General features: G+C 46.0%; 1 protein-coding gene and 1 long non-coding RNA gene across 4 annotated transcripts; one reads left to right on the top strand and one right to left on the bottom strand.

Moving 5' to 3' along the window:
* Positions 1 to 13,224: 13,224 nt before the first annotated feature.
* On the bottom strand, positions 13,225 to 47,548 carry CHD1L (chromodomain helicase DNA binding protein 1 like). The gene is made up of 23 exons (XM_028712270.2): positions 47,313 to 47,548; positions 45,938 to 46,050; positions 45,731 to 45,834; positions 44,592 to 44,706; positions 43,965 to 43,996; positions 41,913 to 41,994; positions 40,332 to 40,494; positions 39,785 to 39,940; positions 38,522 to 38,614; positions 36,175 to 36,271; positions 35,609 to 35,682; positions 33,034 to 33,144; positions 31,754 to 31,868; positions 31,226 to 31,379; positions 30,658 to 30,832; positions 28,777 to 28,922; positions 27,984 to 28,147; positions 20,052 to 20,260; positions 17,575 to 17,673; positions 16,099 to 16,169; positions 15,759 to 15,873; positions 14,829 to 14,937; positions 13,225 to 13,748 (listed from the first exon to the last, which is right to left on the bottom strand). The coding sequence occupies exons 1-23, from the start codon at positions 47,407 to 47,409 to the stop codon at positions 13,676 to 13,678; spliced, it is 2,667 nt and encodes an 888-aa protein (XP_028568103.2). The 5' UTR covers positions 47,410 to 47,548; the 3' UTR covers positions 13,225 to 13,675.
* A 3,002-nt stretch (positions 47,549 to 50,550) lies between these two features.
* Positions 50,551 to 66,008, top strand: LOC144325953 (uncharacterized). Of its 3 annotated transcripts, XR_013391123.1 has the most exons (4): positions 50,551 to 50,711; positions 52,686 to 52,776; positions 55,769 to 55,876; positions 61,700 to 66,008. It is a non-coding gene; the product is annotated as an uncharacterized LOC144325953 (long non-coding RNA). The 3 variants fall into 3 exon arrangements; XR_013391121.1 differs by lacking the exon at positions 61,700 to 66,008 and having other exon boundaries at positions 50,557 to 50,711; positions 55,769 to 61,688; XR_013391122.1 differs by lacking the exons at positions 50,551 to 50,711; positions 61,700 to 66,008 and adding an exon at positions 51,530 to 51,602 and having other exon boundaries at positions 55,769 to 61,688.
* Positions 66,009 to 66,168: the final 160 nt, after the last annotated feature.

Raw genomic sequence — 66,168 nt, 5'->3', positions numbered from 1 at the left:
TTTTCAATTGTTTGAGGAGATAGTGTCTTCAATGTATAGAGCGCTAATAGCCCCTGAATATGGCAATCTTTTAAGTGCAATAATGCCCTGAGAAATGGACCTGAAATGGACTTGTTGGAAATATAAAGAAAAAGAGAGCACCTGTTATCATATGTGGTGGAGTTGTAAAAAGATAAAAGCATGCTGGGAAATTAGCTATAAAAAATGTTTAAAATAACACTTTGTCAGAGACTGCCTCCAGGTCCCAGCTCACAGAAGACCAACGCTAGCCAGTAGAACTGTACAAAAGTCTTTATTGAAGTTTAGTTTCCATTTTCAAGCCCTAGCGTGCGTCTCTACGTCTAGACCCTAGACCAGCGAAGCCTCGTCTGAGTCTCCGCCCCCTGTACACCAGTTTAAGACTCTAGCCTTACTCCACCTTCTTCGTTTCTCCTTCCGCCTCTGGGTCCTACTACCCCCCGGGGTGCCTTCCTTCCTGGACGCCTCGGAGGCGGACCCCTCGGACTCCTCCCCCTCTCTTCGGCGGGCTTTGGGACCTGGCTCCCTCTCCGGGCTGCTCATTGCGCCACCCTCTTGTACATTTGAACTTGGCACGCGCGCGCTGCCTCTGACCTTCCTTTTGACCGTTTCCTCGCTCTCTGATGCAGGCGTGGCTAACCCTGACTCCTCTCCTTCCGCTGACGGAAAGCTGCCTGCTGCCGATGCCTGGGACTCCTCCCCCTTACTGCTCTCCGGTGGGGAAGCTGGTCCCGATTTCCAGCTGCTGCTCTCTGAGTCCCCTCTGGCCCCTCCTTCCTGGGGTGTTCCCTCTGGCAACCCCCTAGCTCTGACCACGGGAGCCCCTTTCTGTGAATCCTCTGATTCGCTGGAGAGACTTAGAGACCTCGGATGGCTATCATCGCTGACCTCTCCCTCGGATTCCTCTCCCTCGGTCTCTAATTCCTCCCTTTCCTGTCCCTCTGCTCCTGAACCCCTGACATCCATCCCCCCTCGAAGCCCCCCCTTCCCCCTCCCCTCCTTCCGGTGTGGGTACTGGGTGCTCCGTCGTAGCGGGGGTGCGTGCAGGATACAGTTCGTCCCCCATGTACTCGTCGACGTCGCTCTCCTCTGCTTCCATCTCTCTGCCTCCTTGCTTGAACCCCACGTCTTCCCCCAACAAGTCCATGTCCGTCTCGCCCCCGTTCCCCTCTGCGGGTGATTCCTGCCAAGGACCCCTCAGCCACTTCCCGCGCCACTGCTCCTCTGGTCGATCGTCCCACCAATAAGAGCGGTCTGAGGCAGACCCCGGTGGCGAACCCTCTGGGGAGCTTGTGACTGGGGCCTGTTCCTCGTCCGAGGCGAACCCCTGGAATGTGCTGGCTGAAAGTGTGGGTGTGAAGAGCCAGTCGTCGAAATACTCGGCTGGCATGGGCCTGTGTGGGAAGAGGGCATGAAACTCCTCTTTGAGCAGAGGCTCCTCCAAGGCATAGTCCGGTACCCAGCTGTTGGCACTGGCCGGGGTACCCTCTCTGGCTAGGAGATATTCTACTCCCTCTTCCCCCCATCTCGAGTCTAAAATCTCTGTGACCTCGTTGATGTGCCCCCTTCTTGGCGACCCCCCCTTTCTGGGCCCTTCTCTGAGCGGGTCTGGTGCTGTGTCTGGCTCCTGAAATCTATGAGGTGCTTTGTAGGGCGTGAGCACCGATCTATGGAACACCGGATGCATTCTAGAACCCTCCGGAAGAGCCAACCGGAAAGCCACTGGATTGACCTGTGCCTGGACTTGGTAAGGTCCTAGCTGCTTATGTCCTAGCTTCTTCTTCGCTAACGATCTGGTCGGCACTGCTTGCGCTGCTAACCAGACCCAGTCTCCCACCTGTATGTCTTCCCCAACTCTTCTGTGTCTGTCGGCCTGCACTTTGTATGCGTGCTTTGCTAGTTCTAACTGCCTCCTAAGCTGTTCGTGAACTTCCTGCAACTCCGACGCTAAGGCTTCCGCTGCCTGTGGCTCCCCCTCCCCCACTCTCTCTAAACCCGGGAAGGTTCTGGGATGCCTCCCGTTGTTGGCGAAGAACGGCGTCACCCCCGTCGACACGTGCTTCGTATTGTTGTAAGCGAACTCGGCGAGTGGCAGGTAGTCCACCCATGTCGTGGGCTGCTGATTGGCGTAGCATCTCAGGTACTGCTGCATGATGGCGTTGACCCTCTCCGCTTGTCCGTTGGTCTGTGGGTGTCTCGCCGAGGCTAAATTGACTTTGACGTTCAGAATGCCCATCAGCTTGTGCCAGAAGTTCGAGATGAACTGTCGCCCCCGGTCGGAGAGAATAGACCGTGGCAGACCGTGGACTTTGAACACGTGGTCTATGAACAGTTTGGCGGTCTGCTCTGCCGTGGCTACCTTCGCACACGGAATGAAGTGTGCCATTTTGGTAAACATGTCCACCACCACTAGCACTGCTGTCTTTCCCCTCGAACTGGGCAGATCCGTGACGAAGTCCAGGGCCACCCTCTCCCACGGTTCAGACGGTGTCTGCAGCGGTTCCAGCAGTCCCGCCGGCGGTTTGTGAACTGACTTGGCCCTTTGGCAGGTGTCACATCTCGAGACGTAATCCGCTACTTCCCCCCGCATCTTGGGCCACCAAAAGTCTCTGGCTACTAGTTCGACAGTCTTTTCTTTGCCAAAGTGCCCGGCGGTGGGAGCGTCGTGTAGCTGCTGCAGTACCCTTGCGCGGAGGTCGTCTCCCGGCACGTAGAGTGCTCCCTTGTGGAGGAGCAACCCATCGCGTATCTGGAACTCGTCGGCCTTCGCTATGCCCCTGTGCACCTCCTCCATCTTGGCCTGTGCGAAGGGGTCTTCCCGCAGCGCGCGACGTACGGCGTCCAGGTCCACGGTTGCCGACGCGCATGCCCACGCTTCCGGTGCGAAAATGTGCTTGGCCGCCGACGGTGCCGCCTCCTCAAGGTATTGCGGCTTTCTGGACAATGCATCCGCCATCACGTTGTTGTCGCCTGGAATGTACTCTATCTTGAAGTCGAAGTCCGCGAAGAACTCTGCCCATCTAATGTGTCTCTGGTTGAGGAACCTAGCCGTGCGCCAGTACTCCAGATTCTTGTGGTCCGTGTGGACCTGCACTGTGTGTCTGGCTCCGATAAGGAAGTGCCGCCATGCCTTGAACGCTGCATGGATGGCTAGCAACTCCCTGTCCCAGATGGTATAATTCTGCTCCGACTTGCTGAGCTTCCTCGAGTAGAAGGCGCACGGCCTCCAGTCCCCCTGCTGGTCTTGTTGCAACAGGACGGCTCCCACGGCTCTGTCTGAGGCGTCTGTCTCCACCCTCATGGGTCTGCTGGGATTCACATGCAGCAGCTGCTCTTCGGACGCGAAGAGACGCTTGAGTTTCTGAAAGGACTGCTCCGCTTGCTCCGTCCAGATGAATTTCTTCTTCTTGGAGCTGAGCGTGTCGGTGATGGCCGCTGTCTGCATGGCAAATCCCTTGATGAACTTGCGGTAAAAGTTGGCAAAGCCGACAAACCGCTGGACTTCCTTCCGATTGCGTGGGCTTTTCCAGTCTAAAACTGCGCGAACCTTGGCGCTGTCCATGGCGAGCCCCTTGTCCGACAACTTGTAGCCCAGGAAATCCACCTCCGTCATGTCGAACTGGCACTTCTCCAGCTTGGCGTACAGCCTGTGCTCCTTCAGTCTCTGCAGAACTTCCCTGACATCCCTCTCGTGCGCCTCTCGCGATTCTGAAAAAATCAGGATGTCGTCCAGGAAGCATACGCACTTCTTGTAAAGGAGCCCCGCCAGCACATGATGCATAAAGGCTTGAAAACAGTGAGAGCCATTTTGTAATCCGAAGGGCATAACTCTGTATTCGTAGGTGCCCAGTGGCGTGAACATGGCCGTCTTCCACTCGTCGCCTTCGCGCATGCGAATCAGGTTGTACGCCCCACGTAGATCCAACTTGGTGAAAACGCGTCCTTTCCTCACTGTCGCGAGCAGGTCGTCTATCTTGGGCATGGGGAAGGCTGAGGGCTTGGTTTTCGAGTTTAAAATTCGATAGTCCACCACCAGCCTCTTTTGGGGCGTGTCCCGCTTCTTCACAAAGAATACGGGACTGCCTCCCACCGCTTTCGACTCCCGGATGAACCCGCGCTTCAAATTGTGATCTATGAACTCCCTGAGTTCCTGCAGTTCATCCTCAGACATGGAATACAGTTTCCCAGTTGGCAGCGTCGCCCCCGGCAGGAGGTCAATCTTGCAGTCATAGGGTCTGTGAGGAGGTAGCTTGTCCGCCTCCTTCTCGCAGAATACCTCCAAAAACTCCGCATACTTGAGGGGTACTGCTTGCAGCGTGCCCAACTGTAACTGCGGGTCTTCCTCTTCCCCTTCTGGGCTAGGTATAATGCAGTGTTCCGCACAGTAGGAGGAGCCAAAAGTCAGTTGGCGCTGGTACCAAGCCAATGCTGGGCTGTGCCTGTGCAGCCAACTCATGCCTAATACTACAGGCGTGTCCGACAGTTGGGTAACATTGAAGCTGATGACCTCCCGGTGATTCCCAATTTGCATCACCATCGGCGGCGTCTGCTGTACCACCTGCCCCCCTAGCAGTTCCCTGCCATCCACCGTGACAACCTTCAGGGGCAGCGTGGCTGGCAGTAGCGCTATGTTGTGTTGTTGAATGAACTCCAGTCCTATAAAGTCTGCATTACTGCCAGAGTCAATTGTAATAGGCACTTCTAAGGTGAGTCCATTGGGCAGCTGGAGCGATGCGGTGAGCTGCACCACTGGTTTGGGCGGGAGGGGGTCTGTGGGCTGCAAAATCTCTGGGGGCTTCTTCACTGACTCGTCTGGCTGGGCCCCAGTGCCTCCGTTTCCAGCCAGACTCCGTCGTTTCCCTGCTGTGGTTCTCTCTGCTGAGTTGCTTCCAGTACTGTCACTGAAGCTGCAGTGTGCTTGTGGAGCCTCTGGGGACACTCTTTCGCCATGTGCTGTCCACTGTCGCAGATGTAACACTTCCTGTTCCCTCTAGGCAGCTTCGGTTTGACTGCTCCCGGTGTTAAGGCTCTGGTAGCTGAGTGAGCCCTAGCACCGCCAATCTCCATCTGCTCTTCTCCCCCTCCCTGTGGAGGCGTGGACTGCGCACGCGCTGCATCTCTGGGCAAGAGGGGGGGCACTCTCGCTGGTGTGCGTCCCCAACGCCCTTCTTCTTTGCTCCATGGGCGTTCTTCCTGCCTCACCCCAATCGATAGCGCTCTTTCAACCACTTGCTGAGTGGTTGTGGGTCTCTCTCCCCGTGCCATCTCATCCTTGATCTGTGGGCTCAATCCCTCCAAAAAAAGGTCTCTAACTGGTGGAGAATCCTTATCCCAATTCAGCGCGCTGACCAATGCAAAAAACCGGGAATGATACTGCCTTACACTTGCTTTCCCCTGTCGCAGCCCATGTATGTCCTTCCGGGCAATGTCAATGTCTATGTTTGATAAGAAACAGGAATCCATTGCTTTAATGAATGCATCTGCGCTTTGGAGCGCTGGATCCTTATCCCTCCACAGATTGCGCAGCCATGCTTTCGCGTCCCCATGCAAATGGGACAAGATAAACCCCACTTTCTCTTGCTCATCTCTAAAGTCTTTATCCAGCAGCTGCAGCGCAAACAGCACGTCTGCTCGGAAATTGGGGTACTGCTGCAAATTCCCATCAAAATGAGATACAATGCTGCCTCCTCTCTTCCCCAACCCAATCCCCTCGGATCTGGGTCCCGGTAGCCCCTGCTTCGCAAGCCCTTCCAACCTGGCTTGAAGATCTTTGCAGGCAGCCGCCGCTTCTTCCTCTCTCTTCCTGGATGCGATTATTTCAGCGCTGAGTTGTGTCACCGCTTCTTGCAGGGAAGCTATTTTCTGTTCTGTAGTCATCTCGCCTGACTTTTGTGAGCTTGCAAGGCACCAGTCTTCTTCCCTCCCTGCCTCGCTCCCGTAGCGATGCTTGAGGCGAAGAAAACCGATGAAATAGGAGACGAGGCTTACTGTCAGAGACTGCCTCCAGGTCCCAGCTCACAGAAGACCAACGCTAGCCAGTAGAACTGTACAAAAGTCTTTATTGAAGTTTAGTTTCCATTTTCAAGCCCTAGCGTGCGTCTCTACGTCTAGACCCTAGACCAGCGAAGCCTCGTCTGAGTCTCCGCCCCCTGTACACCAGTTTAAGACTCTAGCCTTACTCCACCTTCTTCGTTTCTCCTTCCGCCTCTGGGTCCTACTACCCCCCGGGGTGCCTTCCTTCCTGGACGCCTCGGAGGCGGACCCCTCGGACTCCTCCCCCTCTCTTCGGCGGGCTTTGGGACCTGGCTCCCTCTCCGGGCTGCTCATTGCGCCACCCTCTTGTACATTTGAACTTGGCACGCGCGCGCTGCCTCTGACCTTCCTTTTGACCGTTTCCTCGCTCTCTGATGCAGGCGTGGCTAACCCTGACTCCTCTCCTTCCGCTGACGGAAAGCTGCCTGCTGCCGATGCCTGGGACTCCTCCCCCTTACTGCTCTCCGGTGGGGAAGCTGGTCCCGATTTCCAACTGCTGCTTTCTGAGTCCCCCCTGGCCCCTCCTTCCTGGGGTGTTCCCTCTGGCAACCCCCTAGCTCTGACCACGGGAGCCCCTTTCTGTGAATCCTCTGATTCGCTGGAGAGACTTAGAGACCTCGGACGGCTATCATCGCTGACCTCTCCCTCGGATTCCTCTCCCTCGGTCTCTAATTCCTCCCTTTCCTGTCCCTCTGCTCCTGAACCCCTGACACACTTGTTAAAAAACCAGCAGCTTTTTTATTAGGAATTTTAGGTGCAGAGATTCCAAGGGAGCAGAAAAGATTGTTCATGCATGCTAAGACTGCAGGCTGGATGCTCTGAGCCTGGAACTGGAAGGACGAGACGGTTTCTACAAAAGAAGAGTGGATAACAAGAATGTTGGACTATGCTGAAATGGAGAAAATGACTGAAAAAATCAGAAACCGGAATGATAAAAACTTTAATAAAGATTGGGAAATTTATTTGAAAGAACACGGCAAACAGTTAAAAACATGCAGGACTACAATAACACATTCAATGTAAAAAAGGCTATGGCTAAGACGAGTTTTATAGATAAATGGAGGATGGTATGAGATGCAGAAGAAAATTTTTGTTAGTGGCCATGGAGGGGAGGAAGGAAGTCAGAGAATTATGTATTTTATTATTGTACCTTATGTTTTAATGTAAAATTAAAAATGTAAAACTAATAAAAAAGTATAAAAAATAAACATTATTATGATAGAAGTCTGTACAAATAACAGGACAAATTTTAGTTGTTTGTTGTTGGACAATTTGTTGTTTTATTGCTGCTACTGTAATTTAGAAAATAAATAAAAACATTAATGATTTTTCAATTAATGGTGTTTATTTAAAAGTTACATAAAAGATTGCAACAACATAAAATCTGTGGCAGCCTTTGAATAGCTTCTGTTATACATCGAACAGGTTTAAGAAAGTACAGTATCTTGGCTAAGCAATTACAGTGGTACCTCCGGTTACATACGCTTCAGGTTACATATGCTTCAGGTTACACACTCCACTAAGCCAGAAATAGTGCTTCAGGTTAAGAACTTTGCTTCAGGATAAGAACAGAAATCGTGCTCTGACGGCGTGGCGGCAGCAGGAGGCCCCATTAGCTAAAGTGGTGCTTCAGGTTAAGAACAGTTTCAGGTTAAGAACGGACCTCCGGAACGAATTACTTAACCCGAGGTACCACTGTAGTTAAAATAGACACAGTGTGCTAGATAAAGATACATTTAAAGCTAGATGGAGTTGGCGGGAAGTCAATAGAACTAGAAGACGACTGTGATAAAGTGTGATTGATATTGACAATTCTTTGATGTTTATTTGATCTGGATAATTTTGATTTTGTGGTGTGTTTTTTAAGTTCAATAAAGTGATTTAAAAGCAAAAAGAAAAACAAAAGAAAAAATGCTAATATGTTTTAAAGAAACAGATACTCTGTGAGTATAGAGATGCTCTCGTCCCTTTTTATGGGGTGGCTGTTGTCCGCTTCTCTTGGTGAAGGACTATGGTAGGAGCCTCAGGCTGGAGGCATCTTGTCAAGCTTCACCCACAGTGAATAGCAAGAAACATCCATGACTGAAAAAGCAGGGAAGTGGAGGATGAATGTGCAACAGCCACACAGAGAATAGTCTGGCTCCAGATCTGATCCATTTGTGGAGTAAGCCCCTGCCTCCATTCTGAAGGGCTGGACGCCACCAGCTTATATACCCGGGGTGCCACTTCTGAAGGGTCGATGAAGTGGTAGAGCACTTGTGGATCTGAAGAGAGACAAGATGGAGGAAAAATCCACACACCAGGGCTGCCCTGTGCAGTTTCTCACCTTTGAACGAGGAAATATGGTTTTATGGTCTCCCTTTTTATCATTGGCCTCTTGACATGCTGCTTGTAGGCCCTTTTGAGAACAGGCTGCCACTCTAGCAGGGTTCCTTGGGCCTGATCCAGTTGCTGAAGGCTCATCTAGTGCTGTCCTCCAATTGTCCTCGTGAGTGATGCCTATGAGCTGGGGAGAGGGACCGTTTCCCTCTGCTCCTGAACCACCCACAATGCGGCATGGCCTGCACAACGGTCTGGAGGATCTCCAGCTGAGAAGCAGGGGATCTTTAGAAACTCTCCAAGGTTGGAGAAGTGGTAGAAGAGGACAGTTGAGATGTGCAGGAACCACAGGTGAGAAGCCTCCATCATAAACAGCTGTGCACAAAGAAGGCAGAAAGGGGAGGAACGTCAGACAGAGGCCAAATCCCACCAGGGTTTGGAAACAACACAGCTAAAATAGGTTCCCCCTGCCTTTTTTTAAAAAAGTTGGGTTCTGCCTTTCAAAGAGAGATGGATCCCGCTCTCTTCCTGGACTGGGAGCGATGCCCAAAGAGGCACCCTTGCTGTGACTTTAAGGAGCTGCCTTGTCCAGTCAGATCATTGGTCCACCTCCATGCTGACTGGCAGGTGGCTCTCCAAGGCCTCAGGCAGGAGTCTTTCCTTCCCAGCCCTACCTAGAGATGTCATAGGGGATTGAATTTCTGCATGCAGAGCATGTGCTCCACAAAGAGTTATGACCCAGAGCTATGGGGGTGAGGGGGGCAAGCCAGGTTTTTTGCCCTGGGTGAAGTCTCGAGAGCGGCACCATTAAGTCACCACAATTTTTTAAACAGACAAAGGTCACAGCCAGTTACTTCTCTTTCCACAGTGACACAATTTTTCATTTTGAGTGCAGAACTGACCCCAGGGTGAAATAAACCAGAACATTCCTTGGGAGCATGGGATTTATGAAGGCCAAATAACCAAGGAGCATCTTTAAAAACTGCCCATGGGGTGGGGGGAGAACAAGGCTTCAGAATGCCTCCCCCCTTACCTTCTGTGGCACCAGGGGAGGCAGAAGATCATTCTCTGGGCTTTCAACCAAGCCAAAGACCAATGTTTCCGATGCCAACTGATCCAAAAAAAGACAATTCTCTGAAGGAGACAGATGTCTGTGGTGTCAACTGATCTGAAGAAGACAGTTGACTGAGTTTTTAACTGATCTCAGGATCCTTTCAAACAACTCACCTGGTTTCCTGGGAAGCAAAACATTCCACAGCCCATTGTGAAGTCAGATCTTGGCGAAGGCCTCACCCAATGGACTTTGGTCTCTCTGTCTGTCTCCATCTCTGGCCCATGTCAACACTTGGTATCTTCATCTGGCTTCCAAGCACCTGCCCTGCCCCTTAATTTACCCCTCACTGGAGGGCCAGGGCATCGGGATCTGGGCTTCCCTGATAATTTCCCCTGAACACTCCCTGCCTCACATCCCTATGGGAATCGAAGGGAGTAAGGTGGGCCGTGACTGTGACCCAGTTTCCAACACCTCATGAAAACTCACCTGCCCAAGGTGTTGGCTGGCCAGCTGTTCCTCATTTTGTCATCATGTCACTGGTCAACAACAAATTTGTTGTCTGCGTTTTTTCAGTTGATTTAGGACGAATCTGATGCGCTGAATCCAAAAATCACATTGGTTTTGCTCAATCAGGTCAAGTTTTTGAGTTATGGCCACATGTCTTTTTTTACATTTTTGTTCACATGTACACTTGTGTGGAGCATTTTAGAAGAAGTTGGTGGGGGTAAAATGCCATGTTGAATACCGGTAATTGTTTTGATTGGAAATGATTATTTTAATGACAAGAAGTATTCAGGTCCGATAGTTCTGGGTGATTATGTCGAAAAGGGATCAGTTTGAAGTCATAAAACCTCAAAATCTTCCATAAATTTGTGCTGCAAAGCATAAAGTTGTGGGGTCAAAACTAAGTTAATGGGGCAGCCGCCTCACGAAGTGTATAGGAAAGATTGGAGACTGTTCATTGACAGCAGCAAGCGATCACTGAAATGTGTTCTGCTACACAACGGCAACCAGTTTGCCTCTATATCCCTGGCTCACTCGAGTACACTGAAGGAGAACTATGAAGCGGTGAAGTAGGTGCTGGAGAAAATTGGTTATGATCAGCATAAGTGGTTTATTTGTGTTGACCTGAAGATGGTGAACTTTTTGTTGGGACAACAGTCTGGTTTCACCAAGTACCCATGTTTTCTGTGCATGTGGGATAGTAGGGACCGTGCTCAGCATTACACGGAGGAGGACTGGCCTGAGCGGGAGGAATTGGTGCCTTGCAGAAAAAGGAATGTCATCAACGACCCTCTGGTGGACAGAGACAGAATACTCTTCCCACCACTGCACATCAAGCTCAGCCTAATCAAGCAGTTCACCAAGGCTCTGGACAAGGATGGTGACTGCTTCACTTACTTGTGCCAGGCTTTTCCAGGATTGACCATGGAGAAGTTGAAAGCTGGCATCTTTGACGGTCCTCAGATCCGTCAGCTCATCAGAGATCGGAAACTCAATGAACGAAGTGGAACTGGAAGCGTGGAAGGCATTTGTTCTGGTAGTGAAGAACTTTCTTGGCAACAATAAGGCCAGAAACTACACAGAACTTGTCAACAACATGCTGACTGCTTTCAGAAACCTGGGCTGCAACATGAGCGTCAAGATGCACTACCTATTTTCACATATGGACCAGTTTCCTGAGAACCTGGGTTCAATGATTGACGAGCAGGGGGAGAGATTCCATCAGGACATGAAAGAGATGGAGACCAGGTATCAGGGTCGCTGGGACGCAGTCATGATGGCTGACTACTGTTGGACTCTGAAGAGAGAACTCCCTGCTGCTGAGCATTCCAGGAGTTCCAAGAAACGGAATTTCAAGCCCTGAAGTTTAAAAAATGGTGAAGCAACATGCAATTTACGTGTACTTACCTTTATCAATGCCCACCATTCAGTTTACAGTAAACCTGACCTGATGGAGAGAAATGGATGCCATTTCCTGATTCAGCAGTGCAAAAATACCCTAAATCAGTTGTAGAAATCTAGACAACATTCAAAAAGTAAAAAATTGTTGCCCAGTGTATCGGTTCCAGTAATTTTAAAGTTCTTGCCTTTTCATTTTGGGGTGGGGGCTACACCTCTCTCCACCTGGCTAACTCAACACCTCTAGGCAGCTTTCAAAAAACACATTTGTACTCTCAGGGGGTCTTCCTTGGTTCTTTATTTTCACTTGAAAACCCCTCCTTTCCTTTAAGGAACTCAAGGTGGTATACATTGTGTGCTTTCCCTATCCAAATTATCCTTGGCTGCCTCCAATACTGGAAGTAGAATGAGGCTATGGTGGCTTTGAAGGATGCCCTCCACACCCTGGGGTGGGGAATGAGAGCTGGGGGGTTCACCCTGAGGGAACCCCAACCCCACTATTCAAAACGGTATCACAGAACTTTAAATGTGTAACGTAGATACAGCCAAACAGTACAAAAGTTAGACAAGCAGAAGCAGAAGTTACCTCAGACCAACTTATGATGCTGAATCCTCCTTGAAAAGGAAATATTGCCCCTCGTTTAACCAATATTAAACTGAAACGTTAAAAAAAGAAATAAATCTGGGAAAAGGGATCTAAAACAAAAAAATGGATAAAAGGAACTTAAATTATCAATCTCCCTGGCATGACGCAGAACTCTCTTTCAGACAAATTATCCTCTAGTCAATTACCAGAGATAGAAAAGGCTTCACAGTTGTATAGTTGCACTGGGACTACCATCATATTTTTTTAGGCAGCAGGCAAAAAGTTTTCTTCTATAACCAGGCCTTAAGCCTGCCCCCCCTCTCTGCCCCCTGCCTGCCCCCCAACACACATACACAGATTCGAAGCGGAAGACATTGCCCGCTCTCCCTCTTTCTAGCAGTGCCCTGCCTGCATTTCCAAGAAAAGGGCTGAAGGAAATGGTGCCATGTTTCTGGGTCCACCAACAGGCACCAAGAATGAGGATTTTTTTTTTAATAAAAGGGGCTTTATTCTCCCAAGTGAGCCTCATCTGGTGCCTTCATTATACTGCCTATAGATACCAAGGAAAAACTTTCCTTGTGAACTGAGGCCTTGAATGTGTTTGTGGGAGAGGGGGGTGGTTATTGATTCCCCCCTTGTTTTTATTCTGTATTTTTTTTGTTTTGTATTTTTATGTCCTGAAATTTTTGGATGAGGGGCAACCAATCAATCAATTTTCAGAGGAGCCTCTAAGACCCTTCACACGAACTGAAAACAGCCCCAAGGAACTGGGAAGACTTGGGAGACACGTACAAGAAATGGAGGGGTGAAGAAAGCAGCAATCTGGCAAACCCTGAAGGCCAGCAGCCCCATCCCCTTTGCTCCCATCCCCAATTTCATGAGAGAAACTGGGAGGCCTGAAAGATGGAGTGTGGCCAGGGGCAGGACTATTTGCAGGTGTGCACAATTGCAGAGCAGCTACAGTCTTGCATCCTACGGAAACTCCATGCACCCCAACTGCCATGATGTACGGGCCTCGCCAGGATGCGCCCCAACTGCCATGATGTACAGGCCTCGCCCAGCTGCAGCCAACCCACCGGGAAACCCATCCTGTCGAGCGCAATCCGGCCTTGGGCAGCAGGGCCCATGGCATCCCCTATGGTGGGCAAAAGCCAAACTCAGAATGTCAGAATGATGAAACCTCTGGAGCGACTGAGGCACCTTCAAATATGTAGTGTGATTTGTTGGCTGAGATCATTTACTTTATGTTCTTCCAAGTAGTAGAACCTATTTCACTTAGAGATTAGACAACTGAACTATTTAGGCAATTCAGTCATATTTTACAAAAGTGGTTTATTTTAAAAACACAGCTGTTCTCAAATGTTTTGAAAAAATAACGTTTTTTTAAAAAGTACTTCACTGGAAGATGGAAGCCCAAGTCACACTGCTATAGTGCTGCTCTTGTCTGCTGTGTGGCTCCAACTGTGCTCAGTGGCAACAAGTCTTATCCAAGCCCAAATACTCAAGCCAGTTTTAGGAGGCTTGTTTGTGGTAAAGTGCAAAAGTACAGCTTCTGTTCTAAAAACTTGGATGCATGATGGAACTCTAAATTTCTGGTGCACATCACTGATATAGAGAGACAGATTTCTAAACATGCTTCTTGTGTGCCTGCTTAAATAAACAATTATAAAGAAAGTCAACATGAATCTTGACTGGCTGCAGAAAGAGCAGGAAGCAGCACTGTGAACTGTGAGTGGTTATTTCTAATTGATTTTTTAACACCTTTATGGTTGCAGCGATGCTGCTGATGTTGTGGATGCTTGTGAAGATGATGCCTTGTTTCTAGGAAAGTAGTATCTAAAGAAAATAGTTAAGGAGTTCTCAGCAAATACCTACAACTATTATTACCTTAGTCAGGAAGTAAAATATTTACAGCTCGTGCTGGAGCTGCTTACAGATGATTGCAGATTTTAATGTGATCTGTGTACACTTACAGTGGTACCTTGGTTCTCAAACTTAATCCTTTCCAGAAATCCGTTCCAATACCAAAGCGTTCCAAAACCAAGGCATGCTTTCCCAAAGAAAGTAATGCAAAATGGATTACTCTGTTCTAGAGTTTTAAAAATAACCCCTAAAACTCAATTTAACATGAATTTTACTATCTAACAAGACCATTGATCCATAAAATGAAAGCAATAAACAATGTACTGCAGTCACACAATCAATCAATCAATCAATCAATCAGCCAGCAGCTGAACTGGGTTCCACACAGGCACAAAAACTAAAAAGAGCCGCAAAAACAAAAACGCAAAATAAATAGCAAAACCAGACAGACCTCCGTATAACACTCAAAATGGAAATGTGGCACTCAAATCAGAAGTGTGGCACTCAAATTGGAAGTGTAACACTCAAAACGGCGCACGTTTAGCTTCCAAAAAAAAGTTCGCAAACCAGAACACTTCCTTCTGAGTTTGCAGTGCTTGAGAACCAAGGCACCACTGTACTTGGGAATAAACACCACTCAAAATGATAGTACTGTACTCATATCTGAGTAAATATGTGTAGGATTGAGCTGCAATAACATTTCCCTCAAAGACATAAAAATGTAATGCTGTAGTCTTTCAGAATTGCAGGACAAACTGCAACTTATCTGCCTTCTGTATTAAGAAACCTGTGAAAGGAGGTTGGGGAGAGAGCAGAGATTTTCTGTTCCACCACTACCTCGTGGCCTCACTAAAAACCAATGCATGACCTCCAAAATTGTTGGGAAAGTGGCAAGGCCTGTTACTCATCAAGCAGTGCTAGTCTGGAGCTTTAACATTTGGAAGGTCCCAATTTGCTATGTAAAACAGATGCAATTAATTTCCAACCTCTACAATCTGGCTTTTACAGATATGGCAGACTGAGAACTGCAAGGTGTGCACTTCAGAAGGATACACAAATGTGGGGATGCCTTTTGTTGTCAAGTACTTCCGGATAAGACGCTCTGTCCCATACCAATTAAAACCTTTGGTTGAGTATCCAATGCGGGGCAGGTGGACACTTGCTGAGAGAAAGAAACGAAAAATGCTGTCTGAGTTGTAGCTCACATGAAAACAAAGGATATGTAACTAGGTAGTTAATATTGCAAAGGAAATTCTTGTCATGGGACTAAAAAAGGTTAAGGATAGGTACCTGGAAGCCAGGGGTGCAACCTGGCCCCAAATATTAGCCACAAATCCCAAGGACCTTCTCCTACCTGTTCCAGAGGCAAAGAGTTATTTAACCCCCTTTGATCCTGTGTGAAGAACAGCAGAGTCTTTGGCACAGTTTGTTTTCTTTATACTCCACCTATCTCTCAGCACAGGACCCAAGGCAGCTTACTGAATATTTTTTTAAAAAATGCAACTAAAATCACACCATCCAAATAAATATTTAAACATAATTACATAAGTAACCCTATTAAAGACAGCACTGAGAACACATAGGCACATAGGGGAAAGATATGCAAAGGGAATAAACTAGGAGTGTTTGGGGCACCATAACCTCTTTAGTGAGAGGTTAAATTATCAGAAAGGTTTAGTTGTTTTGGTTTCTGGTGGTGATAGCGAGAATTCCAAGCTTTTATCAGCAGCGAGGGAACTAAGACTGCCCCAAGCTGCAGGTGCACTGCAGAAAACATGGGAAGCTTTCGATTCCAAACGGTTGATATTATTCACCACAGCTGGGGTTTCTGTTGACATGGAGTTCTCAAAGAGAATAACTCCATAATGGCAGGAATTCTAGAGGATCAGAATGTCCCAGCCATCCCTTTCAACTTGTTTAAACGGGACTTCAGGCACTAACCTTCTCAACAACTGGCACACTTGCTGTCACAGGCACACTTACCATCTCTATCCTTGGCCGCAAGAAAAATTTTCTTTAATCCCCTTTCCAAAGCAGGGAGATTAATTCCAGACAAGTTGTTTGAACGGTCTCGGTGCTGTGCTACAATAAGGGCCAGCTAGGAAGAAATCATATATGTTGTGATCAGATAAACAGAAAATTAAGTGCATGGCTTATAGGCAAGAAACACTCCCACTCTTTCCCCCTCCTTTTTTTTTTTGCAAATACACTTATACTTCTGGGATAAGTATGGAACAATTCTGATACTCTAGCTTTTATGCTAGGAACAAGATTTGGAATGACTAAAACGAAAGAAATGCAAACCATCTGTTTGTATAGTTACCAAGTCATGTCCTTTGTTTCTGGATTCCTTATCATCGATGGGGAATAAAAGAGTTCCTCCCAATGTCAAGTCTACAAAAATAATTAAGAACAACGGAAAAAACACTGAATTCTGTGGAACACTGAGGGGAAAATGCACTCAGGGTGAATTTCTGAAAGTCAGATTGGCTGTATTGCTCTCTCTTTCATGTACTTAACATAATGCTGATTTTTCATAGATGGTGAACAGAGTAGACAAAACAGAATTAATTAATTAATCAATTAATTAATTAGCAGCGTATGATATTTTCTAGTTCCTTAACTGGGCTTTCCTGTCTGCTGTGTAGATTAATCCAGATTGTTTCCATCAAGTTGCCAGGAGCAAGCAATAGAGAAGGAAATTTCTAAATTATGACTGCAACAGTTGTATGTTCCATCAGTCAGCTGGCAATGCTTTCAATGCCAGCATTCATTGGATTATAGGTTACCAACTGTTTACAGGTGTGCTGAGATGTCACACTGCAGGGATGTGGGGATATGAATAACGGGATTAACCGGTATCTCATCCAGGTATTATGTAGCATTTCACCCACATTATCTCAGTATTCTTTAATCTTGTAAAGTAGGTCAGTATTATTATTCCAAATTTGGGGAGCCAAGTATGAGAAAAAGAGAAAGATTTCTTTAAGGCCACATGGTGAGCTTATGGCTAAAATGAGATCTGAGCGAAGAATCCAGTTTATACTCTTAGCTGATTTAGGGACATTTATTTATTTATCTATTAATTCATTCATTCCCTGCCTTTTCCCTGATAGGGACTTAAGGCAGCTTACAGATAAAATAAGAACAGCTAAAACACGGGGAAACCCCACAACCATTAAAAAACAAACATTAATAGACATTAAACATTAATAGAATATATGATCTATGAAAAACATACAATCATAGCAAAAAAAGCATGGCACCAGCCCCATCAATAAACTGACTATTTTGGGAGTAGTCAGCTCCCAAATTCCTGTTGGAACAAGAAGGTATTCACCTGCCGGCAAAAGGACAAGGAGGGAACCAGTCTAACTACTCTAGGGAAGGAATACCAAAGTCTGGAAGCAGCCACTAAAAAGGTCCAATCTATGTAGCATAACGGATAAATTTACGCACCAAAGTGCATTCACTTGTAAGTTTACTTACACCTGGCAAGTAAGAGAGTGGAAGTGAACACATGAAGCAACTGTCATCCAATTAATCTTAGCACAGGCTTCTCTTACAGCTTTACTCTGCCCTAGAAGGGATGGTAGCTCTTTCCTCAAGAAAGTAAAAGGAACAATTTCCTGTTCATTTCAAACAGTTTAATCTAAGGCAGAGAAAATCAGAATATAGACTTTCCAAATGAGGCGTTTTAAATGCTTACACTATAAATGAGATCATTTGATTAAAAATAACAGTTTAAAAAGGAGGAATCTCCTAAAACTACAGTAGCTTTTACCTATCTCTTGCTTACCTTTCATCTTTCCTGCCAGCTCATATATTTTCCTTGGCTGGTCAGAGCGATTCCCCAGAGCTGTGAACAAGCCTCCTCTTCCCCAACGGCCCGAGTCATCTGAAGCAAAGAGTTAGATGATACTATTTTAAAGGGAGGGAAAAGGTCCATAAGACAGAAGTTCATATAGATCAGCTTCCAATAGTTCATCTGAGAGCACTTCCAAGCTACAAATCTGGCCTTCTAAGGCAAGTGCAAGACCTTCTGATATTAATCTGCTATTAGAGATTGCCTTGGCAAATGTAAATGCATTAATCCTGTATGGCTTAGTGACGGTAAAGAGTTTTGGATCTGTAGCTGCATTATAAACCTCTTCACTGGGTGCTATAATGTGGAAGAGTGATCCAAACCCTAATGGAAGAATGGCGCCACTCCCCCAGACACGTTCTGATCAACAGTAATAAAATATCTCCTATAATGTACTTGCTACCCACTAGCAGATTTTTAGCAACTCTGACTTCAGCCACTCAGGCCATAAGTGACCAGCAGTTGCTTAAAGACGTGTGCTATGCATTTAGACCATGGATAAAGAACCAATATCCCTCCAGATGTTGTTGGATCCACCTCCCATCAGCCAAAAAAGGGTGGCTAATGGTCGGAGGCGATGGGAACTGTGATCCAGCACACCTGGAAGACCCTATGCTCCGCACCCTTGATTTAGACTGTGCCACCTGAACTGTTTCTGGAGGTCACTAATACAGCGAAAATGTGTTTTGGAGGGGAAAGTCCAGGGCAGCCTGGGTGTGCTATATGATGCTAAATGAAACATACTCACTTACAGGCCACCTTGTTTTAAGAAAAGGTACTTTATAGTGGCAGAACAAGATGTACAAATCCCAGGCTGGGAATCAGAGGGCTTCATATCCTACAAGTATTTCTCTTAAATGATTTACAGAGTTGTGTACAGAGTGCAAATAGTCAACTGATTAGAAATTTGTTGGCCAAGGCTAAATTGTCGTTAGCAACGGTCAGAAGAGTTTTTAAAAGAGGCGGCAGAGAGGTGCAGAGAAGTTTGATGGTACATGACTGTGAATGAATTAAGCGCTCCTCTCATATTTCATGCTGGAAGACTTAATGCCAAACTAATGTCTTTCAAGACTGAGCGAAGTTCTTGGCATTCTGGAACAGACAGTATTCACAAGAAAACTTACGGACACCAGTTCTCTCCTTAACTATTTGACTTTTGCTCATCAATTGACATTCGATTATACGAGCAAGTATATTATTTTCATGCTTTGTGCAGCCAATCGAGTTTAATGACCTCTCTATATACCAGCCTTGCTTTAAACTGCTTGGCTTGTTGCTGCAAGTGACAAGGAATTTCACCCTGGCAAGTGAATGGCCTGCCAGAAGAGAGGAAGAGTCTTCTGCATTTCTGTGTTGCAGAAACCAAACAGGTTGGTGGCAGAGGTATGGAGCGCTTCATCCCTTCTTTACCAATTCACTGCATTTCTATAATAAATGTGCAGGGGACAAAGCTCCCTGGTGCATGACAAAACCAAGAGGACCGTGGCAGAGAGAAAGAACACTCCTTCCTTCTACCATCAGGCTGCTGTGTTCTTGCTAAAGGAAAGAGCACTCCAGAAATTCCACACCAGACTGAATTTCTATCTCCTGTGCCTTTCATGCATCCTAGAATCTGCAGAGACTCAAATACCAGACCAGGACACTGGGGCCATATTCACATCATACATTTAAGCACTATGTTATCATAGCCATGCCTTCCCTCAAAGAATCATAGGAAGTGCAGGGAGTTATTAGGAGATCCTTAGTCCCTCTCAGAGACCTACATTTCCCAGGGTGGTGTAGCAGTCAATCCCTCCTCACAGGGGACTCTGGGAACTGTAGCCCTGGGAGTGGAACAGGGGTCTCCTAACAACTCTCATCAGGGACGCGGGTGGTGCTGTGGTCTAAACCACTGAACCTGGGGCTTGCCTATCAGAAGGTGGGCAGTTCGAATCCCTCTGACGGGGTGAGCTCCCGTTGCTCGGTCCCAGCTCCTGCCAACCTTGCAGTTCAAAAGCACGTCAAAGTGCAAGCAGATAAATAGGTACCGCTCTGGCGGGAAGGTAAACGGCGTTTCCATGTGCTGCTCTGGCTTCGCCAGAAGTGGCTTGGTCATGCTGGCCACATGACCCAGAAAAACTGTCTGCGGACAATGCCGGCTCCCTCGGCCAGTAAAGCAAGATGAGCACTGCAACCCCAGAGTCTTTCGCGACTGGACTTAACTGTCAGGGGTCTTTTACCTTTACCTTTTTAAGAACTCTCAGCACCCTTAATACCCTACAGCTCCAAGCCACGACTGTTTAAAGCAGTATGATAGCGCTTCAAATGTGCGGTGTGAATGTGGCCTAAGAGGAGGCTATGGCTGCTCAGAAATCCAACTAATCTGGTGAATAAAAAACGAGGTCTCTTCTAGCAAAGTCTGCTCCACCTACCTACACAATGCACAATGATGGCATCCTCTTCTCCTGCAGAGGGGTGGGTAACATCACCTATAACATACTTGATGGAGCTCAGGTCAGGGTCTGCGTACTCCAAATCCGCACCCATCCCACTTTCTAAATCTCTTTCCATCTCCTCTTCGCTGCTCTCTTCTGACTCCAGGCTGTAAGACCTGTAGTGATTTGCTTCCCACCAGGCCATCCTGAATTTAAAAAGAAGAAGAAGAAGTATGCATCAGGTTGTTAAGAGAGGTTTCCCATGTTTTGTATTAGCAATACACCACCTATTTTACTGTAAACTCAGTAATAATAATACAGTGGTGCCCCGCAAGACGAATGCCTCGCAAGACGGAAAACTCGCTAGACGGGCAGGGCAAAAAGCCCAGAATAAAATTTAAGATATTAACAGATGCGAAGGAAAGAGGGGGATTTGCCCTGCCAGACTTAAAACTGTACTATGAATCAGCAGCGTTCTGCTGGATTAAAGAGTGGATGCTCCTCGAGAATACAGATATCTTGGATTTAGAAGGTTTTAATAATGCATTTGGTTGGCATGCATATCTATGGTATGACAAGGTCAAAGTGCATAAGGCTTTAAAAAATCACATTGTCAGAAAAGCACTGTATAATGTTTGGACTAAATATAAAGATCTGTTGGAGAATAAAACTCCAAGGTGGTTGTCACCCTTGGAAGCTAAAGCGGTGAAAAAACTCAATATGGAGGTCAGGTGGCCAAAATATTGGGAAATTTTGGAACAAGAAGGGGATCAACTGAAATTACAGAGTCATGAGAAACTAAAAACAAAAGTACGAGATTGGCTCCATTATTACCAAATAATGGAGGTTTATAAACAAGACAGGAAAATTGGCTTCCAGGTGGAGAAATCAAAATTAGAAACTGAACTGTTAGAACCCAATGTTAAGAATTTGTCAAGAATGTATAACTTGTTGCTGAAATGGAATACACAAGATGAAACAGTCAAATCAGTCATGATCAAGTGGGCACAGGATATTGGACATAATATTATGTTTGCTGACTGGGAATGGTTGTGGACCACCGGCATAAAATTTACGGCATGTAATGCCTTAATCCCCTTCATGGATGGATGTAATCCCCTTCATGGATCACTGCCTTGCTGTGGCGAAGGGGCTTGAAGAACTCAGAGAAGCTATGAACTATGCCGAGCAGGGCACACAAGATGAACAGGTCATAGTGGAGAGTTTTGACCAAACGTGATCCACCTGGAGGAGGAACCGGCAAGCCACTCCAGTATCCTTGCCAAGAAAACTCCATGGACAAAGACAACAGGCATATAAAAGTTATGACGCTGGAAGATGAGCCCCTCAGGTCGGAAGGCGTCCAACATGCTACTGGGGAAGAGCGGAGGGCAAGTACAAGTAGATCCAGAGCTGATGAAGCGGCTGGGCCAAGGCCGAAAGGACGCTCAGTTGCGGATATGCCTGGAAGCGAAAGGAAAGTCCAATGCTGTAAAGAAAAATATTGCATAGGAACCTGGAATGTAAGAACCATGAACCTGGGTAAGTTGGAGGTGGTCAAAAATGAGATGGCAAGAATAAATATTGACATCCTGGGCATCAGTGAACTAAAATGGACGGGAATGGGCGAATTCAGTTCGGATGACCATCACATCTACTACTGTGGGCAAGAAACCCGTAAAAGAAATGGAGTGGCCCTCATAGTCAACAAAAGAGTGGCGAAAGCTGTACTGGGATGCAATCTCAAAAATGATAGAATGATCTCGATATGAATCCAAGGCAGACCTTTTAACATCACAGTAATCCAAGTTTATGCCCCAACTACTGGTGCTGAAGAAACTGAAATTGACCAGTTCTATGAAGACTTACAACACCTTATAGAAGTGACACCAAAGAAGGATGTTCTTCTCATTATAGGGGACTGGAATGCTAAAGTAGGGAATCAAGAGATAAAAGGAACAACTGGCAAGTTTGGCCTTGGAGATCAAAATGAAGCAGGGCAAAGGCTAATAGAGTTCTGTCAAGAGAACAAGCTGGTCATCACAAACACGCTTTTCCAACAACACAAGAGACGACTCTACACATGGACATCACCAGATGGGCAGCATCGAAATCAGATTGATTATATTCTCTGCAGCCAAAGATGGAGAAGCTCTATACAGTCAGCAAAAACAAGACCTGGAGCTGACTGTGGCTCAGATCATCAGCTTCTTATAGCAAAATTCAAGCTTAAACTGAAGAAAGTAGGAAAAACCACTGGGCCGGTAAGATACAATCTAAGTCAAATCCCTTATGAATACACAGTGGAAGTGACGAACAGGTTTAAGGATTTAGATTTGGTGGACAGAGTGCCTGAAGAACTATGGATGGAGGCTCGTAACATTGTACAGGAGGCAGCAACGAAAACCATCCCAATGAAAAGGAAATGCAAGAAAGCAAAGTGGCTGTCCAACGAGGCCTTACAAATAGCGGAGGAGAGAAGGCAAGCAAAATGTGAGGGAGATAGTGAAAGATACAGGAAATTGAATGCAGATTTCCAAAGAACAGCAAGGAGAGACAAGAAGGCCTTCTTAAATGAGCAATGCAAACAAATAGAGGAAAACAACAGAATGGGAAGAACCAGAGATCTGTTCAAGAAAATTGGAGATATGAAAGGAACATTTCGTACAAAGATTACCATAATAAAAGACAAAAGTGGTAAGGACCTAACAGAAGCAGAAGACATCAAGAAGAGGTGGCAAGAATACACAGAGGAACTATACCAGAAAGAAATGGATGCCTCGTACACCCCAGGTAGTGTGGTTGCTGACCTTGAGCCAGACATCCTGGAAAGTGAAGTCAAATGGGCCTTAGAAAGCACTGCAAATAACAAGGCCAGTGGAAGTGATGGTATTCCAGCTGAACTATTTAAAATTTTAAAAGATGATGCTGTTAAGGTGCTACACTCAATATGCCAGCAAATTTGGAAAACTCAGCAGTGGCCAGAAGATTGGAGAAGATCAGTCTACATCCCAATCCCAAAGAAGGGCAGTGCCAAAGAATGCTCCATCTACCGCACAATTGCACTCATTTCACACGCTAGCAAGGTTATGCTTAAAATTCTACAAGGAAGGCTCAAGCAGTATGTGGATCGAGAACTCCCAGAAGTGCAAGCTGGATTTAGAAGAGGCAGAGGAACCAGAGACCAAATTGCAAACATGCGCTGGATTATGGAGAAAGCTAGAGAGTTCCAGAAAGACATCTACTTCTGCTTCATTGACTATGCAAAAGCCTTTGACTGTGTCGACCACAGCAAACTATGGCAAGTTCTTAAAGAAATGGGAGTGCCTGATCACCTCATCTGTCTCCTGAGAAATCTCTATGTGGGACAAGAAGCTACAGTTAGAACTGGATATGGAACAACTGATTGGTTCAAAATTGGGAAAGGAGTACGACAAGGCTGTATTTTGTCTCCCTGCTTATTTAATTTATATGCAGAATACATCATGCGAAAGGCTGGGCTGGATGAATCCCAAGCTGGAATTAAGATTGCCGGAAGAAATATCAACAACCTCAGATATGCAGATGACACAACCTTGATGGCAGAAAGTGAGGAGGAATTAAAGAACCTTTTAATGAGGGTGAAAGAGGAGAGCGCAAAATATGGTCTGAAGCTCAATATCAAAAAAACGAAGATCATGGCCACTGGTCCCATCACCTCCTGGCAAATAGAAGGGGAAGAAATGGAGGCAGTGAGAGATTTTACTTTCTTGGGCTCCATGATCACTGCAGATGGTGACAGCAGCCACGAAATTAAAAGACGCCTGCTTCTTGGGAGAAGGGCAATGACAGGCCTAGACAGCATCTTGAGAAGTAGAGATGTCACCTTGCCAACAAAGGTCCGTATAGTTAAAGCCATGGTCTTCCCAGTAGTGATGTATGGAAGTGAGAGCTGGACCATAAAGAAGGCTGATCGCCGAAGAATTGATGCTTTTGAATTATGGTGCTGGAGAAGACTCTTGAGAGTCCCATGGACGGCAAGAAGATCAAATGCATCCATTCTTAAGGAAATCAGACCTGAGTGCTCACTGGAAGGACAGATCGTGAAGCTGAGGCTCCAGTACTTTGGCCACCTCATGAGAAGAGAAGACTCCCTGGAGAAGACACTGATGCTGGGAAAGATGGAGGGCACAAGGAGAAGGGGGCGACAGAGGACGAGATGGTTGGATAGTGTTTTCGAGGTTACCAGCATGAGTTTGACCAAACTGCGGAAGGTAGTGGAGGACAGAGGTGCCTGGCGTGCTCTGGTCCATGGGGTCACGAAGAGTCGGACACGACTAAACGACTAAACAACAACAACAACAACAATGCCTTAAAGGAAAATATTATGAAAATGATTTATAGGTGGTACATGACCCCAGTCAAGCTAGCAAAAATATATCATTTGCCTGATAATAAGTGTTGGAAGTGTAAAGAAACTGAAGGTACTTTCTACCACCTTTGGTGGACGTGCCCGAAGATTAAGGCTTTCTGGGAAATGATATATAATGAAAAAAAAAAGGTACTTAAATGTACCTTCCCTAAGAAACCAGAGGCCTTTCTTTTGGGCATTGTTGGCCAATTGGTGTCGAAGAAAGACAGAACTTTTTTCATGTATGCTACTACAGCAGCAAGAATACTCATCGCAAAGTATTGGAAGATCCAAGATTTACCCACTCTGGAAGAATGGCAGATGAAGGTGATAGACTATATGACATTGGCAGAAATGACTGACAGAATCCGTGAACAGGGGAAAGAGACGGCGGAGGAGGATTGGAAGAAGTTTAAAGCTTATCTAAAGAAATATTATAAAATTAATGAATGTTAAAATGTCGAGGTTTTTGTAAGAAAAGGAGATTACAGCGACAAAACATTAAGTTAAAGAAAAGAACAATAAGGGATAAATTTATTAAAATTAAATTTAGGATTTGCTGAAATAAGTTTGGAAATTGGGATGTAGAAAGGGGAGGTTTGGGGGAGTCGGAGAAGAGAGGTTTATGAAAAAAAGGAGAGGAAATTATACATGTTTGTTTGTTTCTTTATTTGTTTGTATTGTTTATAAAAATGTTGTAAAACCAATAAAAAATATTTTTTTTTAAAAAAAGAAAAACTCGCTAGACGAAAGGGTTTTCCGTTTTTTGAGTCGTTCTGCAAGACGAATTTCCCTATGGGCTTGCTTCGCAAGACGAAACGTCTTGCGAGTTCTTGCGGGTTTGTTTCCTTTTTCTTAAAGCCGCTAAGCCGTTAATAGCCGCTAAGCCGCTAATAGCCGTGCTTCGCAAGACGAAAAAACCGCAAGACGAAGAGACTCGCGGAACGGATTAATTTCCTCTTGCGAGGCACCACTGTAATAATAATAATAATAATAATAATAATAATAATAATACAGCATAAATGGTCAACTGAGTTCCAGCCTTCTGATCAAGGCACAGCCCAGGGATAATATATGGAGGAGAGGGTTAGCAATGGCTTCTAGCCATGATGTCTATGCTCTGCCTCCTCAGTTGGAGGCAGCAATGCTTCCAAATACAGTGGTACCTTGGTTTAAGAACAGCTTAGTTTATGAACAACTTGGATTAAGAATGCTGCAAACCCGGAAGTAGATGTTTTGGTTTGTGAACTTTGCCTTGGAAGCAGAACATGTTTCACTTCCTGTTGAGTGTGTTCCATTTGTAAATTGAGTCCCCCGCTGCTATGGGAAAGCACGCCTTGGTTTAAGAATGGACTTCCGGAATGGATTAAGTTCATAAACCAAGGTACCATGGGAGGGGAGAGAGATCTTGTGCTCATCTTCTGCTCGCTGGTTTCCCATACACATCTGGTTGGCCACTGTGGGAACAGGATGCTGGAAACAAGTAATAAATGTTGGAAATGTAAAGAAAAGGAAGGAACTTTTTATCATATGTGATGGGAATGGAAAAAAGTGAAAAACTTCTGGGAAATGATATATAATGAGATGAAAAAGAGGTTGAAATATACATTTATTAAAAAACCAGAAGCATTTTTACTTGGCATTGTAGGGGATGATATTAATAGACAGGATTGTAAGTTGTTTTTATATGCAATGGCGGCAGCAAGAATATTATTGGCACAAAAATGGAAGCAAGAAGAATTACTGACGAAAGAAGGATGGCAAATGAAATTAATGGACCATGAAGAATTAGATAAATTAACAGGAAGGATCCGAAACCTGTGGGATCAGAGATTCTTAGAAGACTGGAGTAAATATTTGAACTATTTGAAAAGCTACTGTAATAAACAGATTATGTTAGTAGGATTGCAGGAAGTTCTGTAAGGAGGACTATTTGAAACATTGCAAGAAAGACTATGATGAGAATTATTAGTTAAGGGCAATTAAAAGTAATAGAGAAATTAAGAAATGCAGGACAAGTGATAGAGAACGGGAAATCTTCAGAAGTTGTTGATGGAAGTCTAAAATATTGTATAAGAAAAGAAGTTATGTTAAATGATTGTTGGAAATGATATGCTTAAAAAAATATATATAGAGAGAGAACAGGATGCTGGACTAGGTAGGCCACTATGTTCTTATGAGGCCTGGGGCCTGCTGGCAGTCTTCTCGGAGTCAGGCTGTTTGAGAAGACAGCCCAAAGTGACACAAGAGGTACTGCAATTTGAAAATAACATTGAACTGGGAACTTGCTAACTTTTAGCAGTAAGTCTTAAAATTTGAACAGAAGTGCCAGAGCGTTTTTGACATTTGTCAGGAAATATCACAGCCAAATGCCTTCAGTAAATATACAGAATGTCATTCTTATTTCCATCATGTTACAGTGCTGAAAAGAAAACAACCTAGACCAAATGAAAATTTTCAACACACATATGCTTTTTTCTTGGGAGAAAAGCAATGGCAAACCTAGACAGCATCCTAAAAAGTAGAGACATCACCTTGCCAACAAAGGTCCGTATAGTAAAAGCTCTGGTTTTCCCAGTAGTGATGTATGGAAGTGAAAGCTGGACCATAAAGAAGGCTGATTGCCGAAGAATTGATGCTTTTGAATTCTGGTGCTGGAGGAGACTCTTGAGAGTCCCATGGACTGCAAGAAGATCAAACCTCTCCATTCTGAAGGAAATCAGCCCTGAGGGCTCACTGGAAGGACAAATCCTGAAGCTGAGGCTCCAAGACTTTGGCCACCTCATGAGAAGAGAAGACTCCCTGGAAAAGACCCTGATGTTGGGAAAGATGGAGGGCACAAGGAGAAGGGGACGGCAGAGGGCGAGATGGTGGGACAGTGTTCTGGAAGCTACCAGCCTGAGTTTGACCAAACTGCGGGAGGCAGTGGAAGACAGGAGGGCCTGACGTGCTCTGGTCCATGGGGTCACGAAGAGTCAGACACGACTAAACGACTAAACAACAACAACCTGCTTTTTTCTGGGCCCTCAAAGCAGTTTGTCTCAAAGCTAAGCCACATTCTGAGTAACAGCAAAGAAGTTAGAAAGAAATACTATTTTCTGGCTTCACAAAACAGAAGGGAAAATGGCAGATAGTGTTAAAGAAAGAAAAATTGTGCAGCTCCACAGTAGTCAATGGATCAACAGCCCGTTTTAGAGTTGAAACTTATTCAGATGCTTTTTCTGTATTTTTCACAACCTAAGACGTCATAGCCTATGGATACACCTACAAAAATAATATAAATATCACTGATGTTTTACAGCTGAAATAAATCTTCCTCATTACACAGTCTGTATCTGCACTGGCTTTGAATTTGCTTTTTATATGAGATCTGCCCCCTGCCCCCGCCCCTAAATTGTTAAATTGCTTTTAGATTATTTATAGGAAGCAATTTGTACATGGATTTGAATAAAAAATAAAACTGCAGTAGCAAGTAAAACTGTGAAGCATCTTGACTGTTGGTGCTGCTGTGAGATCACTGCCAAGAGAGACAACCTTACTTCTTCTGGTGCTCAGCTTCTGCCTTCTTCTGCTTCTTCTCTTCCCTGAGCCTGGCCCTCTCTGCTGCTGCCTCCTGCCGCTTCCTCTGCCGAGCCGCCAGTTCTTCTGGGCTCAATTTACGCCGCTTCTTGCTGGGTCCCGGCTGAATGCCCGTGAGAAGAACCTGGAAAAGGAAAAGATATTCATGGGCTGCAACAGCTTTTTCCATCTCAAGCTACTTTCATGTCCTCCTGCATCCACCATATGAAGGCACCCTTTAGTCAGTTTTCCAGGGACTCTCAACCAGCGTGACCAAGCCGGTTTCAGTGCCCCGATTGGTCCTGAAGCCAGACTGAAATATGAATTCAGATAATCGGTGGCACTGTGGTCTAAACCACTGAGCCTCTTGGGCTTGCCGATTGGAAGGTTGACGGTTCGAATCCCCGCAACCGAGTGAATCCCATTGCTCTGTCCCAGCTCCTGCCAACCTAGCAGTTCGAAAGCACGCCAGTGCAAGTAGATAAATAGGTACTGCTGTGGCGGGAAGGTGAACGGCGTTTCCATGCGCTCTGGTTTCCGTCATGGTGTTCCATTATGCCAGAAGCAGTTTAGTCATGCTGGCCACATGACCCAGAAAGCTGTCTGTGGACAAACGCCGGCTCCCTCAGCCTGAAAGCGAGATGAGCGCTATAACCCCATAGTCGCCTTTGACTGGATTTAAATGTCATGGGGTCCTTTACCTTTTTTTTACCTTCTCCTCCAAGCATGCCTGAAGCTGGATTGCCACCCACCCAAAGTGTTCAGTGTCCTTACATTTGCTTTATTTCGGAGAGCTCTTCCTTCCTGACCTCCATCTTCAAGAAGACATTTCTGAAGACCCAGCAGAAGAACAAAGGCCTTCTGGTCTTCGTGGCTAGGTTCCTTTGAGTAGTCTTTGCCTTCATATAGGTACATGTGGCCTTAAAACAACAAGCATCTCAAAATGAGCCACCAACATCACAGCAGTTTTTTTGTTTTAAGATAAGGTTGAGCATCGCAATGCTCTTTTAAAAAAGTTGCCTCCTTTGTTTAGTGTGCTCTGACAGTTCCAACAATACAGTCATACCTCGAGTTGAATGTGCTTCAGGTTGAGTGCATTCAACTTGCGCTCCGCGGCAACCCGGAAGTAACGGAGCGCGTTACCTCCAGGTTTCGCAGCTTGCGCATGCGCTCAAAATGACGTCACGCGCATGCGCGCCGTCGCATCTTACGTTCCGTTCGGGATGCGAATGGGGCTCCGGAACGGATCCCGTTCGCATCCCGAGGTACCACTGTACCTACTATCAGACTACCTGGCTATAGAATTCCCACCCAAGCCCTTAAAAGAAAGTGTGGATTAGCACCAACATAAATGATCAATTTATTAAAAATTACATTAGAGGAACTTAAGTGAACGGTTTTGGACAAAATACAAAATCAAATTACAAAGTAACTGCCGTTCTGTTCAATAGTTCCACTCAGAAAGGAAACTACTGTGAAATTCTGGACAAAAGGGTCAATGATATTCAGTCTACGGTGACTGTTTCCTGCAGTAGGGGTATTTTAGCTGATGTTTCATCAACTTCCCTATCACACAAAGGTCCGATAAAAAATAGGACATCTTCTATTTGACCAATTAATAAATCCAAATTTAAAAAAGGAATTCTAATTAAGCAAATGAAGACTAGGACTCCGATACCCAGCATCTCCTCTAAACCTTATTTTTCAATTAACTACGGTTGTGTATTCTCACATGTGGCTAGTTTGCATTGGGATGTCAAAGGCATAGACCATATCCCAGCACCACCACTAAAGGTGAGTAAAGCTAAACTTGCCTTTCACCCTATAGCTTCAGACACTCTTCTCCCAACCTAGCTCAAATACTAGAAGAGACACTGCTGGGATATAAAGGAGCTTCAAGCTACAGAGCTGCATTGTATCACTTTCATACCCATGCACAGCTTTTGCTGCAAAAAGTAGACTCACAAACCCTATTTTATATGTGAATGGGCTGATCCATTATCAGCAAATATGGCTGCTCCCATCAGATCTGTCTCCTGTAAAAACACCTTGGCTATTGGATGCAACACAACTTCAGTGAAGCAAACTTCAAAGGATGAATACTGACGCAAGGCCAGCTTTCTCGGATCAGAGCAAATGTCATTCTAATCTAGCATCCCATTTCCAAGAATGACCAGACTGATGCCTCCAAGGAAACTCAGAAGCAAGGCATGGAGGTAACAGCCCTCTCTTGCATCTGCGTCAGAAGTCTACAAATGCCGCTGGATTTGAAAGCCCCATTCAGCTAGATCTTGGCAGCTCTATCCTCTATTGTCTCTAACCCTCTCATCAAAGCCAAGGCAGAACAACCCACACTTAATTTACTACAGTTCTGCTTCCAAACCAACTTCTGAACGGAAACAAGGTTCTAAGGGGATGTAAGTTTAAGTAGAGTCTGAAGTTTTGGAAAGGAAAGTTTACAGTGAAAGCAGTGAGGAGCAGGCAGAACTATCTTTCTTAAGCAGAGGCCAATGGTTAGCTGTTTGGGAAAAATGGGAAGGGTGAACGAGTAGGGCTAGGGTTTAGAAACAAATATCAGTTTTCAAACTGAGGCCAATGCTGACCCCTACAGCTCTAAAAAACCCCAATATATTTGTGTTGGAGCCATCAACATACTTTCTGCATTTTGCTCTTCATTTTCTACATTTCCTTCTGTGGTAGACAGGACAGTTTCCATCAGCCATAATCCTTCTCTTGTCTCCCCAAGGATACTTCCCAGGTCCACATCACAGATGGTGCTTCCACCCGACGACAACAGTTTGTCCAAGCCAAATTTCAGGACTTCGCTCAGCTTTCAAAAAACGAAAAGAAAAATGGAGGCTAAAAGGCTTCACTATCACCTTCTCTAACACTTCCAGGGTGCTGCTCCTATCGGTATATTAGGAAGATATAGGAGCTTGGGCATGCATGAAGAAGATCCTATTGATCAAATTCCCATTATACTTGTGTATGAACTGCTTTGAGAGCCAACACAACAGAAGCCTTTTTCATAGCGATAAAGCAATCCCCAATCCAACACGATTCCCCGATCCAACACAATTCCCCGATCCAACACAATTCCCCGATCCAACACAAACAGTGCTAAATCTCTTTGTTGCATTCCACAACCTTTTAATAAAAGTAGGGCTGGCTTTGCACAGCAGTTTATATTGCTATCCAGAGACACATTAGGCCCCTCTTTTACCTGGATATCTGCTTCCACCTGTGATTTCTGCGCTCCGAGCGCAAACTGGCCCCCTTCGATAATGGTGCTGGTTAGCTGGAGCTTTGATGCTGCTCGCCGGTAGATTATTTCTTCCACAGTATCTCTCCCAATCAAACGAATAATTTTTACAGGCCTTGCAGAACACAGGGGTGGGGGTGGGGTGGGGAAAGCATTTAAAGATGATAGTTCACATTAGATCACAACCTATGCAATAATTAAGGAGAACAAAAAAAACACAAGAAATTTCAGGAACAGCAATCGTTCACAAATCATTCACAAAGCTTTCCAGGAGACAGGGTGTGTATGTGAGTTGATGCCTTTTGTGCTGGAGTAGCAACCTGTAGAATCACAGATCTGGAGGAGTCTTTGTAGGTATTTATGGGAGGTATGGTCAGGGACTTGGACGCAGTTTTACTGAGTAGTGCTGCATCAATGCAACGCAGCAGGATGGGTGGAACATATCCTTAGGGAGAGAAGAAGCAAAGTACACAAAAGATTTGTCCTCACTTGTTCTGGCCGATTCTGTGGGCTCTTGCTGCGGCTTGTAGGTCATTTTGTGGGTTAAAGTCACTGTCAACAAAAACAACTGTGTCTGCTTCTGTAAGATTCATGCCAACCCCACCTTGGGAAATAAAGGAGGGCGACATTGGAGTTTTCATAACGGAAATAGCATTGCAAATGAAATACACATTTCCCCTCTTTACAGCCCCAAAGCAAATGGTGACTAGAGAGAGAAACTGTTAGTTAATTTGACTGACTGCATGGAACAGTATTTCGATAAAACGGTATACTGAGCAGTGTTTTTTTCTGGGGGTACACATACCACTAAACATTTTGTGAATCTAAGTTTGGCCTCATTGAGGGGCAGTATTTCAATATGAGAAGGAAAATGAGAGTACCCCTATACTTTTTTTTTAATAGAAAAAAGCACTGATATGAAGTATATCTTCATTTCATTTAATTAGATCAGTGTTTCCCAAACTTGGGTCTCCAGGTGGTTTTGGACTACAACTCCCACCATCCCTAGCTAGCAGGAGCACTGGTCATGGGTGATGGGAGTTGTAGTCCAACAACAGATGGTGACCCAAGTTTGGGAAACACTGATTTAGAGGAATAAACCATGTAATCCCAAAGGGAAGGTAAACAATGTTAAAAAATAAGCGTATTGTTACATACAATTACATTAAAATACCATTTCAAAAGCCTTCTGACCCAATGGACCCTCTCATCCATACTGCATATAAATGTAGCTGACCCATATTTGGAGTCATGGATGTGTTCCTCTCATGAGTAGCTTACACCTCAGTTTTTGTTCAACTTCTCAAAACCTGTGAGGTATATTAACCAGAGAGAACACCCAGAATCATCCAGTGAGCTTCACAGTTGAGCTGGGACTTGAATCTGAATTTCTCTGGTCCACTATACCATACTGAGAGAACCAGGGTAAAATTGAATTTTACTGTATTTCACCTCGCTAGTCTTTGTTGAGCTGCAATACTTGCTTTAAAAGCTAGAGACTGCAATTTAAAAAAAAAAATGAAATTAAGTGTTTGCGTAGGAAGGAAACAACAGATGCATTGAAGACTGGCTCTGACAACAGGCGTAATGCTAAAGTCTAGCACAGCACCAGTACAACTGGACTTGAATTTACATAAAAATTTCTGCTTGACCTCCAGGCTATTTGGATAAGCCAAGCTGCACTCAGTTCAAGGTGTTTTGTGTGCATCTCTATTCGCCACCTGGGAAGGCGGCAAAGGGATCCCACCTTTTTGTAACGTTTGCCTTACCTGCCCTCGTGCTCAGGAGGAAGACAAAAATGGGCTGCTGGCCAAAATTCTTAATGGCAAGGTGCCTCTCTTCACCTCGGACAGATCCATCCAGGCGCTCGTAGCTGTAACCTTTTCGGTTAAAAGAAGAATTAAATGGATTAATCACAGCCATTCAAAAAACTTCTGCGCCTGTGGCCCTTTAGAATCTTTATCCTGCACTGTCCCCTATCCACATCTCAATTTTCTTTCTCCACAGTCCTCTCTTTGCTGTCCCCTTTTACTCTCCCCTTCCTGTTCCTTTCTAATTATGCCATTTCCCTTTACACTATTGTACTAGTTTTTCAAGTTACACAGACACATCTTCGGCCCCATCTGTGTTATACATTTTAAGTGGTACCATACCACTTTAAACAGGCTTCCCCTCAAGAATGCTGGGGACTGTAGTGTAGAGCTTGGGTGTAACCTTCGACGCCTCCCTTTCCAAGGAGGCGCAGGTTGAAGCCGCCAGCAAAGGTGCCATTTTCCCATCTCCGCTGTATTAAGCGGTTGGTCCCTTACCTTTCTCGCCCTGATCTGGCCACAGTGATCCATGCGATGGTCACCTCCAGGCTTGATTACTGTAACTCGCTCTTTGCCGGGCTGCCCTTGAAGCTGACCCAGAAACTCTAGCGGGTGCAGAATGCCACGGTGAGGCTCCTTACGGGGTCCTTGCTGCGGGATCACATTCATCCAGTGCTTTACCAACTGCACTGGCTCCCGGTGGAGGACAGGGTCAGGTTTAAGGTGCTGGTTTTGACCTTTAGAGCCCTATGCAGCCTAGGACCCACGTACCTATGGGACCGCCTCTCCTGGTATGCTCCGCGGAGGACCTTAAGGTCCACAAATGACAACACTTTGGAGGTCCCAAGTCGCAAGGTGGTTAGGTTAGATTAGTCTCAACTAAGGCCAGGGCCTTTTCAGTACTGGCCCCGACTTGGTGGAATGCTCTGTCACAAGAGACTAGGGCCGTGCAGGACTTGACATCTTTTCGCAGGGCCTGCAAGATGGAGCTCTTCTGCCTGGCCTTTGGTTTGGACTCAGTCTGACCCTTATGTTTCCCTCCCCTTATGGTTTTGATCTATGGGCTACTATTAAAATGAGGCTGCATTTTAAATTATATTTTAACCTGTATTTTAAATTGGTTTGTGTTTTTTTGTAATTTTACTGGTGTTAGCTGCCCTGAGCCCGGCTCTGGCCAGGGAGGGCGGGGTATAATTAAATAATAATAATAATAATAATAATAATAATTATTATTATTATTATTATTATTATTATTATTATTATTATGTAAGGGTGACAAAGTTGGATCCGGAATCATCCACAGACTGCATACCTGCTCCTTCAAGAGGGATGCAACTCCATCCAAGGCAGGCAACTGGCCTATTTCTTGGACCCGAGAAATGCCACTCACCCACAGCACTTCCCTTTCACCAGGATTCAAGCTCAGCTTATTTTCCCTCATCTGTCCCAGCACAGTACCCAAGTCCCTGGGCCAGGTCTGCATGGCTTCTCCCAACACAGATATTATGGAGAAATTGCGTATTGATGGCACCTTGCCCTTGATCCCCTAATGACCATTTCCAGAGGCTTAATATAGACGATGATAATAAATAAGAATAAGAAGTTATTATTTATACCCCGCCCATCTGGCTGGGTTTCCCCAGCCACTCTGGGCGGCTTCCAACAAAAGATTAAAAATACATTAAAACATCAGTCATTAAAAACTTCCCTAAACAGGGCCATTAAACTTCCCTAAACTTCCCATTAAACAGAATCTGAGACTGCTTCTGCCAGCTCAGCTAGAGAGGTTGTAGTGCAGCAGGGGGTGGTACGCTAACAACATCCCTACTTAGTTTATTGGCCCAACACCCTAGAACCTCGACACAGTCTCTTGGCAAGAGAGAGAGAGATTTTTTATGGATAGTGACCTTTCCTTACCACCCCTTTAACCTAGAATGGTGATGCACAGCACCTGGCTGGACACAGCTGAGTTAGCAGTGTTTCTTTGCCCAGGTCTTGCTTGTACACACAAAGTTGGCCTCTCACCCACTATCAAACAGTGGATGATAGATGTTTTGTTCTCAGTTTAATAACACCATTAGTAGACCAGCTGATCCTGAAATAAAGCAGGCGAAATAAGAGGGGACAAGAGCTTTTGATATATAAAATGGCTGAATTGTGGAACAGATTTCACTGCACATGGCAGATCTACTCCTAAACCAGTGAGGGGCTGTTAGAAGCCAAGGGAGGGGTACAGATGCCAATCAAAATCAACCCCTCCTCCCCAATTCCTATCCTGTTCACCAGGAGGTAGCAGCCTGGTCAGCGTTCATGACAGATTAACCTCAGAACCTCCTATGGAAGGAAAATGCTTAAGTTGCAAGCTCAGACAGGAAGGAAACATGTTCTGACTCATTTGCTACTCAAGGCACTGAGACAGATTCTGGACCGAGACCCAGGTGTATTCACAGACCACTAGTCAAGACCTTTTCTTTGCGGCCCTTCTCCGTACCCAGAATCAGGATCAGACACATCAAGAAGCAGGGGCATTTACCTCTGTAATCCATATAGTCTTGCAGGATATCCAGCATCTGTGTCATTTGGGAAAACAGCAAAACACGATGACCACTGGAATGAGAAAGGAAGGGAAGGCTCTGACTTCAGCTCAGCTTTCTGTGTAGCGTAACTAAGCTTGCCTCAACTAAGGAAGACTGCAACCCAATGTGCTCTGATTTGAGAATAGGCTAACAAATAGAGGGATGGGGCTGCCATTGTGGAAATGCAGGAAGAGTCCAACCTCATTGCTCAATTTGCAATTGCAGAGGTGACACCAGAAGGCCACACTCGAGCCACACAAAATCCAAACACTGTAAATTGTTTCAAAGCATGTTTTACAAACCCGCTTGAAGATTTGCAACACTGAGGCTGCACACACCTCCTAGGCGAAGGAATTCCACAATTCTGGAGGCCACCACCAAATGGCCCCTGTCTCTCATGCCTGCCAACTGAAATGACTTTATAGGCAGGCTGTCAACACCTGTGAAGAGTCGTGCAGGTAAAGGTGGTCCTTTACTCTGCTGATTTATGGAAAGTAATAAAGTTCAGTAGTGAAACACATACCCTGCATATAAGAAAGACAGAAGTTTATCCAACAAGCTCAGCTTCCCACTGGCTTCAATGAGATGATCCCCAATGATAAAAGGTTCTGGTTCAACACCTGAAATGGAAAGACATTTTAGCAAGAAACTTCTCTGTTAACACTGCAGACTCTAGACTACTAACCACAAAAGGATTGCACCTGAATATCTACTTCAAGGCAGAGCAAATAATTGTCTTTGCTGTTCCCAAACACTCAAATATACTTTCAGAGGGAAATGGAAGTCTTTTCCTGATCAAGCCCTTTGCAGCAGGACCCTCAGAATAGCGTAATCTTGGCACACAGAAGCATCTCAGTTCCCTACAACCCAGTAAGGAGAGAAACTGCACTTGCCCCATCACTAAGCTGCATAAATAGGCTTTGCATCTGCTGATGTGAAGCATGCAAAAAATAGCTTTTCGCTACAAAGAGCTAGCAAACTATAGTACATTTAAAAAATCACTGAAATACACTATATTAAAGCCAGCAGCAGAATCCCCAGGTAAACACATGATAGTTTCTTGGCTAGGCAATCTAGCAAGGAAGATGGGAGTTCTGTAAATCACAGCAACTCCACTCCCTCTTATGAGTTGGCAAATGCAAGTTCTGGCTCCATCACTCCATAACAAGGATGTGCTGGAAACTTACAAGTTGCAAGTTGTATATATTACAGACAAAAGTCCTAGGGTGAGAAGCAGCCCTTAAGTTGCACGCTGGATTTGCACCAATGGGCAAACCTTCTCAGTTGTGCAGAACAGACAGCAAACCAACTCAAAGTACTTCCTGAAAGGAGATGCTTGAAACAGTCATACACCTCTTGGTAAAAATAAGTTAAGGCAAACAGTAAGGCTAGATAAAATGGGACGCGGGCGGCGCTGTGGTCTAAACCACTGAGCCTAGGGCTTGCCGGTCGGAAGGTTGGTGGTTCGAATCCCGGCGACAGGGTGAGCTCCCCTTGCTCAGTCCCAGCTCCTGCCAACCTAGCAGTTCGAAAGCATGTCAAAGTGCACTGATCCGGCGGGAAGGTAAACGGCGTTTTCATGCACTGCTCTGGTTTCGCCAGAAGTGGCTTAGTCATGCTGGCCACATGACCTGGAAAAACTGTCTGTGGACAAACGTCGGCTCCCTTGGCCAGTAAAGTGAGATGAGCGCCATAACCAGAGTCGTTCGCGACTGGACTTAACTGTCAGGGGTCCTTTACCTTTACCTTAAAGGCTAGATAAATGGTGTCTACACTGACTTGTTTAATGTTATTTCCCCTTAGTAGAAATGTATTAGATATGTCATTTTAAAATGTCACAGGGCATACATGGTAATTAAAATGTTTTTACCTTGGTTTTTTCATCTAAAGTAAATAATACTGTCACACCATTCTCTGAAACGCTGTTTCTTTCCCTGCTGGTCGCTCTGCTCCACCCTTTCGTGTCACATTTTAATTCTTCCTTCCTTCCTCCCTCTATTTCCTTTTGTTATCTGCCCCTCAAATACCATTGGAAGGGGGTTGGCGTTTGAATGCAGTAAAAAAAAGTAAAATGCTACATAGGGACATATGAGTTTTCCATCGATATAGCAGCATAAATTAAAAATTCAGCAATTAAAAAAACAATAATGTATTATGAACGTAAGAGGTAGGACGTCTTGTGTCCATCTATGCCATGGGTTGGCAAACTAAGGGCTGCGGGCCAGATCAGGCCTTCTGGATCCGGCCCACAGATGGTCCGGGAACCGTCGTGTGGATCGCCAGCGCGTCCGTTCTTTCCCTCTCCCTCACATGGCGGCGGTGCCTCCTCCCTCCCTCTTCCTGGCTTCTCCCCGCCCTGCCTAGAGGAGGAAGAGGGCTGGGCTTTGTTGGTGCCAGCAGCAGCAGTGCTCAAGCAGCCGCCATTTTAAGCAGCCCTTCTCTGGAGCCCTTTCACATGCCGCTCACTGTCCCTCCGCTGCCACCGCCAATCCCTACCACTCGCAAGACACAGGTAAGCAGCCACTCAGGCTCGTGGTGCTCTTGCATCACCCCCCCCCAATATATTCTGGCGCCCCACAAGGTCTGAGGACAGTGGACCAGCCCCCTGCTGAAAAAGTTTGCTGGTCCCTGATCTATGTTATCAAAAGCATTCCTAATCCCTTCCTTAACATTAAAAAGCATGAGTAGAGATCTGCCCTTTGTTCATCTCTGAGGTTTCTTCCCTTTTAAGTCCCAGATCGGCACCTCCCCGCTTTTTCATTCCGATGGGCAAGTAAGCCATGACGAGATCTGCTTAGCCTCCGAGAGGTGACAGCCACGCCTGCTTCGACAGCAGCACCGGCGACGATGGTCCTGGGTGGCCTTCTTACCATTGAACAGATACGGATGAGCTACACATTTCCGGAGTTGAACTAACACATTCTGGAGCTTTGCTTTTTTCCCCGATTCATTTTCAAATGCATCTAAAATATAGAACAAAGTGGTTTTTTAAAAAAAATAAAAATGTTGTATTCAGTCAGTCAAAGCAGTGATTAACTAGTGAGTTTATTTTCCATTCAAGCCAGAAGTTTGATTACTGCCGTTCCACAAATTCAATATTTAAATCACTTAGGTACTCACTGAGAGTGGAGCATTTTTTGGGTGGCGGCGGGGGAGTGCCGAACCAAAGATCACTATCCAACTGGCAAACACTAACCATCGCAAGCAATGCAAGCCAAACTGCCAAAGTGGCAACCAATCCAAAGCATCCGCTAATAACCCGCCCATTTGACAAAGCAGCAGCCAATCCAAAGCAGCCTTTTACGCATCCACAAATAACCCACCCAACTGACAAAGCAGCAGCCAATCCAAAGCAGCCCTTGCAGCAGACACCATTCACTCACCCAATCGCTAGATCCTGCTTGAGGAGGTAACCAATCGCCTGTCCCATCCGCTGCACTACCCATGTATAAGACCCCCCCATTTTTTTTACTTTTTTGGGGAGTAAAAAACCCTCGTCTAATACACGGAAAAGTACGGTAACTTGTAACTGAAATAACATTGCGTGGTTATGTTCGCTGCTTGTAAGGTTTAACAAAAATAGTAAACACAGTAATGAAATGGCAACAGAGGGCTCTTCTATACTTTTGCCTGTAAAAGTATATAAATTTATTATTTATACTCCGCCCATCTGGCTGGGCTTCCCCAGCCACTCTGGGCGGCTTCCGAAAAAATATTAAAATACTATAATACATCAAACATTAAAAGCTTCCCTAAACAGGGCTGCCTTCAGATGTCTTTTAAAAGTCTGGTAGTTGTTGTTCTCTTTGACATATGGTGGGAGACCAGTACCGAGAAGGCCCTCTGCTTGGTTCCCTGCAACTTGGTTTTACTGCTGAACTGGAGCAAATGTCAGTTGGGTTCTCTGCAGACTGCTACGAATCAGCAGGTTTTCCCAGAGAAAGCGGCAGGCAAAGGGGAAACCACTCAGATCCATCCCTAGAAATCACAGGAAAAGCACTCAGACCCAAGCTTTTTAGGCACACGACAAGCGGAAGTGTGGAAGGACCCCCAAAGTCTCTGCCTCCCAGGCACCCGTAAAACCACCACGCTCACTTCATTCCGATTCCAAAGTCTTCCCCTTGCCCAATTACCTAGGTCTTTCATCAAAACAGCCTTGTAAAACTTTCTCTGCAAGGCTGACATCCCGTGGTAGAGAACCACCTCCTCTTTCTTGGGGAGTTCGGCTGCCACATCAGCCTTCACTCTTCTGAGCAAGAAGGGCTGCAAGAGACTGTGAAGTTCTTTGGCTAGACGGGAGAGAAACACAGATATAGCCCTAGATTTTAAATATGAAGTGGGGGCAGGGTTTCTAAGTTCATAAAGCTGAATGCTACGTGACATATTTGAGTACCACAGGCATCTATTGCCTGATGCTCATAATTTTACCATGTGACTCAACTTGCCTTCCCACATATATACACTCAACTCAGTACATATTTTAATTTTTTATTTCTTAAAAAACAAAGAGAAGAAGCTTTCTCCTCCTCCATAGCATACCATGGAAATCTTGGCTGTAAAGCCAAAGGACTTTTTGCCTAAATGCAGACTCTACATAATCCCATTTAAAGAAAACCTTCATCTCAGTTGCCAACATTCTGCAGGTAATAGCCGACATCCAGTTATCACATTTGTACTTGCCTACTTTGCTTTCCCTTTCAATTCCATGATAATAGTGAACAAATTCTTCCACCAGCTCCTTGGGGAATGTAGCTGGTTCAATGAAAGCAAGCAGGGCATATAACTCTTGGAGGCTGTTCTGAATGGGAGTGCCCGTCAGCAGGAGGTTGAAGTCCGTTGTAAACTGAAAGAGATCCAGAATATGTACAGTTCAGGTACGACTGGGATAAGGTAGGGAGGTAAGGCAGCGTCATGATTTGGTTCCCCCTGCGACTGCGTTACATCTCAAATTTCTTGCTCAGGTTGAACAGAGAATTTGCTAGCGACGACAGCCGCACGGATATCATAAGCCCAGAGATTGAAAGAAGATAAAGTCCCTGCCAGAGAAGAATGGCAAAACTGACCAGAAAGCTCAGGAACCAAGAAGACCAAACTTTAACAAAGAATGGGAATATCTTGGAGACCACTGTAAGCAGATGAAAACACTAGCAGGACTGCAATAACGCTTGTAATGTAGCAAGTACTATGGAGATAATGGAAGTTATATTATATACGGACTACTGAAAAAGATGCAGTAGAAAAGTTTTGAATATAGGACCCATGGAGGGGAAGGTGGGAAGTCCAGAGATTTGGATAATCTTTTAACTGTTGATGTGTATAGTGGTACTGTTATAATTGTATATTTGTAAAATCAAATAAAAATTATTTTAAAAAGACCAAGACTTGTCCGGTTATGAATGCCTCTGGAAGAAACTGGAGGCCTTTTTACTAGAGTTAGTTTTAGGAATGAGGCAAGGACGGTGTGCAGTTTTAGTCTTGGTATGCTTTACTTCACTACATTTGCAAATTTTCTCTATCCATGTAATTTTTATTAAATTTTCTGTTTTACAATTTAGAGTATTCATTTAAACAACCTTAAAATACCAATGACTTCCCTTCTTCTCTTTCCATGGTTCATTCTGCATAACATAAATCCCTGCATATTTTACATAAGATAAAATAAACTACATAAACTATTCAGCATTCCATTATTACACCCATCAAAACTTATTTTCACTGTTGAATTTATCTTAATGCTGTCAACATTTTCAAGCACATTTTCTAATCCTTACCTTTTCTCTGCTTTTAGAATGTATCATTATTTGGTTTGAATCTTGAAGACAAGGAGTTTATCCAGGCTTCCTGTGGTGCCATGCTTTCCAGGCTCAGGTCCGGGATTTAAAGCTCCATGTCTAAGTGGGGTGTTGGTGTTGTTTTGACCTAGTGCTCTCCCCCAGAAAACCCACATTTTACCGCTCAAGTAATGGCAATCCAATGAAAACCCAATTGTTGTTTGCTCTGATTCAGCAGTAAAATGTGGCCCTACCCGAAGAAAGTGGCAAAAGAAGAGGAAAATGCTCAGAGACTGAGTTAGAATCCCAGATCTGTGCCTGGAAAGCACAGTGCAACAGGGAGTCTGCATGAGCCCGAGGAAAAGCCAATCCACCTAACAAAATAAAAACTCACTGTAGAAGATCATCTATCTGAGCACAAGTCAGAAGGCTGTGACAAGACATATGTGCTTTCCTTCTTCACAAAGGCCAGGACTGTAGTTCTCTTTACCTCAGAGAGTACTTTATGAAGTAGTGACTCCTGATTCTTCAGTCTGTGAGCTTCGTCCACAACAAGGCAAGCCCAGCTGAAACTGAACACAGGGAAGAAAAGTTAGAGGAACCAAAACCACCAGGGGCAACCAGACACAAGACGTTTGTCATAATCATAGAATCATAGAATCCTTACTCAGAGCTACTGGGTTATATTACATACTATGGTTCCTTTCTTCTTCCTCCCAGATTTCCGCACACAAACATACACAAAAAAGAACTCCATTATTGCATCAACTGATTTTTTAAAATCCATATGCCAATGCTTGCAGGCACAGAAAGCTGTCAGCACTTAGTCCGATTAAGATATGAACTCTTTCAAGAGCACTTTGAACAGAGTTTTAAAAGCCTACACAGAGCAGAAGGTTAAACCAGAAAGGGCAGTAGCGACTCAAAATTAATTTCCTCTGGCTGAAGGGAAACATGAAGGGAAACATTGAGATTATCCTCACAAGAGTGCTATTGTGCTATCTTGTGAAAAACAACCATTAGCCGACACCTGCCATTTACAAGGGCCTATGTACTTAATTATTGAATTTTTAAACATTAGAATATTTTGAAACCTAAAAGTGCTATTTATTTTCTGATGTGCTACAGCTGCTGAATTTTTAAAAAGAAAAACAAACAAACAAACAAACAAACAAACAAACATCAAACTCATCTTACTGCTTCTAGAACATCTGTTTCTCTTTGCACTCAAAATATTAGCTGCTGCTATTAGTCTTCTGGAGGTTTTAAAAGATTACAGCAAAATTACAGCAAAATTCTGCTTAATTTATTAGGAAAACAACTCATTAGATAAAGACACAGTCACATGGAGGCTTAATTAAAAAGATTACACCCCCCCAATAAATACATTTTCTCTCTCTGAGAAAAAAGGCTTTTAGGCATCACCATTTCAGCATCAACCTATATGTAAGGTTTAGATTAATTAAATCCTGACAGTAGACCGTTTGCATCGGAATGCAAATTTGGTGGGGGAGCAAAAGAATTGCTCTTTCTGTCTTTTCTGCTTCTGCTGCTGTTGCCAACATGTTCCCAAACTCTGCTTCCAGTAAGAACTGCTACTGGTTTTCCTTCCCTAGCTGAATCAAATAAGTACCACACAAAAAGGTGCTGTTCTTTGGAAGCACAAGCCTCATGAATCTTAAACATATAGAAAAGTTTCACACAGACTTAGGCAGTTATTTAACTTGCCCAGTAGTCCCACAATCTGGGCCCATGAGTTTTACACAAGATTAATTTGTTATGAAATTGTGGGCTTGGACAGGAGAGCGTTAATGAAGTATGAATAACTTTGAATGTTTCCTAATAGCTAGTAGGCCAAGTCACACCTTGCCTATACTGAAAGATTCAGGCTATTCAAGTTATGTGCTTCCATGGGAATTAAATGGTAGACAATTTTTTTCCTGATGAAGGAATGTTCTGAAAGGGGACTCCTCTGCCCCCTTGATAAGAATGAGATGGGCAATTTTCTGTGGAGAGAAACCACAGTTTGAGACAGAGACTAAGAAAGCATCAGAGACAAACCTTTAACCCCAGCTGCTAAAAGCTAGTGCAAGGAGAAATGTGTTCAATCTCTGAACCCCATATGTAATGGGGAAGTTATTTTGCCCTTGGTATAAATGTTCTCTTTTGGGACACGGGTGGCGCTGTGGGTAAAAGCCTCAGCGCCTAGGGCTTGCCAATCGAAAGCTCGGCGGTTCGAATCCCCGCAGCGGGGTGCGCTCCCGTTGCTCGGTCCCAGCGCCTGCCAACCTAGCAGTTCGAAAGCACCCCTGGGTGCAAGTAGATAAATAGGGACTGCTTACTGGCGGAAAGGTAAACGGCCTTCTGTGTGCTGCGCTGGCTCGCCAGATGCAGCTTGTCACGCTGGCCTCGTGACCCGGAAGTGTCTCCGGACAGCGCTGGCCCCCGGCCTCTTGAGTGAGATGGCCGCACAACCCCAGAGTCTGTCAAGACTGGCCCGTACGGCCAGGGGTACCTTTACCTTTACTATAAATGTTCTCACCGTTTCAGAAATGCTGCGTCTCTAAGGCACACCTGTAATCAAGCATAAGAAAGGTGTCGGTCACTTAACTGCTGCAGAACTGTAATAATGGAGGCTCAGAAAGATATTGTAGCTGGAGAAGAAACGAATGAATCAAAGAGTAGATCCTGCTCTCCCTCACCCCTTGCTAGAGCGTCCAGACAGAAGTGTGCTGTTCCATTTTTGCATCTCATGCCCACTTCCCCAACCGCAGCATCTATATGATGCTGTCTAGGGCTGGAAGATACTTGATTCTCAACTTTGTGATACATCAACAGCTTAACATCGCGATATACTGATATATCACAATGTCTGAAATAAGGATGGAGCTATGTAGAGGCACTGGCTGGCTTCCCAGTTCTCCCCACATTGTGATTTTGATCAAAGACAAGAGTGTAGTATCCACTGGGGACAAAGTTCAGTGCTCCGGCAGATCGATATTTAATCTATTGTGAGGAACTACCCCAAACAAAGACAAATGCAATACCATAGAGAATTTAGAGGTGGGAGAGGTACGACGTAGAGGTGGTGGCCTGATGTATACCTCCAAAATATTAACAGAAAAACAGGTGCTTTGTATGTTCTGTACCCCTAGACGATGCCAAGTACCTCGTAAGTAGTCAGCAGAATGTGGAAATCATGATTTGATTTGAAGTCCTGCTGTAGCTCAGTTCTTTCTTCCTTGTTTCCTGAATACGTCACGAGGGAAAGACTTGGAGAAAATCTGTTATAATAATAGTAATAATATTAATAATATTGAGGAAATACATAGAATACAGTGCTCTAATCAGACTCTATTAACATATGAAGCTGATTTATCTAGCCCAACAGCCTTCAGTCTCAGATGGGGTCTTCCCTATGCACAATGTGGTCTTTGTCCTAATTAACAGAAGGCCTGAACATGGCATCTGTTATATATCTTGTGGGCTACTGTGAATGGTAAGGGCACGCAGTGTTCACATTTGAGGGCAGCTGCACATACAGTGGTACCTTGGGTTAAGAACTTAATTTGTTCCGGAGGTCTGTTCTTAACCTGAAACTGTTCTTAACCTGAAGCACCACTTTAGCTAATGGGGCCTCCTGCTGCTGCCGCGCCGCCGGAGCACAATTTCTGTTCTCATCCTGAAGCAAAGTTCTTAACCCGAGGTACTATGTCTGGGTTAAAGGAGTCTGTAACCTGAAGCGTATGTAACCTGAAGCATATGTAACCCGAGGTACTACCGTATCAGGATCAAGGGAGATGGTGGAAAGGCAGGAGCGGGTTAAATAAACAAACAACATTTTATTCTACTGCTTCCCAGTGCATAGAGCTGTCATGGGCAAGTTGCCCTTTTAAAAAATTGCTATTTCAATTTGATGATAATAAAAAGGAAAAGTACAACCGTTTATTTGCTACATGGTTGCTGTATGGACTTTCTGCAGGCACTCATCATAGGACTTACAGGACTTTTCAATGAAGTTTAACATCTGTAGGCCTCATTGCTTTGAGAAGCAGTGGCATGCGGTGAATTTTTCCATAGGGGACCAGTTAGGGCCAGAGGCGCTAGCTTGCAAGGGTGATGTGGAGGCTGACATCATGCAGGTCAGCAACTGCGCATCCCTTCCTAAGATGGGCAAAAGTTTCCCAGGCTTTGAGAAGGAGGCTCCAGGCTTTAATATTCTAATTTACCAGGAACATTTAGGGGGCTAGCCTAGTCCACTGACTGCGTGCCACTGCTGAGAAGATTATGAACATTTACAAAGTTTACCTTTCTAGTTCCTGCTTCCAGTTGTTTAACACAGACAGAGGGCAAAGGATCAAAAACGGCCTTTTATTAAGCTTCCCACTTAAGACAACAAGCAGAGAAATAGCCTGGAATACATGGGGGGAAATACATGGCGTCATTCATAGAAATGCAGTGCTTATAACCACTCTCTTCCTACAATGATTAAACGGGAAGGAGAGAATGAGAGACCTGGCAAGTCTTCCCAAGACCCATTTCATCACCCAGGATGCAGCCATGCCAGGTTTCATAGCAGTGTGTCAGCCAGTTTACTCCTTCCATCTGATAGGGGTGTAGATGAATGCCTAAAAAGAGAGAACATGGCATAATAATGGTAAGGTTAACCCAGAGATCTGGGTACTAGGAGGATGGATGGATTGTGCATCTTGAAGAAATAAATTATCTTGGCATATCTATTATGCCTCAAGCTTAAATGTGCTTTATACAACTCTGTAGGGGCGTCAACTTGAATAAAATGTTGGGGAGGGGCAAGTAAGCCAAGCCCCGCCCTGCATAATCGAGCACAAGACATGGCACACACACACTATTTGAATGGCACTGGCCATCAACTTGGGGAGGGGTAAATATTTTATTGGGGGAGCTCAAGGGACCTCAGCCCCTAGGAGTGGGCTCCAAAGATTGTGAGGTGCTCTGCACTATAAAAAGACAAAACAATACTCCCCCCTCCAGACATATGCAGTCTGGCCAGAGCTGGGAAACATTTGTACCACTTAAGTGCAGCATCCCACAGAATCATAGAATTGTAGAGTTTGAAGGGACATTTCAAGCCTGTGATGCAGGCTTCTCAACACATGCCCCCCATCTTGAAAGCATATTGGGCCCTGCTTAGTTTTGCCAATGTGCTAGCAGTTTTCTTGCCGCACCCCTAGGAGCAACGAAATTTGCTCACTTAGGGTAGTGGTTTTCAACCAGTGTGCCATGGTGCCTAGAATGATGGTTAGAGGCTGTCGGGCAACATTGGCCTCTGTCCCTCTTTGCTTCCTTCCCTCCCTCCTCTGATGCCTTCTCCTGACTCTCTCTCCCAAAGACTTGCATCTGTTTATTGAAGCAGCCCTGCTGGTGAACAGGGCCTCAGTCTGGGAGGTACCTCTCTTTGGGGTGGGGTGGTGGGTCAGCTCAGAGACCAGGGGCAGCAGCAGCGGCTGCCCAGAGGACACCCAAGGAGAGGAGAGGAGGCTAAGGGAGCACTCCCCAAGGAAGAGTGAGAGGCTGTCAGCTCTGCAGGCAAGGGTGACATAACATATATATATATATATATCAATTTTTTTATTTATACTTTTAAGTTTAGACATTTCACTGATTTTATACATTTCATTAATTTTACAAACATTTTGACATTTCAAAACTTCCTTCCTCCTCTTTCTGTGGTTACTTAAATTTAATTTTAATATCTTCTGCATACCCAAATTGAGGGGGGTGGTGACATAACTGGGCTCCTGAGCCGCACAGGAGTTGCTTTAGGGAGCCGTGGAATCAATAAGGTTGAAAAGCTCTGACTCTTAGGGGAAACTTGGTGCAGAGCAGCCAAGCCAACGATCCCACTCACCTGCCAGCCCCCATTGCCTCAAGTGCTGCTCTTCCACGCCTGGTCCCCCTTGGCTCTCTGTGCGCTTAGCGGAGACACTTTGGAAGAAGCGAGACATCACGGACCGCTGCTGCTGGTGGCTGCACGCTTGCAACAAAACCTCAAGCGGCGCACAAGTCTCCGCCTCCCCTTCTCTGCACGAGCCCCGGGACCCAGCTTGTTGGCAAAGCGGCTCCCGGAAGGAAAGCAACAGAGGGGCTCGCGCCTATTGGCTCGTCGGAAGGAAACCCGCTTTACGATTGGCTGCTGCAGCTGCATTCGCAACATAACCCAGGAACTGCATCTTGCAAGGCGGTAGGCGAAAGTGCGGGGTCTGGGTTAAAGGCGGATCTACACGGATCCTCCACTTTTTAAAAAATAACTCCAACAAATCCAGTGTCAAATTACACCTGGAAGGCACGCCTACAGACTGGACTATAAAAAGTGGATCCAACACTTTGCTGCGCTGCAGCACCACAAAAACATGGATCCGAAGCATGGATCCTGATGAATTCATTTGATTTTTATATTGAAACAAAATAAAAACACGATGATACTCTCTACACCACATAGGCAGAGCCTATGTAGGCAGAGCCAAAAAAAATCACGCATCCACTGTTTCATGGTGCCGCAATGGCGCAAAAATATGGTTAAAAAACATGGGTCCTCATGATTTTTGCACTGGATCAGTCTGAAGTCACCATCAGATCAAAAATCACGGCCATGGGCACAGCATGAAACACAAAAATCAGAGCGAGGAGCCCAAGGCTCACCTGGAAAGCGCCGTGGACTCTTCCGGTGTAGGCCAGCAGGGGGCGCCAGGCACCAGAGGACGAGGCGAGCTTTGCCACAGGGGGACAACGTGGGGGACAACGGGGCCACCGTTGCTCAGCTCCAACGTGAAGCTCCTGTTGAGTCCTGCAGGGGAAGGGCGGAGGGGTGAGGGACCCGGGTTCATCTAGTCTGACCCCAGCGAGGATTGCGGATTGCCATCTGGTCTCAGCCGCTCTCGTTTTTATCTGTCCCCAATGGGGGACGGGAAGCAGGGCATCAGTAAATGTCATGATAAGAATGATCAGGATGGTATTTCTTTATGCCGACCCTACCAGGCAGTTCAGTAGTCTGGAAATCAATAAATAATAATTATATGATATGATACGTCCTGAAGTTTAGAAACGTATTATGTGATATTGATATGGAATTATGAGAACCGTGCCAGGCGGCATTTCCCCCACCGCACCAGGAAAAAGGCTCTGCGCCTGCTGGATTTCTGACCGCCAGTGCCCCAAGCTGTCTCGGCCATGCTGCATGTACCAAGCGCAGAGCTCACAGGCTGAGGCCGCATTGCTCAGGGTTGGTGAGTGGAGTCAGGCGGGGTCAGCAGGCGGCTTGCCTCGCTGCTCTCAGGTGCTCATGTACCAGCCTGAGGGGAGGCCGGGGGGTGCCAGTTCAAAGGGGTGCTCTAACCGCTAAGCAATGCTTCCCCTCCCTTCAAATGAAGCACGTTTACTCTGGTCGGTGCCCAGCGTGTCGTTGAAAGGGGGGTTGGTGCTGCGCACCCAGCATTCCCCCCGCCCTGGGCGCCACCGGAACCCAGATGTGCTGATCTCCTCCCAGGCGCAGGTGGTGCCTTCAAAGTCGCAGGCCAAGGTGGTGCCCGGCAGTGCCAGCCCATTCAGGTAGCTTGCAAGGAGAAGGAATCAGGCGCCCTGAGCAAGCTACAGTTCCCAGCATTCCGGGCACCAAGTGCTGTTAGGAGACCCCTGTTCCCCCCATGAGCTACAGTTCCCAGAGTTCCCCAGGAAGAGAAATGGGCTTGGGAACTGTAGTTCTGTCAAAAGAATCACAGCCCTCAACGCCCAGAGCAGGCAATCGTTTCCAGGGTGCTTTGGGGGACATTGTGGGAACTGTAGCTTGTTCAGTTTCCCAAGCAGACCCTCTCAGAGCTATAACTCCCAGAGTTTCCTTGGAAAGGCTGTGCTGAATATTCTCCTCCCGTAGGAAACTACAGTTCCCAGGGTGCTTTGAGGGATGCCAAGATGGGTTAAATCATTCTCTAAGAGGGGAATCGAGGCACGTCTCCCCGATTCCTTTGGCGACGCCAAAACTTACTGCAATGGCTCTCGTCAGAGCAATCCCAGCGGTTGCAGGCAAAGTTGCAGGCGCTGGCACTTGAGTTCCCATAGGCGCCCCAGCTAGGAAATGGAGGCCCAGCAGGGGGGGCGGGGCGGAGGGGAAAGTGCCATTAAAAGGAGAGGAAGAGTGAGAGAGACAGGGAACATCCTAGAATGGGAGAGATGGAAGGGCCTCAAGGGTCATCTAGTCCAACCCACTGCAAGGAAGCTCGGAGCTATAATTCCCAGGACTTTGGGAATTGGGAGAGGGAAGAGAGAGAGGGATGGGATTTGCAGCCCCCATCTCCCTTCGCCCCCCGGCTCACCCCAGCCCAGCAGGGCACCCCACAGCACCCACAGGCGCGCCATCCTCCCAGCAGCGCCCAGCAGAACTTCGCCCCCAACTTATGTGTGCGCCGGCAGGGCGAGGCGGGCCAAAGGCTGAAGGGGCGGAGGCAGAAAGCAGGACTTTGGCCCCTGCACCCCAAAAGACGCGGGGCTCCCCTGGCCTCCCATGCGCCTCTTCTGCTTTGGCGGAGCCTCCTGGGCCAGAGGCAGTCTACCTGGGCTGCTCCTGAGGGAGCTTGGAAGCAGCACTCAGGGAAACGCTGCGAGGAGGAGAATAAAGAGAATGCTAATAATGAGGATTATCATTAATAATAATAATAATAATGAGAAACCTTAATTATAAGGTTATAAAATTATATATTAACAATATAATATAATATAATATAATATAATATAATATAATATAATATAATATAATATAATATAATATAATATAATATAATATAATATAATATAATATAATATAATATAATATAATATAATATAATATAATAATATAATATAATAATAACAAGGATAAACCAGGCCCCTCAGGCACTGTTGGGACTCCTCCCTGAGGGGATTTGGGGGGGGCCCTCCGGCCTTCCTTCTCCGCAGGGACCCCCAACGAGGCGCCCGCCTCACGAGGGAGACCAGCGCCACCCAACGGCAGGCTAGGTCCCACTGCCCTCAACCAACATGACGGCGGTGGCGCGTCTTCTGCCCTTTCTTCCCCCCTCCGGTCCGTTTCCCTCTTTCCCGTCATGCTCCGCTCCCCCCCCCCAGCTCAGCGCACGCGCCCAGCAGCCACAGGAGCAATAAAAATCTCGGCGGCGATAGGTCGGCCTTTTGGCCAATCCCAGGTCGGGTTGTGGGCGGGCCAGGCTTTTGGCGCCTTTTCTCCTCAGCGTCTCCCGCGCCCTTTACGCGAAGGAAGCGTGTGAGTTTGGTCGTCTTTTTACTACTGTCTTCTGTTGGGAGCCAGCAATAATAAAGGATTATCATCATTGATTTTTAAATTATTACTTTTGTTATTATTATAAAAGGCTTAGAGAAGTTTGTAATTATTATGTTGTGTCGCGTTTTTAATATTCTGCTGGGAGCAGCCCACAGAGGCTGGGGAAGGGTAATATATTATGATTATCATTAATTTTTAAATTGTTATCATCATTATTATAATTGTTCTTACTATAAAAGGGTTAGGGAAATTTGTAGTATATTACGTTTTATCATTTTTTTAAATATTCTGTTGGTGGCTGGGAAATAGTAAGAAATTATTATTATCATTATCATTAAATGTTAAATTATTTTTATTTTAATAAATCACACCCACCCAAGTGGGACATGGCCTCTTCCCCCCTAAGCCTTTAAAGTATAGTATTTTTATTTATTTGAATTGGGGTCGGGAAAGCTCCCCTTGGCTGCAGCAACTCCAGGGCGTGGGAAACCGCTGAGGAGAATCGGCTGAGAAACAGCTGGGAGGAGAAAAAGCGGGAAAGTGCTGGCCCCGCCCACCGCCCGACCTGGGATTGGCCCAAAGGCCGACCTATCGCCGTCGAAGGCCCTCCACCAAAATGGTGGCGTGGCGCCTCTTCTGCCCTTTCTCCCCCCCCTCCGGTCCGTTCCCTCTTTCCAGTCCCCTTGCCCTCGTCCAAAATGGCCGCCCTAGGTACCCCCTCGCTCGACGCACGCGCCCAGCAGCCGCTGCAGCAGTAAACTCGGCGGCTATAGGTCGGCCTTTTGGCCAATCCCAGGTCGGGCTGTGGGCGGGCCAGGCCTTGGGCGCGTGTTCTCCTCAGCGTCTCCTTCGCCATTTTCGCGAAGGAAGCGCGTGAGTTTGGTCGCGGTTTTAAGACTCTTTTTTTGGGAGCGGGCGGGAAATAATAATAAAGAATTATCACAATTTATTTTTAAATTATTATTATTATTAGAAAGGCTTGGTTGAAGTTTGTAATATATAACGTTTTGTCAAATTTTTTAACATTCTGTTGGGGAAGGGGAATAAATGAGGATTATCCTTCATTTTTAAATTGTTAGCATTATTATAATGGTTCTTATTATAAAAGGGTTAGGGAGATTTGTAGTATATTATGTTTTATCGCTTTTTAAATTTTCTGTGGGTGGCTGGGAAAGAGTAATACATTATTATTATTATCATTAATTTTTAAATTATTGTTTTTATTATAAAAAGGTGAGGGAAGTTTGTAGTATATGATGTTTTATCGTTTTTTTAAATTTTCTGTTGGTGGCTGGGAAAGAGTAATTCATTATTATTAGCATTGAATGTTCAATTATTATTATTATTATAAACTACACCATCCCAAGTGGGACACGGCCTCTCCCCCCCCTAAGCCTTAACATTATAGTATTTTTATTTATTGGAATTGGGGCAGGGAAGCTCCCCTTGGCTGCAGCAACTCCAGAGGATCTGGCTGTGAGTTCAGATCTCCATTGCTTCCCCCCTCAGGCCGCCTTTAATGTATTGAAAACTGTACCCGAACAGTGTATTGTTCAGATGAAGCACTGCTTGAAGCGGTGCTTTTGTAACCAGCTAATTCCTCAAGATCCTAATTCTTTCACTTATTACTATTTTTATTATTATTAAATGAACCCTTTGGTTCCTTCGCATATTCCTGCCTTGCAGCGGGTGGGACTGGATGACTCTTGGGGTCCCTTCCAGCTAGATGCACCATTATATGATTCTTGGGAAAGTGCTTCAGAAAGAAGAAACAAGAATAAACAAGAAAAAATAAAGGAGAAAAACACATTTCTTTCAGTTAGTCGTACGCTAGCTCCTTTCCCACTTAATTATTTCTTCCACTGCAATCTGTGCTGGACATATTATATGTTTGCTTTGACATGGACCCCTCTTTCACTTCTTGTGAAAATAATTGACATTATTGATATTTCTTAGGTCTGCTCTGCTGAATTCCTGTTCTGAAAAGGAGGAGGAGGAAACTTCGCGTGATGAAGGGAGAAGAGGAGATGGAGGAAAAGTCATGAAGGTAAAAGGTAAAAAATAGAAATACATATTAATATATAACATTTAAGAACATTTTTCAACAACCCCACTCCTGATATACCACACCCACCCAAGTGGGGCTTGGCCTCATCCCCCCTAACCACCACAGTACAGTACAGTAAAAATACAGTAAAATAATTTTATTTATTTGATTGGGGTAGGCCAGCACCTCCTGGCTTCACCCATGTTGGTGAGGTTTGTTTCCTATTCCTTTTCTTGTTAGGCTATCTAAAGGTGACAAAGCAATGTGTTGAAAACTTAATTTCTTCAGATGAACCATTGCTTTAACCAGGTAATTACTCAAGGCACTGATTCTTTCACCTATCGATTTATCCACATAATCCAACCGGAGATTAATTGGCATCCAAAAGTGGTACACTTGCACGTTAAATTTTAAGATAAATGTTTTGGAAGAGGCATAAATTAAAAAAGATAATTAATTTGCAAGGAAGCCCAGTGAATTAGAGAGGCAGTGAGCTGGCTGATTTGTCTAATGGAGCATCCCAAAACCCAGTTTGGGTCTATAAGACCCTGTTTGCCCCCTCCCCCCAGCGTTAACGGCAACCCTCCATTGCTTTCTGTTTGATTTTTTGAGCAGATACTCTGAATTGAACACCACAAGAAGAAATGGGGATCAGCCCCTGCTGTAGTGGCCAGCACTAGAAGCCATTTGAGTAATTCAGATCAATAAAGTCAGAATAGTTAATGTTTACAAACCAGCAACTTGACACCAGTTTTGGACCCTTGCAGCAGCTTGCAATGTCAAGAGAGGTGCTCTAAAGAAAAGCACTTTCTACATTTATGAGCCTTCAGAGTAGGCTCATGGTTTTTCCTTTCCCTGGAGGTATAAATGTTGCTAGCATATGTGCAATCACCCCGAGAACTCCAGGCCTGCTCCTGACTGTCGAAATGCTCCAGGAGAGGCTGTAAGCAGCCCTTCCTCTGCTCTCAGTCAGCAAAAGGGGATGGCAAGGTGTGCTTCATGGCATACCTGAACTTGCAGCTGCAGGAGAAGTGTGGATCCCTCAGCCATGCACAAATCCCTGCCTTGTAGCAGGTTGGAGTGGATGATCCTTGGGGTCCCTTCCCAATATATACTCACCCAACATCATGTGATTCTTTGGAAAGTGCTTCAGAATACAGTTTTGGGGGGGGGTGTTTCTTTGTGTCAGCCCTTAAAAATCAACTGTGCAATGTGCTCCACAGCAGGGGCGAAGCAAAAGATTTAAGACTGTCCCCCGGTATTCACATAGGCTGGGAGCCCCAATGGCAGGAGACTAAGTGGGCTGAGCCCCTGCAACAGGGGCCAAAACCAAAAGCCAATTGAATCGTTTACATTGACAAATACTGGCACGTATATATGCATTTTGGAAATTTGCAGCAGTTTGTAATGTTAAGAGAGGTGTTCTAAAAAAAAAAAAAAAGCACTTTATACACTCATGAGCATTCCCTTTTAGCAGGCTCATGGTTGTTTCCTTTTCTGGAGGCATAAATGTTCTTAGCAGATGTACAATCCCCCTGAAGGCTTCAGGCCTCTTCCTGACTGCTGAAATGCTCCTGGGGAGACTGTAAGTAGCACCACCTCTGTTCTCAGTCAGAAAAAGGAGATGGCAAGGTGTGCTTCATGGCACAACTTGCAGCTGCAGTTTAAAGTGCCTTAAAAGTGCCATGTCATAGGGCAACCTTGACAGCACAACCAAGGTTAGTGGTTATTCTGCATATTCCTGCCTAGCAGCGCGTTGGGCTGGATGACCCTTGAGGTCCCTTCCAGATAGATATATACACCATCATATGATTCTTTGGAATGTGCTTCAGAAAGAAGAACCAGAAATAGTATTCCTTTAAGTTAGTTGTATGATGGCAAAGGTGCCTCACTTTAGGCTGTGACACCTAACAGTTAAATGCTACCACCTTTTGGTACTGTGAACACCAAGCTTGCAGGGGGATCTCCATAAGGGACGCCTGCATATTCCTAAGAGCTGGAAAGTGCCACACAAAGAAGAAACAGAAAAACATACCTCCAGGTTACTTGTATGATGGCCAACCACTTAGTCATGTTGGCCACATGACCAGGAAGCTGTACGCCGGCCAATAAAATACGTAGCGCAACCCCAGAGTCGGCCACGACAGGACCTAATGGTCAGGGGTCCCTTTACCTTTACCTTTGACAAAGGTCAGAAGTTGTAAGTCTGCTGTTGTAAGTCTAGGGGTTGGGGTTTGGGTTGTTACGGTAGGGGGTTAGGGAGACGCTTGGGGTTAGGCTTAGGGGTCAGGGTCTCCCCCTGACTGTTGAAATGTTCCCAGGGAGGATGTAAGCAGAACTTCCTCTGTTTCCAGTCAAGAATAGTGGATGGCTATGTTTGCTTCCTGGCTGAACTTGCAGCTGCAGGAGAGGTGTGCATCCCTGAAGTATACTTAAGCAGCCTTCAAAGTGCCATTTAAGAGGGCAACATTTGCTGCACAACCAAGGTTGCGGGATTGTTCCCCGTAAGGGACTCCTGTATGTTCCTGCGATGCGGGTTGGACTGGATGACCTTTGGGGTCCCTTCCAGAGGTTTATATACCAACATTATTCTTTGGAAAGGGCTTCAGAAAGAAGAAAGAGAGATAGCGTTCTTTAAAGTTAGTTGTTTGATGGGATAGTCACCTTGCTTCCTGTGAGCATCTTTATTATTCCTTGCACATTAATTTGAGCTTGGCAGATCCTGTGCCTATTTTTACACGGACCCCTCTTTCAGTTCTTCTGGAAAAAATCTGCCCCCCTTTTATTTCTCGGGTGTCTATGGGGCCTGCTGAATTCCTTCTCCCAAGAAAGGGAAGGAGAAGGGGAAGCTTCGCCTGACGGAGGGAGGGAGAAGAGGGAATCTTTTGAGACAAGATGCCAGTGCCCCAAGGTGCCAGTTCCAGGGCCCTCCTGCTGCCATCTTGTGGGGCGAGAGGGGAAAAGGGGATCTTTGGGCACAAGATCCAAACAGCTCCTTTAACCAAACACCTGATTCGCCCAGCAGCGTGGCCGCCAAAGGAAAGAGAAGAAAAAGAGGCAAGGCAGCTGCCAGACATCTCTGTGGAGTTGGAAAAGGCAGGTACATCTTCCTAAGTCCACTTCCATCCACTGGAAAAGCTTCTTAGCAAGGAGCAAAGGGAACGTTGGGAAATATCTAGCTATCTCTCTAAATTGGTAAGACCGCACAGTCGCTACACCTCCACAAGGCCTGCTCCTTTCCAGAGGTGCAGCCTGCCTTCTCCAAAGGTGGATTTCAGCTCAAACAGCTGGTTGAAAAGTCTCTTTTCCTCTCACACCCATAACCCTGGCAACCTCCCAGAGAACAGTCTCTATTCCTCAATGGTCAGGGAGATTGTATTTTCACATGGTCGCTCTAAAAATTGAAACCCTAGCATTTAGTAATCTCTTAATGCAGTTTTGGGGTGTGTTTGTGTGTGTCCTTAAAAATCAACTGTGCAAAGATTTAAGCCTGTCAGCCGCCATGCACCTAGGCTGGGAGCCCCAATGGCAGGGGACTAAGTGGGCTGAGCCCCTGCAACGGGGCCAAAACCAAAAGCCTGTTGAATCATTTACATTGACAAACACTGGCACGGATGTATGCGTTTTGCAAATTTGCAGCAGTTTGTAACGTTAAGAGAGGTGTTTTAAAGAAAAGCACTTATATACTCATGAGCATTCCCTTAGAGCAGGTTCATGGTTGTTTCCTTTTCTGGAGGCATAAATGTTCTTAGCAGATGTACAATTCCCCCGAAGGCTTCAGGCCTCCTCCTGACTGTTGAAATGTTCCTGGGGAGACAGTAAGCAGCACCTCCTCCGCTCTCAGTCAGCAAAAGGGGATGGCAAGGTGTGCTTCATGGCGCAACTTGCAGCTGCAGTTTAAAGTGCCTTAAAAGTGCCATTTCATAGGGCAACACTGACGGCACAACCAAGGTTGGTGGTTTCAGAAACAAGAAACAGAAATAGCATTCCTTTAAGTTACGGACGCAGGTGGTGCTGTGGGTTAAACCACAGAGCCTAGGACTTGACGATCGGAAGGTCAGCGGTTTGAATCCCCGCAATGGGGTGAGCTCCCTTTGCTGGGTCCCTGCTCCTGCCAACCTAGCAGTTCGAAAGCGCGTCAAAGTGCAAGTAGATAAATGCTCTGGCAGGAAGGTTAACGGCGTTTCCGTGCGCTGCTCTGGTCCGCCAGAAGCGGCTTAGTCATGCTGGCCACATGACCCGGAAGCTGTACACCGGCTCCCTTGGCCAGTAAAGTGAGATGAGCGACGCAACCCCAGAGTCGGCCACAACAGGACCTAATGGTCAGGGGTCCTTTTACCTTTATGTTGTCAAAGGTGCCTCACTAGGCTGTGACACCTAACAGTTAAATGCTACCCCCTTTTGGTACTATGAACACCAAGGTTGCAGGGAGATCTCCATAAGGGACGCCTGCATATTCCTAAGAGCTGCAAAGTGCCACACAAAGAATAAGCAGTAAAACATTACCTCCAGGTTAGTTGTATGATGGCCAACCACTTTCACTTCCCTGCCGGCTACTTTATTCTGTCTTGCAGAGCAATACAAACGATGGGTGCCTGTTTTATACTCCTACTCTTTCAGTTCATCTGAAAGAAATCAGGTCCACTGATAGTTTTGTGGATTTATTATAACCCTTATGTTTTGGACACAAGTCTACTTATGCATGGTAAACCAAAAGGTCGAGAAAAACGAGGGTGTCTGAAGTGAGTGGGCTTCACTGCACACACTTCAGGGCAGAAGGGGGAGATGGATAGAACGCTCTGCCTTCTCCCCCCTAATCTGTCTTCCCTCCCTAATTATGACAGACAAGGTCTTCATCCCACCTTCAGCGCCTTCCCGGAAGAGGAGCAGCACCCATAAAGAGAATTGTAGGAGACAAATTGTCCTGGGATCCTCTGGGTTTGAGAGGGTGAGCGTTGGGATGGGGCCCCTGTCTCCTAAACCAGTGCGCTTTCACCAGGATCAGTCTGTGGTTTCCTTCACCAACACCAATGTCAGAATAAACAGGCTTCCCAAAAAGTATAGTCTTTTTACCCCAATTTCCCTAATTCCCCTAACCCCTGGGTCATGAAGATAGTTTTGTATTGGGACTGTCCTGCAATGCACACCTGAGGCCGCAGGTGCAGAGAAATCTCTTCATGAGATGTTTTCCCTAATGAAAAGCTACTTCTAGCCAGATGCAAAACAACCTGGACAATTTGGGGTTGGAGTAAAGAAGGCCACGGAAAGTCTAGTTTTTAACTAGGGGTCAAAGGTCAGAAAGAAGGGACGCGGGTGGTGCTGTGGGTTAAACCACAGAGCCTAGGACTTGCCGATCAGAAGGTTGGCGATTCGAATCCGCATGAGGGGGTGAGCTCCCGTTGCTCGGTTCCAGCTCTTGCCCACCTAGCAGTTCGAAAGCACGTCAAAGTGCAAGTAGATTAATAGATACCGCTCCGACAGGAAGGTCAACGGTGTTTCTGTGCGCTGCTCTGGTTCACCAGAAGTGGCTTAGTCCTTCTGGCCACATGACATGGAAGCTGTACGCCGGCTCCCTTGGCCAGTAAAGCGAGATGCGCGCTGCAACCCCAGAGTCATTTGCGACTGGACCTAATAGTCAGGGGTCCCTTCACCTTTACCTAAGGAAAAGTGGGACATTCTGGGATCAAATTGGAAACCGGGATGGCTTCCTATCATCAGAGTTGGAGTCCAAAAGCATCAGATGGACTGCAAGTTCCTCACCCCTGATGTGAACTCAGGGATGGGAAGAGAAGGGGTGAACTAGTTAGCTCTGCCTCCATTGCTGATGATCACCCTCCAGTTCCTGGCAAGGAGATACTGGGGCAACCCCCTAACCCTTGGTTTACCTGCTTGCATGCTCACAAATATAAATCTAGTTTGGAGAGGCTTGGGGTTAGGCTTAGGGGTCAGGTCCTCCCCCTGACTGTTGAAATGCTCCCAGGAAGAATGTAAGCAGCACTTCCTCTGTTTCCAGTCAAGAATAGTGATGGTAATGTTGGCTTCCTGGGTGAACTTGCAGCTCCGGAAGAGGTGTGGATCCCTGAAGTAGCCTTCAAAGTGCCATTTAAGAGTGCAACATATGCTGCACAACCAAGGTTGCGGGATTTTTCCCCGTAAGGGAGTCCTGCGATGCAACGGGTTGGACTGGATGACCCTTGGGGTCCCTTCCAGAGGTTTATATACCATCATTATTCTTTGGAAAGGGCTTCAGAAAGAAGAAAGAGAAATAGCGTTCCTTAAAGTTAGTTGCAGCCTAACACTGGAAAGTCGCCTTGCTTTCTGTGAGCTCCCTTATTATTCCTTCACTTTAATTTGAGCTTGGCAGATCCTGTGCCTGTTTTTACACGGACCCCTCTTTCTGTTCTAGAAAAAATCTTAACCCCCTTCCTGTTATTTCTCAGGTCTCTATGGGCTGTGCTGAATTTCTTCTCCCAAAATGGGGGAAGAGAAGGAAGGGGGACGTTTTGCCTGATGGAGGGAGAAGAGGGGCCCTCCTGCTGCAGCCTTGTGGGGTGAGAGGTGGAAAGGGGATCTTTTGAGACAAGTCCCAAACAGCTCCTTTAATCAAACACCTGATTCGCCCAGCAATGTGGCAGCGAAAGGAAAGAGAAGAAAAAGAGGCAAGGCAGCAGTGGAAAAAGATGAGTTGCCTACATGGGCTCTGCTTTATTCCTTAATGCCGAATGCTACATCTGCCTAAGTCCACTTCCATCCACCGGAAAAGCTTCTTGGCAGCAAGGAGCAAAGGGAACGATGGGAAATACCTAGCTATCTCTCTAAATCGGTAAGACCGCACAGTCGCTACACGTCCACAAGGCCTGGTCCTTTCCAGAGGTGCAGCCTGCCTTCTCCAAAGGTGGATTTAAGCTCAAACAGCTGGTTGAAGTGTCTTTTTTCCTATCCTCACACCCATAACCCTGGCAACCTCCCAGAGAACAGTCTCTATTTCTCGATGGTCAGGGAGATTGCACTTTCCCACGGTCTCTCCAAAAATAGAAACCCTAGCATTTAGTAATGTCTTAATACAGTTTTGGGGTGTGTTTTTGTGTGTGTCAGTCCTTAAAATTCAACTGTGCAAAGATTTAAGCCTGTCCCCTGCCATACACCTAGGCTGGGAGCCCCAATGGCAGGGGACTAAGTGGGCTGAGCCCCTGCAACAGGGGCCAAAACCAAAAACCAGTTGAATCATTTACATTGACAAATACTGGCACGTATTCGTATGCATTTTGGATATTTGCAGCAGTTTGTAATGTTAAGAGAGGTGGTTTAAAGAAAAACACTTTATACACTCATGAGCATTCCCTTTTAGCAGGCTCATGGTTGTTTCCTTTTCTGGAGGCATAAATGTTCTTAGCAGATGTACAATCCCCCCGAAGGCTTCAGGCCTCCTCCTGACTGCTGAAATGCTCCTGGGGAGACTGTAAGCAGCACCTCCTCCACTCTCAGTCACCAAAAGGGGATGGCAAGGTGTGCTTCATGGCGCAACTTGCAGCTGCAGGAGAGGTGGGGATCCCTGAAGTAGCCTTCAAAGTGCCATTTAAGAGAGGAACATTAGCTGCACAACCAAGGTGTTAGCAGTTTCCCCCATAAGGGACTCCTGCATATTCCTGCGATGCAGCGGGTTGGACTGGATGACCCTTGTGGTCCTTTCCAGAGGTTTACATACCTTAAACGTGCCATTTTATAGGGCAACACTGACGGCACAACCAAGGTTGCTGGTTCTCCTGTATATTCTTGCCTTGCAGTGGGCTGGGCTGCATGACCCTTGGGGTCCCTTCCAGATATAGATATATATGCAGGATCATATGATTGTTGGAATGTGCTTCAGAAAGCATAAACAGAAATAGCATTCTTTTAAATTACGGGACGCGGGTGGTGCTGTGGGTTAAACCACAGAGCCTAGGACTTGGCGATCAGAAAGTTGGCAGTTCGAATCTGCGAGATGGGGTGAGCTCCCATTGCTTGTTCCCTGCTCCTGCCAACCTGGCAGCTTGAAAGCACGCCAAAGTGGAAGTAGATAAATGGGTACCGCTTCGGCCGGATGGTAAACAGCATTTCCGTGCGCTGATCTGGTTCGCCAGAAGCGGGTTAGTCATGCTGGCCACATGACCCGGAAGCTGTACGCCGGCTAGTAAAGCGAGATTAGGGCTACAACCCCAGAGTTGTCCGTGACTGGACCTAATGGTCAGGGGTCCTTTTGCCTTTAACAAAGGTCAGAAGTTTTAAGTCTGCTGTTGTAAGTGTAGGCGTTGGGGTTTGGGTCATTATTAGGGTCGGGGTTAGCGGTCAGGGCCTCCCCCTGACAGTTGAAATGCTCCCAGGGAGGATGTAGGGGAGGTGTGGATCCCTAAGCTATACCCAAGCAAACTTTAAAGTGCCATTTAAGAGGGCAACATTTGCTGCACAACCAAGGTTGCAGGATGGTTCCCCGTAAGGGACTCCTGCATGTTCTTGTGATGCAGCGGGTTGGACTAGATGACCCTTGGGGTCCCTTCCAGAGGTTTATATACCATCATTATTCTTTGGAAAGGGCTTCAGAAAGAAGAAAGAGAAATAGCGTTCCTTAAAGTTAGTTGTATGATAGGAAAATCGCCTCACTTCCTGTGAGCTCCCTTATTATTCCTTCACATTAATTTGAGCTTGGTAGACCCTGTGCCTGTTTTTACACGGACCCCACTTTCAGTTCTGAATAAAATCTGCACCCTGTTGTTTCTCTGGTCTCTATGGGGCGTGCTGAATTCCTGCTCCGAAAAAGAGGGAGGAGAAGGAAGGGGGCAGTTTTGCGGGACAAAGAGAGGGAGAAGGGTGGCCAGAGGGAGAGCGGGGATCTTTTGAGAGAAGATCCAAACATCTCCTTTAACCAAATACCTGATTCGTCCAGCAGCGTGGCAGCGAAAGGAAAGAGAAGAAAAAGAGGCAAGGCAGCAGTGGAAAAAGATGGGTTGCCTGCATGGGCTCTGCTTTATTCCTCAGTGCTGAATGCTACATCTGCCTAAGTCCACTTCCATCCACCGGAAAAGCTTCTTGGCAGCAAGGAGCAAAGGGAATGTTGGGAAATACCTAGCTATCTCTCTAAATCGGCAAGACCGTTAGTCCTTTCCAGAGGTGCAGCCTGCCTTCTCCAAAGGTGGATTTAAGCTCAAACAGCTGGTTGAAGTGTCTTTTTTCCTATCCTCACACCCATAACCCTGGCAACCTCCCAGAGAACAGTCTCTATTTCTCGATGGTCAGGGAGATTGCACTTTCCCACGGTCTCCCCAAAAATAGAAACCCTAGCATTTAGTAATGTCTTAATACAGTTTTGGGGTGTGTTTTTGTGTGTCCTTAAAATTCAGCTGTGCAAAGATTTAAGCCTGTCCCCCGCCATGCACCTAGGCTGGGAGCCCCAATGGCAGGAGACGGCTGAGCCCCTGCAAGAGGGGCCAAAACCAAAAGCCAGTTGAATCATTTACATTGACAAACACTGGCACGGATGTATGCGTTTTGGAAATTTGCAGCAGTTTGTAACGATAAGAGGGGTGTTTTAAACAAAAAGCACTTTATACACTCATGAGCGTTCCCTTAGAGCAGGCTCATGTTTGTTTCCTTTTCTGGAGGCATAAATGTTCTTAGCAGATGTACAATCGCCCCGAAGGCTTCAGGCCTCCTCCTGACTGTTGAAATGCTCCTGGGGAGACTGTAAGCAGCACCTCCTCCACTCTCAGTCAGCAAAAGGGGATGGCAATGGGTGCTTCATGGTGCAACTTGCAGCTGCAGCTTAAATTGCCTTAGAAGTGCCATTTCACAGGGCAACACTGACGGCACAACCAAGGTTGCTGGTTCGTCTGCATATTCCTGCCTTGCAGTGGGCTGGGCTGGATGACCTTTGGGGTCCTTTCCAGATATAGATATATATGCAGTATCATGATACTTTGGAATGTGCTTGAGAAAGAAGAAACAGAAGTTTGTGGAGTAAATGATGCAGTACAAACGATGGGTGCCTCTTTTATACCCCTACTCTTTCAGTTCATCTTAAAAACATTGGGCCCACTGATAATTCTCTGTGGTTCGTTCCTTAATGTTAGATTTTGTGGATTTATTATCACCCTTATGTTTTGGGCACAAGCCTACTTATGCATGGTGGGGGAACAAAAGGGTCGGGGGGAAATGAGGGTTTCTGAAATGAGTGGGCTTCCCTGTGCACACTTCTGGGCAGAAGGGGGAGATGGAGAGAACGCTCTACCTTCTCCCCCCCTAATCTGTCTTCCCTCCCTAATCATGACAGACAAGGCCTTCATCCCACGTTCAGCACCTGCCTGGAAGAGGAGCAACACCCATACAGAGAACGGTAGGAGCCAAATTGTCCAGGGATCCTCTGGGTTTGAGAGGGTGAGCGTTGGGATGGGACCCCTGTCTCCTGCGCTTACACCAGGATCAGTCTGCCGTTTCCTCCACCAACACCACTGTCGGAATAAACAGGTTTCCAAAAAATTATAGTCTTTATTCCCTAACCCTAATTCCCCTAAGCCTTGGGTCAAGAATACAGTTTTGTTTTGGGATGCCCTGCAAGGCATACCTGAGGCCGCAGCTGGGGGCAAATCTCTTTATGAGATGTTTTCCCTAATGAAAATGCTACTTCTAGCCAGATGCACAACAAGCTGGACAATTTGGAGTTTGAGTAAAGAAGGCCACAGAAAGTCTAGTTTTTAACTAGGGGTCAATGGTCAGAAAGAAGGGACGCGGGTGGCGCTGTGGGTTAAAGCACAGAGCCTAGGACTTGCTGATTAGAAGGCCAGCAGTTCAAATCCACATGACTGGATAAGCTCCCTTTGCAGGGTCCCTGCTCCTGCCAACCTAGGATTTTGAAAGTGTTTCTGTGAGCTGTTCTGGTTTTCCAGAAGCCTCTTACATGACCCGGAAGCTGTACGCTTACTCCTGTTAACAAAGTGAGGTGCGCCATGCTACCCCAGATTCGGCACATGACCTAATGGTCAGGGGTCCCTTTACCTTTGACAAAGGTCTGAAGTTGTAAGTATGCCGCTGTAAGTCTAGCATCATTGTTAGGGATGGGTTTAGGGAGAGGCTTGGGGTTAGGGTTAGGGGTCAGGATCAGGGCCTCCCCCCTGACTGTTGAAATGTTCCCAGGGAGGATGTAAGCAGCACTTCCTCTGTTTCCAGTCAAGAATAGTGCATGGCCATGTTCGCTTCATGGCTGAACCTGCAGCTGCAGGAGAGGTGGGGATCCCTGAACTATACCTAAGTAGCTTTCAAAGTGCCATTTAAGAGGGCAACATTTGCTGCACAACCAAGGTTGCAGGATAGTTCCCCCTAAGGGACTCCTGCATGTTCCTGCGTTGCAGCGGGTTGGACTGGATGACCCTTTGGGTCCCTTCCAGAGGTTTATATACCAGCATTATTCTTTGGAAAGGGCTCCAGAGAGAAGAAACAGAAATAGTGTTAAATGTTCTTAGCAGATGTACAAATCCCCCAGAGGCTTCGGGCCGCCTCCTGACTGTTGAAATGCTTCTTGGGAGACTGCAAGCAGCACCTCCTCCGCTCCCAGTCAGCAAAAGGTGTGGCAAGGGGTGCTTCATGGCACAACTTGCAGCTGCGGTTTAAAGTGCCTTAAAAGTGCCCCTTCATAGGGCAACACTGACGGCACAAACCAAGGTTGGTGGTTCTCCTGCATATTCCTGCCTTGCAGTGGGCTGGGCTGGATGACCCTTGGGGTCTCTTCCAGATGCTGCAACATAGGGTTCTTTTGGAATGTGCTTCAGAAATAAAAAACAGGAAAACATACCTTCCAGTTAGTTGTATGATTGCCAACTAATTACCCTTCCACGGTAGCTACCTAATTGTGCCTGTTTTATACTCCTACACTTTCAGTACATCTGAAAGAAATCAGGCCCACTGATATATCTCTGTATGGGCTGTGCTTTGTTCCTTAGTGTCATTGGGTACAAGACATGGAAAGGGTTGGGAAAACGAGGGTTTCTGAAATGAGTGGGCTTCCTTGCGCACACTTCCAGGCAGAAGGGGGAGATGGAGAGAACGCTCTGCCTTCTTCCCCCCTAATCTGTCTTCCTTCCCTAATTATGACAGACAAGGTCTTCATCCCACCTTAAGCATCTGCCCGGATGAGGAGCAGCACCCATCCTGTGAACGGTAGGAGTCGTCTTGGCATCTTCTGGGTTTGAGAGGGTGAGTGTTTGGACAGGACCCCTGCCTCGTAAAGCAGTGCGCTTTCACCAGGATCAGTCTGCGGTTTTCTTCAACACCAGTGTGCAGTTTATACACAACTGTAGAAATGAGACAGAGTAAATAGGCTTCCAAAAAAGTATAGCCTTTATCCCCTAACCCTAATTCCCCTGTCCCCTGGGTCAGGAAGGCAGTTTTCTTTTGGGACTGCCCTGCAGTGCACACCTGAGTCTGCAGGTGTAGAAAATTCTCTTTATGAGATGTTTTCCCTAATGAAAATGCTGCTACTAGCCAGATGCACAACAAGGTGGACAATTTGGGGTTGGAGTAAAAAAGTAAAGTTGGAGTAATAAAGGCCATGGAAAGTCTACATTTACATTGACAAACACTGTAATCATTTACATTGACAAAACACTGGCACGTATTTGTATGCATTTTGGAAACTTGCAGCAGTTTGTAATGTTAAGAGAGGTGTTTTAAACAAAAAGCACTTTATACACTCATGAGCATTCCCTTTGAGCAGGCTCATGGTTGATTCCTTTTCTGGAGGCATAAATGTTCTTAGCAGATGTACAATCCCCCTGAAGGCTTCAGGCCTCTTCCTGACTGCTGAAATGCTCCTGGGGAGACTGTAAGTAGCACCACCTCTGTTCTCAGTCAGAAAAAGGGGATGGCAAGGTGTGCTTCATGGCACAACTTGCAGCTGCAGTTTAAAGTGCCTTAAAAGTGCCATGTCATAGGGCAACCTTGACAGCACAACCAAGGTTAGTGGTTATTCTGCATATTCCTGCCTAGCAGCGCGTTGGGCTGGATGACCCTTGAGGTCCCTTCCAGATAGATATATACACCATCATATGATTCTTTGGAATGTGCTTCAGAAAGAAGAACCAGAAATAGTATTCCTTTAAGTTAGTTGTATGATGGCAAAGGTGCCTCACTTTAGGCTGTGACACCTAACAGTTAAATGCTACCACCTTTTGGTACTGTGAACACCAAGCTTGCAGGGGGATCTCCATTAAGGTTAGGGTTAGGGGGGTTTAGGGTTAGGGGTTAGGGCTAGGGTTAAGAGTTGGGGTTGGGTTGGGGCTAGGGTCAGGGGTGTGGGGTTAGGGTTAGGTTGGGGGTTAGGGGTTGGGGTTGGGGTTGGGGTTAGGGGTTAGGGGTTAGGGTTAGGGG

This window comes from Podarcis muralis, chromosome 17 (assembly GCF_964188315.1).
Source record: "Podarcis muralis chromosome 17, rPodMur119.hap1.1, whole genome shotgun sequence".
Classification (NCBI taxonomy): Eukaryota; Metazoa; Chordata; class Lepidosauria; order Squamata; family Lacertidae; genus Podarcis; species Podarcis muralis.
Note: the sequence above shows the minus strand (reverse complement) of the source record. Positions and strands in the feature narration are given on the sequence as shown.

Excerpts from the sequence above, each read along its gene's own strand:
- CHD1L (XM_028712270.2), bottom strand. The coding sequence starts at position 47,409 with ATGTCTCGCTTCTTCCAAAGTGTCTCCGCTAAGCGCACAGAGAGCCAA. Across the intron at positions 41,995-43,964 it reads GACGCAGCATTTCTGAAACG|TTTCAGCTGGGCTTGCCTTG; the intron begins GTGAGAACATTT and ends CCCTGTGTTCAG. Across the intron at positions 14,938-15,758 it reads TGCGGCCAAGGATAGAGATG|CAAGTGTCCACCTGCCCCGC; the intron begins GTAAGTGTGCCT and ends TCTTTCTCTCAG.